This window comes from Oreochromis aureus, linkage group 5 (assembly GCF_013358895.1).
Source record: "Oreochromis aureus strain Israel breed Guangdong linkage group 5, ZZ_aureus, whole genome shotgun sequence".
Lineage (NCBI taxonomy): Eukaryota > Metazoa > Chordata > Actinopteri > Cichliformes > Cichlidae > Oreochromis > Oreochromis aureus.
The window spans coordinates 25,073,201-25,145,197 of NC_052946.1; the positions used below are offsets into that span (position 1 = coordinate 25,073,201).

Below are 71,997 nucleotides of genomic sequence, written 5' to 3' on the forward strand. Positions count from 1 at the left end.
TGATTGGCTGCCATCGGAGCCCAGATCTTAACATTACTTAAGTAGAGCAGGATCATCTTGACAGAGAATGGAATAAAAGGCAGCCATCATCCAAAGCAGAGCTTTGAATATCCTTCAAGAACATGCCTACAAATTAAGAGCAGTACATAGTAAAAGAAATAACAGAAACATGCACTGTCCAAATAACAATTTGTTTGAGTCACGGGGTAAATGAGGCCAAGAAAGACAATCTAAAAACATCTACAATTATTTTATTGGCAAACTAAAATTGTCCAGCTATTTACACTTTACAAGCTACTGTAAATATGCAACACAAATATAAAAGGCATACATTTATATACATTATTTATATAAAGTCACCAAAGTCCATAGACATTGTTATCTACTTGTAGCCACGTTATAATTAACTTCTTGAACTACAGCTCTAGTAACATATCACACAGATTTGCTTACATACGTGACAGATTAACATTTGATATCATGTGGTGGCACATGTTTAAAAGCTATAGCATTTTAAAGCAGTAGGTAGTCAGTTGTTATTTTGGCAAGATCCCTTGAAGTAACCCCAAGATCCCTTTAGTAACTTTGGTTACTAAACTTGATGAAACTAAACCTTCATTGACACCACGAGGAGCACAGCAAGTAAATGTGAAAAAGCAAAAACATACTGAATATTTCTTCTGCTCATAATTGGTCTGAAAAAACAATCTGGAGTCAAAACTGCTACAAAAAACAGAAAATAGAGTTCTATATAAATAAACTGAGAATTTACCCTTGACTTTTCTAAAGTCCAGGAGTTGTTATACAATATAAAACCATCTTTGGGTAGAAGTTTTTGTCATAAGCTTTTCTCAATTTTGTCCATGAGAAAATTTTCCATTGGTTTAAAAGCTGTGAATTTATGGTTTATATTCATATATATTACATAATCTAAAGCCCCTGTAGTCTGTGAAAGCATACTCCTATGTAGTTAGTCATACCCGTTATGGGTGTTGAGATCACTTTAAGCCAAAACTTGGGAGGTATTCCTCAACACACATGAATTGAACTAAAAAAAAAAGTCTTCTCTCTCTGAGCGTAAAGGCAGTAATGTCTGAGTTTTTTTTAAAGAACGACTTTTTAACACGTAACACAAAACAGATCGGGACTTCAGTACGCTTCACTATAAGATACCAAATGTACAGTTATTACTTAACATCTCTATGTGACAGTGCTGGAAGGCAAATCTCTGCTCACTACACCAAATACAGAACAGACTTGACATCATGCAAAAAGATTAACTTCATGTTTATGGCCAACAAGACCAAGCAAATTACTATCAACTAGTGAAGCAATGATAATGCGACAGAATAACAAAAGCATCACATCGATCTATCAAATTAACTCATTTTAATTTTACAGATTACCAGCAGGCAGAGCTAAACAAAAAACAACAACAACAAAAAAAAACAACAACTCAGAGGTCAGAGGTCCAAACTGAATTACAACTATAAACTACATTTTCTTCATTTTTACCTAGCGGTATCTAGCAATGGATGACGTTTTGGTTTTATTTGCTTATTTTTTTAGATATATACATTGTGTCTATACATTTGTTCATAAAATTCCTATTAAAACCTGGGTACAACCAAACTATTTACATGGCCATTTATTTATGTATTTGGAATCTGGGCAAATACATCCTTTAAATTTTAACCATGGGTGATTAAAAGTGAGCGAACAGTTGGGACAGTTTGGGCAGAAACACATTCTCTTTGATGCTGCTTAAAATTAAACAAGTTTTACATCTTACGATAAATATAAAAGTAGAGCTACCTAGCTTAGCTGAGCAAAAAGATTGGAAACTGGACATAACATGTTCATTACTGGGCTTTAAACGTTCATGTAGGTGTTCTGTTTTATCCGTGAAAAGCGTGGCACTTGTTTAGATTTATTTTTTTTTAAACCCAGTCATCATCCAACTTGTAAATTGTTGTGATGTGGTAGAGTAAAGAAATTATATCTGAAAGCCTCGAAGAAGGAATAAAATAAGGTAAATAAACTTCTACAAAGTATTAAAGTAAACTTGAACTCTTTATATTAAGGGTCACAGTTGGCTTATATGCACTAAAAAAGCATTAAAAAGGCATTTCTTTATCAAACACTTTACATTTTAACAAACAAGTGAAATATTATTTGTGTGAATTATCTCTGTATCATGATTATTGGTTTCATTGTATAAAGTAGAGTTAAATATATTTCATTTGAAATTAAAAACATGTTTCTGGTAGTTAGCTAAATAAATATAAACTCTTGCTTTCGTTGTATCTTTGTGTGCTTTTTGTTAAATGCTAAAAGGCACCCGAGTTTTTGAATAAAATTTGTTGGTTTATGTGTATGAAGCAAAAGCTTGCAGGCACATAATTAAATTTCAGCCATGCTCTAAGGCTTTAAAACACCTCACTATATAATATTAAATAATAATGATGAGAATGAAAAGTTCAGATCACTGCTGGTGCAGGTTGAAATCATCTGACTGTTTTCTTTTGTGCGTTTAATGGAAAATAACTAATATTACACAAAACGTATGTTATTTTACTGTCTCTTGTTTATGCTGTATCTTAATTTGTTTCCTTTCCTGCTAAAAGACAATCATACTGTCTTTCTCTGTACAGTACCAGCTGCAGCTGTTTGTGTGTGTGAGTAAAGGGAAAACAACAGGGAAAGACAATTTCACTATCATCCCTGCATCCTTGGATGTTATCGCACTAACACAGGGTAACAAAAAAACAAAAAAACAACCCTGTTCATTCGTAATTATTCAAATAAACTTTTACTCTGTGTTAACTTAAATAATAAAATATTGAAATGAATGGATTTTGTACAGATACATGTTAAATTACAGTCAGAAAGTTACACTGATTTCCAAGAGTGATTCCTTTCTACCCACATACTATACTGGGTGTTTTATATATTTAGAAACCCGGAAGCTGTTCTTAGCAGCCCTGTAGTGTGTTCCTGCTTACTTGACGGTATTTTCTAACCATTGACCGTTTTACAGTATGCACCCCTTTCCTAAGACTACACACAATGAAGCAGCACTTAGTGTCCTCCAACAGCAAGGCCTTCCCCCGTTGTCCAGTCGATAATAATGAAGCTCAGACTCATTACCATGAAGGAGAAACCCAAAGCAGCAAAGCAGGCAGCCTAAGAATGATGGGAAAACATATCGGACTTAATTATCAAGAAGTTGAAAAATGATGTAACATTAAATTACTTTAATGAATTACTCGAGAATGCATGGCAAATCTTTTCATTGCCTCACCATTATCTTAGGAAGAGAGTTCATGGGTTCATCTTCTTTGGGAACAATGCGGATGTAGAAGACAGCAGGGAAGATGAAAATAAGGCAAGGAGCTGATGTGGCGCCTGAAAAATAAAAATGCACGCAATGCTGTAATAACATAACTTATACACAGGCCTAATCCTAATCCCATCCTCCCAATCCCCTCTGTTTTACATGCTAGCACATAAAAAAGCAAAATCTGAAAACAGCTTTATTTATTATATCCTCTTTTTTTTCTGCTCCTGTGCATAGATTCAAAAACAGGTGAACTCTATACGAAAACCCTTGCTTTGAGGAAGTACCCAGTGGTCCCTAAAGTTAATGTTTTATACTTTTACCTGTAACCTATGAAACATGACCTCAGTCTGAAAACAAAGTGGGACAAAAATATTGACTTAAGCTCTCAGTTTGTCCATGACACTGGTCACGTTTTTAACTTTTAATATTAGTTTGTGTGTGTATGTGTGTATACAAATGGCAACTGAAGTTACCCATAAATCCAACCTATCAGTTCCCTTAGTGCCTTTTGGAGATTTAGGCGTTATACCCCTTCTTCTTGAGTCTCAGACTCCATAGCATAAGAAAAACATTACTGTTTTGATATTATTCCAACTTTACGTTCAGTATTATACACACCAATAATGCCGAAGATTCCCAGAATGTTAGGAGCAAATATCACCAACATGTTAATAAAGGTGAGAAGAACGAGAGCGATGGCAATATGACGTAACCAGCTGAAAGATTTGGTGGGAAATATCATCTGCTGGATGGCTCTACGTACCTGTGGGCAAAAAAACTCACATTAGAAACACTATAATGTTACAATATTAATTTAATTATTAAATGAAGACTAAAATAAAAGGCATCACTTACTGGGAACAGCACAATGGGGACTGTTAGTGTTACAGCAGTAAGGACAGCCACTCGCACACAAAGGATCAAAGTGTCGTATGGATCAATCCGGCTGTATGTGTGCAGTAGTTCAGCCTCCACTTTGCCTACAGAAATATCAACAGAAACTAGTTTAGCTGCGCATAAGCTCATTAGTCATTAACTGTGGACGGCATAGCATGACAAACAATCTCCACAAGAGGGCGCTTGGGTTCCATGTAACGCAGTAGAGGCAAATTCTGTCTGATCCCATCCCAAAGGATAGGATCATTAAAAAACACAAAAAAACAAACTAAGTGAAAACAACCCTTGATTAGAAAATCTGTCTACAGTGACTTCATTTGTCCATGAAAAAAGTTACTATGCTTTTATAGAAACCACATTAGATCATCTGGATGACGGCACATAATAGCTAATACTAATTTTAACAATTAACAACAGGGAAAAGCTATTTCTTTGCAAGGAACATGATTTTTAATTTTTTTTTTGCAAGATTTGTAAAGTATATTGAACATTTTAACACTGTATCTGAGTTGTCTCTCTAAAAAAACAAAAACAAAAAAGTAATCTCCCTAGTCTATTATGTCCCAGCCCAAACAACATTCCTTTTGTCTTACTTAATAATAACAAATATCACTGTTCTGTCCACTTGATTTGAACACAGACGTTTGTATTCGTCTGCTGGTACTAAAACACCAATCGTAAAAGAAATGTCAGGGAAAATTGCCCTCACCATAAAAAGTCAGGTAGCCAAAGAGAGCCGCCAGAAAGTACATGGTGTACATGATTAAGATGGAAATGTTGGACACCTTCTGCATCTTCTTCTTTGATGGGCTAAAATCAAAGAGTGGACATTAACGCCACATTTTGCACTGAGATGTTATCAAACATTGCAGGTTATAGATGGGCGACTGACTTGCGTAGCTCAGTGTAGATGGGCAGGACCTCAGGGTGGCAAACAAAAGCGAAAGCCAAAATAGGGATGGTGTATGCTGTCTGTTAAGAGACACATAAACACATGACTTTCTATTATTAGCAGTGCAGTTGAGCTTCCCCGCATACATGTGTGGAAACTAGCAAATACATCTACAGCATCACAGCATCTCTGGCTTTCAATATTCGAAAGCGATACAGATCCACAGATACAAACGGTTCTTCATCTCAGCCGCCTACCTGTGGGTTGATGGTGAACATGCGTGGGGTGCAGTGGGAGTCATCATCCTCGTGAACCACACCGTTGTTGTACTCATGGATATGGACTGAATCGTTCAAGCTGAGGTGGGAAGCGGTACCATTGACTGAGAACTCCTCAAAGGGGCAAGGAATCTGAAACTTCTTGAAGATAACCTGCACATGTGGCAACATGTGGAAGAACAAACAGGAATATCATGAAAAATAAGGATAAGGTGATATGTCAGTCATTAAAAAAACATCCTCCAGTTATCAACAACTACTTAGAAAAACCATTTCAATCTAGATTAGGGCCTCTCAGCCTCTAAGCAGACAGATTTAACTTTGAACCGCTGATGTCTGTAGTAGCTCTTATATTAGCCTTATCAAACACTGACACATTCCACCAAAAATAGAGACAAGGATGGGAAAGTTAGCAACATAAAGTGTATGCCAGGAAGGCATGCCAGAGCAAAATAGGCTCTGTGTGAGCAGTGACTGTGATGATGTGCCACTGTGTGTGTTGGACCAACTTACTGCAGTGAGAAAGAACACCATGCAGCTGAGAGAAAACCCACTGGTGTAGCCAAGGTAACCTGAAAATAAAGAGAACCAGAAAATTTATAACTGCTCCTCAGACTGAATTTATGTGTTGTTTGGAACCACTATTAACTGCATTAGCTTTAGATGCTCCTTGTTATAAATGAAGCTACTGCAATAACATCCTGAAAATGTACAGAGTGACGTCACAGCACTGTGAGGGCAAAGACATCATGTTTATAGTGTGTATTAACGAGCAGAATATGCCGGAATTGAGAGTGCGATTATGTCAGGAGAAATTATTTTTAACTGAACAGCCCGCTGTTTCCACTGTGAGGGGTAGGACAAGAACGCACTAATTGCTTGACTGCAATGTACATACCTTTGCCTTCAAAATCATTAGATAAGTTGGATTAATGTCAAATAATCTTAATTGATAACTTCTAAGTATAGAAAATATTTCTTGAACACAACCTGGTAAATGCATGAGTTAGATAAATGCACTGCAAGAAAACAACCCAAAACTCAAACCCACTACTCTGGAGTATAATGAAAAGGAGCAAAACTACTTTAAAGAACCTTTGTTCCAAAGAGTGACTGAATAAAAGGATATTAACTATTAATACAGACTGTAAACACATAATACTTGTTATGCAGGAACCTTGCCCAGCTGCCACGGAGATCCATTTTAAACAGAAAAACATTTAATTAAGCTAAAAATAAAGAATTGTAAATTAAACTGTAAATTTAAGTGAAGACAACATACATATGTTATATTATTTCACTAGCTATTGATTATAAGTATATTATATTACATATTATATTATTACTTTTTTTTTTACTCTTGGGGAATTCAAATAATTTATTATTTATATTGGAAAGTTAAGCCAGCTGGTGATGTGTACATGGTCCTGGAAGTCTAGCTAGACTCATAGATCAGTGAATTTGGCTTTTTTATCTGCTTCAAGCTTATCTTTTATCTCTGGTCACTGTGTATGCAGAAAACACCTATACATTCACCTATATGCAATTGCCCACTCGCTTTAGTATTGTGTCAACAATAAGGTTAAAGTTGCCCTAGTAGCCTGATTCAAAAGAGGATGGTGTTTTTGTTTTCTTTTTTAACAGTAGGGCCACTGTAGGGAGAAAAACATCACCACTGTCTAATATACGCATTAGATCACATGTTAGCTGATTCTGATAATTGTTTTGAATGACTGCTGAAAACTCATTTTTATAGGTTAGCTTTCCCTTAATCCTCATCCCTCTATTTTTGGCCATAGTTTACAATTATTTGCTTATATGTCAGAATGAACTTCTGACCATATGTTCAATTATGTGCCTGTTTATGTGTCTGTACATTCGAACATGCATATTTATCTTTAATATATGGCTTTTATTCCAACTGTGAAGCAATTTGTAGCAGTTTTCAAATATCTGTAAAAAGTTATTATTATAACATGTTCCAACAGATTAACAGCTTTCTTTGAAGTGGAAAACAGTAATCCCACAACAAAGATATATTTACATTATACTCACCAAGCTGTTTCATTAAAGCAAGGGGCAGGATGATACTGGCAGAGACCATGATGACCAGGTAGTTTCCGTTCAAGTACCACAGACTGTTTGGAGAAAAATCTAGTTTATTTTGGTAAGCTCAGTATTTCAAACAGTGACACTCAGACTCAGTACACACTATACAGAGAGACTGGGACAAAAATAGAGTGTGTGGTGGTAACATATTTCTTCATTCTGTACATGTAGCATAGAGTTAGTGCTGTTTTTGTACTTTAAAATATGTCAGTGCGGCTAAATCTGTGACACAAGGCTGTTAAAAATCTGTTGGTCCAAATGGTTCATGTGCCCCATTTTGTCAGACCAACAGTAACCTGTTGGGAACACCCTTGGCCGCAAGGTTGTGGAAAAAATGTGTCTGCTTATGTTACTCTCGACAGAAGTACTAGAATAGTGTGTTGCATAACTCAGATTATTTATATGACAGGTCACAGTTGCAGTAAAGGAAAACACTATGGTGCCTAAACATCTTAGGACTGAAGGAGTCAGCAAATGTTACCAGTATCAGCTTAAAGTCCCTGTCAGACAATTTATCCTCTCTTTCAAACAGAAAAAAGGACATTGGACAAGTATTAGTGTTCGCATTTATAGTCTCCTTCTACAGCTCTGCTGGTTTGTCATCATCAGGACCCCAGACATGTCCTCACTCTGAACAAATATCTTGTGAAAGTCATTCAGGAAAAACATCTTTGTTGTGTAACCTAAATGGCTGAGATTACATCTATATGTTTATTCTTAGGACATGTAGGCAAATGTTAGTGTTACAGTGAATTCATACTTCTGTGTTAAATCTACACTGTGGTATCTTTTATATCTGCAAACCCTGCTGAAACCCTGCACTGTAAACTATCCTGTAACCCACGCCATAACCTACAGTGTGTTGTAACCTGTGTTGTAACCTGGCGTTGTTGACGCATCCTGCGCAGGTTCAGAGAGTGCAAACCTGCGAAGGTTTATTCCCCAATTGCCCTAAATAACAGTACTAGTAATTACCAAAATCATTATTTATGTTTTTGTTTTTTGTTCTTTAAGTTTAATTGTAAAATAAATTTACTGTTGTTATCAACAAATTTTCAAATTTACTGTTTTTCAGAAAAAGCAGAAAAAATAGTAAAAGACATTCTTATATTTTATCAAGATACCATATTACAGTTATTTACCAATCAACTGCGCCTGCTCAAATTTGGGTATAAAAACATTATTTCCATTTGTTATTTGCCCAAAAAAACAGCTATAAATTTGAGATTTAAATAAGTTCTTCACATATTACTGAAATATTTGTGTTTTTTTTAAATTTTATGACAAGTGGTTTAATAACTTTGTTAACCACTGTATAAATGCTGACACTGTCAGCTGTCAGGTATTCGGGTGCAGTTAGAGACGCTACAGAGTGTCTGACTCCTTTCATGATATAGCTTTTATTGATTTGACACCGTGATCCAGCTGTGTAATAAAGGATGGACATAATATATTTAAGTTTAAAAAACATTTATTTGTCTTTAATCACTACTCAAATCATCAGTTATACTAAACGGAATGCAGTGGCATCTATATGACTTTTTTACAGTGGGATTAATCTATCAAAGCACTTTACACTGCCTTTTTTATACTTATCCATACAGTGAGTTATTCTCTGAACTTGAGTGCTTTATCTGGCATCTGCTAAGTGAATATAAATAAATGAATGTGGTGAAACAGCATGTTTATAGTCATTTTACCTGTCTAAACTTAAAACATCAGGAGCTGTAGAGCCAAATGGGACCACACAAACATGCAGTTTAAAGTCAACTGTCTCTTAAATCCTGTGCACAGGAAAGTCTTTGTCCCCTAAAGCCTGTTTCTCACTGCTAAGCCTGTTATTCTTAACCCTGCAAGAAACACAATCAGTAGGATCGGCTGTCTGCGGCAGTCCTACATGCTGGAACACAGTGTGATCTATGACACTACCAGTGTTTATTTGTGTATGCATGCATGTGAATTTGGGCGAGACACTTAAAAGCAGGGGAAGTTACACAAATCATAGGTCATGTCTTCTTCGGCCTTTTAGGCAGTAGGTCAAACGAGAGCAGCTTTCACATGCAGGTGCACTTGCACTTGGGACAAGTCGTGTCCAGTCAAGTCTAGAGTTCAAATCCAAGTTCAGTCAAGTGAAGTCTTTGGAAGTAAACTGTGTTAGTCTGACTAGCAGTATTTTAACATTTAGCTTCCAGAGTTGCATTAGCAGTGACTATAGTGACAATACAAACAGTTTTGGTTTTCTGTCCCTTAAAATTAGTTTTTGATTTACCTTTCACTGTTCTCATAGAGTGACAACCTTAGGCTGGATAAGGAGTGAATAAACTGGATTAACAGATTTTTTATAGAACCAAATGGCAGAGAGAAAAAATCAGCAAAGTGGCTATTGTTTCCAAATGTCTCAGCCTCTCTGCATTTGAACGTGCTGGACTTCACTGGACCCTTTATATTTTGCCAAAAAAAACTTCACATACCCCACATAAAACAACACCAACCAATTCAGATCTACTTCAGCACTGGCACAAACTACTTAAACTCAGGCAGAGTGAAAGGCACTTGGCTGTCTCTCCACCACACGATAGCTTTCTAATTCAAGAGCCACTAGTCATAAATAAAGCTGCCGACCCACTACACACCCCTCATTCCTCTTAGTTCCTGTGACGCCATGAATTTGGACAACGAGCTTCATCGAGTGGACATGAACAGTGTGTGCCTCCGTTGCTAAAGGGCTGGCCCTGAGCTGACCTATCCTCGTGCTCAGCCTCAGAATTTGGCACCCCATTTTTCACCACCTGGTGCTGTCATTTATGTGTGTGTGTGTGTGTGTGTGTGTGTGTGTGTGTGTGTGTGTGTGTGTGTCTTTGTGCAAGGCATGTAGAGCAGTTACAGAGCTCAATACATCTATTTCATTTGGCTATAAGCATTTAATGTAGGTGGCAAGTAGGTTGAGAACTACGAGAGAACTGCAGTTGTTATGTGGGTTTAGGTTGTCTCAGTTAGTTTTAATCTTAATCTTAAGACTTGATAATGTTGAGGTCAGGATTCTGGATTGCCACACTATCTGTTGCAAGACCCCTTACTGCTGAAGGTCTTTTTTTATGACTTTAAATATCTGAAGCACCTACGCCTTTTGAACAATTATGTAATTATGAGTCCATGCATCATTCATTCCCTTCTGCTTATTGAATACAGGCTGGAGCCTATCCAAGTAAGGGAAAAATTCCACTAAAATACACAAACGAGCAACAATTGGAACAAGCCCCATGCTTAGATGAATATCTTGTGTCAAGCCCATTTAACACAGAAGGTCTGTACCTTATGCCCTGACATGTGTAATCCTGCTATTTGGCATTATATAAATAAAACTAAATTGAACTGAATAAAGTATTCTGTTGAGTATCTTGAGTTATTGAACATCTGCCCTCAGAGATGACCGGCTCTAGGCTGCAGCACATAAGTATTATAGCTGCAATCCATTTTGAGCACAAGGGTTTTTTTAGATTTAAACAGACAGCTGGAATCTACTTCAGTCCTCCGTGGCCTTATGCAGACCGTGTCTCTGGCATAAGTCTGACGTGGACAGTGCTTGCCTCTACAAGCTGACAGTAGTGAGGATTGATGTTGTGTGCTTTAGTATCAGATGCCCAATCATGTCCTTCCTGTTGTTCAGCCAATTCCAGGCTCCCATTCTCATTACACCCCCAAACCAACTGACTCAGTAAATGCTGCAAACTGGGCCAGGCCCCATGACCCTGCACACAGTGTCTCAGCTCTGGGTCAACATCAGGCAAGACTCATGTGCTTATGCTAGCCCGGTGGTGTAAATACTGAAAAGGACATAAATGACGAGACTCACTCGCTGTTGGGCTCAGCCTTCAGGAAAGCTTGGATGACCAGCGGTAACTCAGATTTAACAATGTAAAGGTAGCTGGACATAGCTGTAACAAGACAAGACAGGGGAAATGTAACATGTGGTGAAGTAAACCACAGTGCAAGTACACACGCTAACCAAACAGACATCAGAAAAATCATGACACAAGTACACTTACCACATCATGTTTACATAGGTGACACAGCAGTCGCTACTACTGCGGACACTGTGGTCACGTCCTTTGTACTTTTGGGAAACTGAATGTTTTACTAACTTTTACTACTTTCAGTATTTATCGTTCGCACCAAAACCTCATTGCTTTGAAACAGGTTTAAGATTATAACTTAGCTGAGCTGGGACGATAGACTCTGTAACCTTTCAAGCAAAATTGTGTATTTCTTGAAAAATAAGGTCAGTTTTCCAATGACAATTATGCTATGTAGCTTCTTTATAATGTAATTGTTATACCTATGAGCAATATCTGCAACTTCTGTCGGAATGTTTTGGTTAGAAGCAGCAGGTGAAGTTAGTGGTAGTGAGTGGTATGACTGATCACAGTGACATGCTTATGCATTTACGGCTTGCATTAACATATTTTCCCCTTTTCAGTTATCTGGATACAGATCTTACCACGTAGTAGCAGCAAACTAGTTATGAAATCAGTATGGACTCATTTAGAGCTTAAGAAGCTTTGCGAGGCACTTTAAAATCATATTAAATCACATCACACTAAAACATATAATCAAGCACTCCTACAATAAATAATTAAGTACAAGATAGAGCTGAAAAATGCATTTAAGAACATTTTAAAAGACAAGTTTAAAGAAAGAGTGAAAAAACTAAACAAAAATCATCAATGACTGTGCTAATCTAAGGTGACTTTCACAGATAATTTTCATCTGCCGACTCTGGTTTTAGGAAAAGCCAGTGTTGCCTGATGACACTCATAGGATTGCTTCAGTTTCACTTGACAAAGGACCAATGATGGAGCCTTGTGGAACGCCAGAGATCAGAAAAACTGACTGATTTCTGAATATGTTCTTTTTAAAAGGTACAATCTAAACCAGCCTGAGGCACTATATCCTAGGCCTAACTCAAGTGACTACATTAACTGTGGCTACTTCTTTGCTTAGAAGTGGTTGAAATCCGTGTTAGAATTTATAAAATATATAACTCATACTGATGACTGATTATGATTATTTTCTTTATCGTGATTTACACACACTACCCCTTATGACAAGGGAGCAGCAAAATTAGCTTTCTTTAGTGATTTTAATAATTCTGAAATCAACAGGGTAAACTATGGCTTTTTTCTTTAGAAGCTAGTTGAGTAGTTCATGCTTAAGGAAGAAGGTATGACCTAGTTTGTCTCAACAACGCTCTGGTCAGTAACTCACGGAGAAGAGGAACTTTTTTTAACGTCAAAATCACAAGGAATACAGCTACTTATAAGCAGCTACTTCATTGTTAATACTCTATCATATCCCAAACTTATAAATAGGACCGAAAGCCAAAGTAATATTAATGGCTTATTTGACTATAGTTATAGGGTCTTTACCTTACAGTATAAGGCACCTTGAGGTGATTTGGTGCAATAAGCATATAACAGAATTGAATTGAAGTGAATTCACTTTATAGCTACAGGCCAGTGGAAGAACACATGAGCCAACATGTTCCAAACCTACACTGTCTCCTCACCTCCAATATTTTGCAGGGTGATTGCTGTGCCAGCAGCTATTTTTCCAAGATTGCCAAAGGCCCTGTACCCCAGCTGTTCATAAGCTCGGATTCCTGTAAGCAGATTACAAACAATCACAAATTCAGTTATATTTGCAAAGATCTCTGTCCAAGGAACACAACGAGACACTTTGACAGGGGTTGACAAATGACTGCACAACTTGGATAAATAGAGAGTACACTGACATTTTTTTCCAGTTTTAAAATTTGCCGAGACAATTTAAACTCAGCGAAACCTCAAATTATGGAATAAAAAAACAAAACAAAATTTCTTTATTTAATCAGACAGGGCATTACACAAGTTACGATGACTGAAAATCAAATTATTCTATACAAAACTGGCTTTTAAAAATACATTTAAATTATGAATACTTTATTTGTTGATATCGTTTTTTTCACGTTACCTTTTTTTCAATCAAGCACTCTTGCTAAATTTGAGTAGTTTTTTCTTTTCAACTTTATCAGCTGTCATTTTCTAATGGCAACCACAATAGGGATTTTCGATGTGAGAACTTTACAAGATGTAATTGTACCATTTCTTTTCAAAACACTGAGAAATGACACAATCCTTACCCACAATGCCTGAGGATTTGAGCAGCAGATGAATAGAGTAAGATGACAGAGCTGCTACTGCAGTCAGAAGAAACCTGTGACAAAAAACAAAAGTCACACAGCTGCATCGTATGTACCACACTCATTATTTCCTATACAACTATTATCCTGACATTTGTTTTTTGATTCATGATATTTTGTGGTCATAAAATAGCACTGCTGCATCAGCTGATTGTGCTGCACAGTACATATGACCACACAAGAAAAAATCAGTTTCTGACTCCAGGTTTTTTATTTCGGTAAACCACCTGTCACCTGTCTCAAACCAGCTCTACACACTAATCTCATTCATAAAGTGCTTTACAAATCCAAACATTATGGCTAACAGGTGGATTTTCCAGTTTGAGTGCAGCTAACCAAACAATGAAGAACCACTTACTGCTTTAGAGACAGCGAGTGACAGCTGGACAGCATATCATGAGTTTTAACATAAAACTCACTGTTGCAGCCAAGGGGAGCACAAAAGTGAAAAACTGATATTTTTTTATATTTTATTTTATTTTACTGTCCTTATCTTAGGCTCCAGCACCCCCCACAACCCTGAGAAGGATAAGCGGAAGCGACTGGATGGATGGATGTCCTTATTTTCTCCTGAGTTATTAGTTTTGTTAGCCAACATAAACTAATGTAAGTCTATTGACCACAAAAAACCTACCACACGATGTCACGTTCTCTACTGGGACATGATGGCAATAAACATGTTTTAAAAACTTGAACTTTCAGAATCAGAATACTTTAACAATCCCGAAGGATTAAGCACTTATGTCTTATGTCCAGCTTTTCATGATGTAAATTAGCATTTATACGTGAAGTGTTTATATCCACCTTAATTGCAACTGTTTAAAATACTTATTCCAGCCAGCTCTATAAACCTTGCAGTATCATGTATTTTCAGTAGCTGAAACACCTGTTCTAGCATTAATCTGGTTATAATACAGACATCTATAAACGTACTTACTTATTTTGCTGTACTTATTCATTACTTATTTTTCTGTATGTGTTAAATTTGGCTTGATGTAATATTACATTCTAACTATATTTGTGCTAATCATACACTATACAGTTCTAATGCAAGTACTAATAGGAAGATTTCATAAGGTATGATCTATAGGTTCCTTCAGTACAAGAGCTACTCTGTATTAACTAAACTGACTGCCTGCTTTCACAGTTGAGCCAGACGCTGAGGCCATTTTCTGCTCCAGTCTCACTTCTTTGCAGCTACTTAAACATAAACTATATGACTAGGAAAACCTGGGTCATGGTCTGACAGCAGCTGTCTGTATGGATGCCTCTATGGGGTCTGGAGGTTCAGTTATTCTGAGCTGTGGCCTTTCTATGGCCTCTGTGGCAAGGAGGCTTGGGGCCTAAGAGAGGCAATAAATAGAAGTGAACGAATCTTGGCATATAATGTGTTGCAAGACATTAAGACATATAATAAATCAGTACTACTTATAAATGTACTGAAAAAGCAGATTACTTTGAGAAGTACAACTTAGTTTACCCCCTTTCAATTTAATCACTGCATTTCAGTAGAATAGCAAATCTTGAGGTCAGAAAATTGTTGGAAAAAGACTAATTGGGAAGCTGTCATACATTTGTTTGTTCAATATAAATGTGGGGCCAGACAGCTTCGCTGAGGATGACTCCTTATACAAAGATCTCTGTGATTCCCTACATCCATGTGAGAATTCCTTTCCTAGGTGAAGATACTTCCTGAGGTCTTCACTGGTTTCTTGGCACTGCCATGCGAACATAGTTCTAAGAATCAGTCTCAAAATTGTTTTCCATATGCTAGCTCCATAGTGTACTGGTTAACACATTTCCTTAATATACAAAAGATCCCTGTGTTGAGACCAGTAGGGGTTACAAAACCAGCCTCAGGAGGTCACAAGCCAGTCTGCTCCCATTTGGGAGTATTAATAGGAGAATTGTGCCAGAAAAGACATCCAGTGTAAAATATGTAGATCCATCCATAAGGGAGGAACTGAAATGACCTGCTACAGAACTTTCTATATGCTGATAGATATAGTCTTTTCTTTTGACAGCGCAAGAATAGACTGTCCCCATACAGTAAAAGCTATTGTACGAGGCTTGAAATAAGGGTTATATCAATCTAATTAATGATAAAAGATGAACAAGTATCCTCCTCCAAAAGAAATGTTCAAGACAATATTCAGACATCTCTGTCAGTTTGATTTGCTGTAAAAATGTCACATAACTTGTTTTATTTTTTGTTTTAGAACCCATTTACTCACCAAAAAAGGAGTATCCCAGTGTTGGCCATGGCATAAGCTAAACCCAGGATTCCACTACCCATAATAGCATTGCCCAAGTTGAAGACCGACATGCCAAAAGACGTCTTTCCTTCAAACTGTGAATGCAATATAAATAAATAAATAAAAAACAGAGTATACATTAAATGCCAATTTGTTACCTATGTTATATAGCTATAAGTGCTGGGTTTCTCACTTACATCTGTGAAACGTATGGGTTTCTTTCCGCCTTCGTTGGGCAAAAATTCCTCGTTCTCCAGCCCATCATCAGGCTCTTCATATCTAGAGGCCAGATTTACAGGTGTTAATTGATGGCATTTCTATCCACCACTGAGAAAGTGAGCAAACATCGTCTGCAGACTCTAGCAAATCATGTGCTTTGAAGGTGACGTAATGAGCAAATATGTAGCTGAAAACCCTTGACGTAAATCTCTGCAAACATACCTGACTGTTTGAGTGCCATTTCTGTATAAGGATCCACCAGTTGAGGCGAGCACAAAAACAAGGTAAACATGCATTTAAAAAAGCAAATATTATGCATGAAGTTATACTTTATGTGGTTCACCACACCTGTTATCTTGTTCATCATTTTCACTATTAATGGAGAATTATCATAGTGACAACAGTAAACAAAAACAAATCAAAGATCTGCTTTTAGCTTTAGCAGCGACATTTGAATTTAAAATAATATTGGTTCATTGGATTTATGAGATTGTGGCTTTCACACAAGTATAACTAGAGAAAGACAAAAGAGAAAGAGTAAAAAATACTTGCTTCAAGCTGTATTAAACAAAGGCAGCCATTCATAAGGAAAGAATACTCACTGATCCTCATCTAGCATTGTTTTCAATGGCACACCCACATCATCGCCGAGGTCATGGCTTTTCCCGTTTGATAATATGTTCATCTCTGATTGAGAAGGCTCCATAATTCAAGCTCTGTTTGGTTTATGTGTTCGATTAAAGCAGTTCTTCTGAGTGACTTGAATATCTAGGGCAGAGGTGGAAAAAACATGAGTCAGATAACATATCAGACAAGAGGGCTTATTTGTTTTGGATAAACCATTTCATAAAGACAATGCACACTTAACATGCTTAATGGCCCTCAAGACACGCTGCTTCAACCAGCCTGTTATAGGCAATCAGCTACTTTTTAATGCTTGTGGAAACATAAGTTTTCTCTAAACGTTCATAGACTTTTGATTAGTCCATGTGAAAAATATCCTTATATACACCTCTGCAGGTTTGTTAAACTTGAAAAGGGTGGACCTGAAAAAACCCTTATATCCAATCCTTCTTTTCAGAGAGGGCCTAGAAATGTGCTGTGGGGCTGCCTTTATCTGTGCCATGTCACTCAAAGCTAAACTTTACAAGCCACAAACAAGTCATTTGTTTTTGCCTAATTTTCCTTTTTAGAAATGAGAACAAAATGTTGTGTTCACGACGTTATCAAAGTTTCCTATCCAGAATATAGCTGCACAGCACAGTAATGACTCAGAGTCAACAGAGTGACGTTCAACACACCTAACAACAAGATCTGACCTCATTCGTTCTTTTTCTGAAGTTTCTGCAGTCCATAAACTGAACTGCAAATAATCAAATGTAAGGATGAAATATGACGATGCATGTTCTACTTTCCAGAACTTCAGAATGGAGCAAAACAAACAAGTCAGGATCACTGAGGCAAAGGTCATAGTCAGTATTTTTTTTATAACCGTATTTGCTCTTGTCTTTTATATTCCAAATCCCTGGATTTTTAGTGCTACTGCTGACATCCCACACAATGACACTGTGGCCTTCATGATGAATATAAACATGAGTATGATTAAACGAGATGCCAGATCACTCACAACAAAATGCTTCAAATAACAGAGAAAGCGCTTTCCAAAACAGCTATTATGAGGATACTATAATTATACAGTTTAACAGTAGCATCAGTGGGTGAGTGTGGGGGACGCTGTATTCACAGTTACAGTCAGAAGAGAAAGTCAGAAATTTTGTCATTTATCACTAGCAAGCTTTTGATTAATAGCTCTTTAAAGAACACCACAGACTTTTTAACACAAATAAATATTCTTCTATACTTCAGTGAGAACTTAGACAGACAATGGTGTGCTGTTAGTAGTTTCCGCTGTGACCAGGGTAGAACAGCTCAATTGTGTTCACAGTGTCCTCTCTGCCAGAAGATCACTGCAGTGGCTATTCATAGTGTACAATTAAAGAGTGTCATTGATACAATGCCACTGAAGCTAGGAAAGAAACTTGAGAGGACTAAAACAAAGCAACACTGCATGCTGCTTCACAATATAATCAGGTACTGAGCTCTTCAAATTTATGAATAACTTTCACCAATTCAAAAAAAGATGATCTAAATCTAGATTTTAAATTAAAAAGAAAAAACACCTAACATTACTGATACCTTGCACCATGTTATCTGGTGAGTCAGTATTTGCTCAATGATACCACGTCCCTTAACGCAGCCTCAATCCCCTAGCCTAAAAGCCCCTGATGTAAACACTTCCTGTTGCAACACTGGCCTTTGACAGCAATTATTTCCAGTGAGGTAAATTCAGAGGAGAAAATGTTGTGTGAATGCTATTTTCAAATTGAAATACACTTTGTGATATAATTTATGATTAGTGGTGGGCATCACACGAAAAGCAATCGCAAACAAGCAAAAATAAATCAAACTTAGAAATGTAAACATGTAGACCTCTTCAAAATGTTGAGCCTCTCACGGTGAGTGAAACTACAGTCATTATGTTTGTTCATGCATGGGATCACTGAATTTACAGTAAACACAACAAGAGCCTATTGTTTTATCTTGTGACTTTACCATGTTTATACCTAAATACAGCAGTGACTGTTCTGTTGTGGTCCTCTATATATCTAAAATCCAACATATATGTCTTGACCATAATGCACAGCACCATTCTTGGTGAGAACAAAACGCAACATATCAGCACAAACACCTCATACCAGCTGCCAAACACAGTTGTCGAGATAATTTGGGCTTGCCGTTTGCCACAGGTCGTGGGCACCTTGCTGTCCGTATGCCAAAGTACTCTAAATGTGAGGCCATCTGTCCTACAGCAAAAATCTTGGCCCACAACTGGATAATGATCCCAAGCACAGCAGCAAATCTACAGCAGAATGGCTAAAAAAGAAAAGAATCAAGATGTTGCAATGACACAGTCAAAGTCCAGACCTCAACCTGATTGAAATGCTGCTGCGAGACCTGAACAATCTGCCCATAAATGAATGGTTACAAATGTAAATGAACTGAAGCAGTGTTATTAATAAGAAGAGTGGGCCAAAATTCCTCCTCAATAATGGGAGAGACTGATAAAGTCAAACAAAAAATGATTACTTTGAGTTATCAGTGCTAAAGGTGGATCTAAAAATTACTGAAACAAAGACTACTCTGTGTTTCACAGGGCTGCATAGAGTACCATGAAAAGTAAGGAAAATCTCAGTTTGGTTCGTTAAAAAATGATAAAACTGTTAATGCAAGAAAAAGCATAATCTAACCACAACCATAAAAAGGTATTATGGTTAAGGTTAGGCAATATCAGTTAAATGTCAAATTATTCAAGACTGTATTATCTCTAAATTATTGCATTATTTCTAATGTTACAAGTACATAATTTCCTCTTACAATCACTAAAAAACCACACTTAGAGGGAATGAAAATAGAGGTCTTAGTGTCGAAACACATGCAACAAAGTGAGTGTGCACGTGTGTACGTGTGGTCGTGTGATCACTGAAACAAAACTGAGTGCAACTGAGAACACTCTTATAAAATAACCCATGAACATTTAAACTTTCTCATTTATTTCCTTATTCAAAAGTATGGAAAGAGCTGCCAGGGGAAATAAAAAGTCTGATGAAACTTTAAAAAGGCTACAAGAGCAGAGGTGGCCGACTAAAAATATGTGAAAACACAGTTGCAGGAGAAATTGGGAATATAAATCGATTCATAACACTAATCAGAGCCGCAACGGTAGTCCTACTAAGATCACACCACAGACAGCTCAAGTGAATATGAGAAGGGAAAGCGCTTCAGACTTGGCACAGGGATTATCAATGGAAGTCAGTGTTTCTGTGACAGTGTGGACAATGTTAAGGACATTGCACAATGTCAGTCTCAGCGGACGGCGTCTGACCCTTGTTTGCGCTTCAGCACAAAACTGCAAGATTCAATTTAGCTAAAGAACATCAAGAAATATTTGATGACTGGGTAATCATTGTTCAATGAGCTCCTCGTGATCTTGACCAACATAAATATATTTGGAATCAGGATGTTTGGCACAAAGCTCGCCAAGACTACCATATTGTCTCAACACTGAAGTACAGAGGTGGGAGGACAGGGGCATGACTTTTATAGATGGCACCATGAATCCTAATGGATTTACCAAACTCTGTACTGAAAAGACAACATACTGTTGTGGTACCACATAATTACCAGTTACAGATGTAGAAGGACTCAAATTACCACAAAGTTTATAACATTTGGCTCAAATGTTATAAACAGATTTGTATACAAATTTTACCAGAAGTGTGGCTTTGCTAAACCAGAGAATTCTTTATTATTGTGAAAAGGAGATATGATAGATATGAGGCACTTTGCAGCATATCTTAGCAAATAACATATCATTTTAAATTTGAAAAAAGTTGTTTTCAAAGAAATATCACAAATCAAACCAGCTCCACATAATGTTTCTAGATTCAGAGTCTGAGTTCAAGCATGCAGTGGAGGATATTTTTAACTTTTTGGTGGCGATATGCAGGCTTTGAAAGATGCCTCGATGTCAATACTTTACTGACAATACAAAAAGTTAATAGACACATGAAAAAGTTTCTGAAAATTGCGGGAAATATTAGGAAAATGCCACAGCTGCTATTTCATCAGCATGATGAGGCCTCGGGACATATCTCAGTATAGAACTTTGACAAATACAGAAAATATTTGCCAGTGATTTCCACTTAAATGTTCCCATAAAACACAAAAGTAAACTAAAGCCAAATTATTTCTTTATACTGACACATATAACACTATCATTTTAAAGAGCATAGCTTGTCACTGATCCAGAAGCACAGGCTTTTTAAGTGTATACACATTCAATTTGTGTCCCACGAAAATTTGTGACGTTCACTCCTAAAACTATTCGATGTGTGAATTTGGTCATTTTCTTTCCAAAGAAATTACCCCACCTACGTGGAAATTTAGCTCTAAAACATGTTGAAATGTGGGCTGGTTCTCAAAAGGCATCAATGTAAAACTTGCTTTAACATAATTTCAATAACTATTAGACTTTATATAGATTCCAAATGAGTTTTGTTTTCAGAAATAAAGTGACAAAAACTGAAAAATATCATTTTGAACAACTATATTTAGCTGACATTTGAAATGTTTGAACAAGTGGGAGGGTGAATGATTAGCTGATTTCTTTCTCTCTTTTTTTTTTTGACAATTCAAGGTTAAAGGTTCAAGTAAGAGGAGCTATTTATATATTTTTTCTTATCATTAAAACCAGAGCATCTATTCCTGTGACACTAGGACATAAAGCAGGGCATGCACGCGACAAACACGGGACAGTGGGGAGCAGGCAAGCACATGTAGATGAGAAAGGCGCATGTGGCACGAGGTTCAGCCAAGAGCGCCTGGCAGCACCAGCTCATCCTAATCCACGTGCTTCCAGGGGACAGAGGACCACATGCTCATGTCTTGCATTACAGCCAGAACTTGAATTACATATTCTCTAGACGTACCATTTATCATGATAGGTTTCTCAACAACTAAAACCTTTATATTAACACGAACCTTTTAAGTAGTTCAAAAGAACAGATGATTTATTTTACTTTAAACAGGAATGACTAGAAAGTATACTAAAAGTATTCTAACCATTCATTTTGAAGGAAAATGGAGGTGTTTCATTTAACAATGAATTAGATAAATTATATATTATACAAAAAGTTATCACCATTGAAGAACTTTGGCTATGCAGTTGAACACAGAAATGTATCAGAAACTTAAGTCAAATGTATGTTAAATCAAACAGACAGGGACAATAAAGACTACATAAAAAGAAAATAGCAGCAGGAACAAAAAAAAGGGAGTGTCATTAAATATAAAACATTTCTGTTTTTAGCTTTAACTACCCCCAAGTAGTTCTGACATTGCCTTTTTACTGAACTGCATAAATAAGGTAAAAAATAAACATGATAGACATTTATTTAAGCAACTTGATGCTTTGGTACAACTGTCTTCCATCTCTAAGGTTGAGCCCTCTATAAATTCAATAAAATAATCTTGGCTTATTTTTCTTGGTCATCACATACAAGCTGCCTAAATCATTTAAAGGGTCATAAAATGAAGCACCACCACTAGAAAGCACACAAGGACATAATTCAATGTGCAGTTGTGCAAGCAGACAATACAGTCTGTGTTTGTACAAAGATTTAGTAGAAAACATTAAGCTCAGTTGTCTGATAAAGGATGATTTGTAGAGCAATCGCAAACAGCCCAACAATCTTCCCCATATTTCATCAGTGCGGGTGTTCAGGTGCACCCTGATGGTAGGCGAAGTTGTGAGTTACACATCCCAGAGGCTGACACTTTAAGATCTAGGAACCATAAAAGGTCAAATTTATTTTAAGCCTAATTGATACATCCCGAATTGTTCCAAAGGAAGTCAGTACAAGCATAAGACCTGTACAGGTCCGAGTAGATATAACTGCTATTATTTATGATTATTTATGCAAGTTTTCCCAGTTTCTCCTGTCTGCAATCTTTATAATTAATGCTAGATGTAAAATGTTATAGACTATAACAAAGCAAAATTTAAAAAAGAGTAGGAAATTTTATTTATGATTCACATTTTATTATACAATAACTATATAGTCACTCTGTTTAACACACAAGATAAAAACACTCAAATGTATGTGGATTTATGATGAAAACACAAAGAAACAAAATACAAAAGACAAGCGCACATATGCAGTTATAGAAAGCAGCACCGGGTTTCAGGCTTGATAACACAGAACAAAGTCACCAAGGAAAGAAGACAATAAAAGATACTTCAAATGAGTTTAACCAGGATGCTTCAAAGACAGCTTGAGTTATAAGTAATGTCTTGTTCCTTTTAGAAGAGTTTTACATTTGTTGCAACCATGGTTTTGAACTGATTTTGCCCATTTGTAGTAAAAAAAATCGTATCGTATCATGTTGAAACCCAGCAAATACATAGATGTATTTTTTAAATTGTGCAAATTATGCAATTATTATGCTTTATTAGCACTAAAGCCATTTTGGAGGCTTTAGTGTTAATAAAGCCACTGTAATGCTTTCTTTAAATGACCTCTCACTTCAACTATCTTACAAGATAGGCCAAGATTAGTAGCATGACTTTGTACCTTGAGAATAAGAGATTACATATATTTATCATCGGTAGTTAAGTGTTTATTAACAAACACTATTTAATTTTTTTGTCATCTACAGTGTTACAAAGAAGATCTTCTGAATAACAAGAATTAACCATATATATCTGTGGCATACACGAGTAAAGTGAAAAATCACTGCAGTGCAATAATAATAAACCAACTATATTTCTTTTAATATTAAAAGAATATGTCCTACAGTTATCAAAAGGAAGTGAGAAGTAACTACAACCAGCTTTTTTTAAAGGGGGCTGTTTGATTCAGAACATTTTAGCCAAAACAATTTGGTAAGTTATTTAAGCAAATAGTTAACTCTCATTAGTTATGACTACTTGATAAACTGCAGGACATTTTTCTGGTTTGGTAACCAGGAGTTTGCAGCGGGAAGTACTGAGCAATTATACTCCGGGCACGTGTTTCAGGCAGCTCTTACACTGCATCACAAGAATGTTGCATTTTTCATTTTTAACTGGTGAATTACTGAAAGCGCAGGGTGTTGTTCTGTTTGAACAGTTAAAAAATACTAAATGATTAAATGTGACATCAATGCGAAAATCAAGTGATTGCAGTGGAAGCATTACAGCAGGTACCCTGGCTTAAAGGCCTACGGATATTTTGATTCATTGTTACTACATGGAGAAAAAGACATTTAATAAATGTTTTATATTGTATGTTTTTATTACATTGTCTCGGAGGGCTTTTATGTCTCATATTATGATTTAAACGATTAAGTACCCCTTTTCACATTTTTCCATGAAACACTGTTTTGAGAAAGAAGAATGAATGCAGTAATAATGTCGTATGAGGAAAACCTATCAAAGTGACCACTTTAATGAGTAAATTGTAAAGTCAGGCTTTTGGGATATAGACATAAAACCTAAACATTTACCGAGGGAATGGGAAACCTTGTTTTTTATAATCTTTCCCACATGGGTCAGTACACGCACAGCAATAATTTTGTCCATCAGATCCAGAATTTATCATTATTGTTCATTTGAAGTCCAGTTATTGTCTCTGCTGAGGGAAATATCTGACTCTTTCATGTTCTCCAGGCAGTCTAACTCTGTCTGATGTATGGTGTTGAGGAGATTTCACTCTGCACCCCTTGGAAAACATGTCTGCTGCAGCCAAAAATGATGCATGAAAGCTATAAGTTAGAAATCAAAATAACGAGCTGAAACTTGAACAGCTGCTATCTAACATTTTATTATTATTAACTGTCGTTCAGGGGATTTCCTGGGGTTACAAAATATTAGACTAAATAGCCAAGGCAATTCTTTAGGACAAGTACAAATATAAATACGAAATCTATGGCTCATTGTGGAATATTTCAGTCATCATATATTAACATGTCAGCGCATATTTGGCACAGATTCATCCACAGGGAACAAACTTGGCAGATAATAGCTTAAAAAATCCACTCTGAGGAGAATTGGAGCTCTCTTTTCAATCTTAACTGTCTCATAAAATGCTGAACAAAATGTATTTTTGCCACACAATATAAACAATATCAACAAATGACTATGACTTTCTAATGACTTCAATATAAATAGACACCGGCGCATGATGAAGTCTGGTTCAACCCACAAAGATTATGAGACTCATGACAAAGATAATAATAACCTGATGAAAGGTTGACACTTGACAGTTAGACTGACTCAAACACAAAAATTCACAGGTCTCTTTAATGTGACACGTGAGCACAGCTGGCTGCACCCCACATGGATAAAACACTGACTTCCACGCACTGTGCAACCTGTCAGGTTCCTGCTCAAACTCTTAGCCACTTTGTTCACCGCACAAGGCTTATCTGCTCATTCTGCACTATGATGACCCCAGGACAAAACCCCACACTGGGGTTTAGATAGGGACCAAAGTCAAAAGCATACACCCTCTCTCACGCTACCTGGAAAACAATTTTTTTTCCCAACATGTCACAGTCGAACACATCTAGTCAACACACGCATTTAAGCAGCTGGGGGTCGAAAGATCTTGACAGCCATTGCAGAAAAACATTCACCATTTCCACACCCACCACATTTCCAGCAAAAGGAAAATCTAAGCCAGCCGCCTGCAGTCCACTTGTTAAGTTTTAGCCTACATTAACACAAGCTGTTATGCTGATTTCAAAACAAAGCAAAACAAAACTGAAGCTTCATGAAGCCACCTGGCAAAACAGCTTTACTGTAAGTATAGTTATTATTGCTGCAGAACACTTTACAGTTAAGCAACTTTCTAACATAAACAGCCGCTGTAAATTCTTAATTATATACTCAGAGCTAGAATGCACACTGTATGCAAACATTAAAAAAAGAAAGTGTCACTCTCACTAATCTTCCACCCATCATCTTGTTGTACAATCATTTGGTTTTCAGTTTCTCACAAAACAAATGCTCACAGTCAAGTAGCTGAAACCAGTCTATGTTGGGCATCTTCAGCTGAAAATGGCTAATTTTAAATGTATTTATTACCGTTACAGTTTATTTATTTATTTAACTGAGCTGTGGCCTCTTTATTGGTCAACACATAAGCCTAGTTTATACTTAAAATGGGATAAAAATCCATTTCACAGCATTATCTAAATTAAAATGACCACAAATAAATAAATCAAGTAGAAATACAGCAGAAGTAGCCTGATACAAATCAAGACACATATTCAGCTTAAGAAAACAGAAAAGCAGCGAATATTTAGTTCACAAAAACCTCAGTGACACAACGTAGAAGAGAAATGTAATACAATTGCTACCAATATCTACTGAACCCATACAATAACAGCACATTAGGCGATAAATGGAGTTAGTAAAGCGTGATATCCCAGTCAGGTCGCTCTTAATCTTCAGCCCACAGTAACTAAGGCAAACTTTAAAGTGCTTTAAAGGGCTGCTCTTAGTTCCTTCTGGTGTTTATAGCTACTGATCCACTCTTGTCGTTGTTAGATCTTGTTCACCTTGTGGTGAACTAAGTCGGAAAAAATGTTAGTTTCCGTCGGATATGGTTTCGCTAAGAGGAGGAAGGGGAAAGGGCTTAGCTACTCCATACCATGTGCCCGCATGTGCTACAGCCTAAACTGCAGGGAAGTAGCCTGTTCTACAACCTGTAAGAATACCGGGACACTGGGGTCACAACATGTCAAAGTCTTACATCTTCCTGTGAAAAAAAGTAGCTGAAAATAGGAATCATATAAGCGATCGAACCCGTTTCTGTGTCACATACTGCTCACGTAGGCATTCGTCCAGCTTGGATTTACCTGTTGCGACTGCGCTACAGTAACTTTCAGGCGCAGTCGCAACAGGTAAATATTTAAGTTTATATTTAAGAAAGATTCAGTACAACAATGGATGAGCACCAGTTTGTCGCCCTGGATGAAACACATGGTCGTGACATCTGCTCTTGGCGCTCACTCCAGAGGGACCGAGCATGCTATTCTTTCTTTATTGATCACTCCCCTGTAACTTCGTAAGTGAGGGCTCACTTGACCGCAGTCCTATAGGAAACAAAGCTATATGCCATATACCCAAAGAGTGAAGCTACAATTTCCTTTATGTCTTCTTCGCGTTTTCATTGCTTTTCCCTTAGATTACTATATTCCTGCGTGGTTGAATGAAAATCTAAAGATTGTTATAAAGGTTTAAAGTGTTATTTTACAAGTGTCCACCTCTCTGTGAAGGCAGAAAAACCTGGAAAAATGTCAGTCACAACAAGTCACAAAGCCATTCCCCTAAAAAATAAATAAATAAATAAATAAATGAATAAATAAAACAAAAGACAGGATTATGAAGTCTTACCAAAAGCTCGTGTCACGAAGCTTCCACGATAATTCCGCTGGTAAGTGGGAACAATCTGATGACCTCGGTCTCCTTGCGTGCGTTTCGCGTGTCTTTCTTTTCCTCAGGGAAGGTGAGAGTTGCCCATCTATCTGTCTATCTGTATTCGTGGGTTTTTACGCACATTTGTACCGTCTCTTTCCAATGCAGTGGCTACAAACTGTTCTTTGAGAGATGGTCTGCATTGTAAAACCATTTGAAGCTCCAACTGTGGGGGTCGTCGTAGGTCCGCCTCCTTTGCAACCCCCGCCGCCCCCGCCGGTTACTTAGCTGCGCTGCTCGCTGTAGTTTTCAGCCACTTTGGTCTGTGAGTGAGCCTGTGAGCGAATATGAGAAAAAAAAAAATGACTTTCAGCAAGCAGTGATTACTCAAGTCTTTGGAATGAAGAACTTAACTACACGGCTCTTTAGATCTGTCTGATAATAGAGGAGACGTCCTGCTAAGTTTCACATACATGTCCTAATTGGCTGAGAGCTTTTAAAAGCCCGACAGTGTCAAATATGCGCGTCCATCTTTGTCTCACTATATTCCGCATACCATGGTTCCTGCACTGAAAAGCTGTATTACTACATTATTTTTCTTAAATTGTGTATGTCTTGTGTTGGATCCAGTGGTTTCCTCTGCTCGCTCACAAAAAAATTGTGAGGTGAGAAGGTCACTTGTTTGCTTCTGGCAGTATTTACCAATGGATCACACTTTCTTTTATTTATTTATTTTTTAAAATCTAAATCAACAAATTGATTTGAGATGTGGTTTTGGTGCAGGTATCAGTTATTAAAGTTGAGGATATCTTAACCTGAAATATCACCAGCCAGCAGCTGCACAAATACAGACAATTATCAGAATTCAGTAGAATAGACCATAAAAGGAATCAAATGAAATACAAAAATACTGTAGATGTAGATAAAATATTAATACATAAAATAAACAAGAGTTGCAACCCAGATTAGATCAAATAACTGGCTATTACATAGCTTACAAGTATATCATAAAAGCATGGTTATACTGCAGAAATGAATCATGTAGTTTTACACTGTTGCCACGACATTAAATGATTTTAAGCAAAAGACAACTTAAATTAAATGTCACTTTAGCGTCCTCTAGAGGTCATGCTGATTGAAGGAAGATTTAGACTCGCTAATTAACAGATTAATGCTCATTTACACCTCCATAAACACATTCTTAACCTTTACACATGTCTTTGCCTTCACTGTAGGGTCCTGGTCAGTTTTGACCAAAGCCAATAATGTCTTTATAATATCAAAATCTGAACTACAGATCTGTTTAGAATGTATAAAAAGCCAATAAATAGATGATTAATTCTTAATGGATGTTTCAGAGAGCAGGGAAACCTTATTTTGCTTTGTTTAAGACATGAAAACACAACAGCTATAAGGGTCCAAATATATTTTAGAAAGTAAAATGTCGATAACGTTCTGAAAACGCTGGGATTTACTATACAACCATATAACCATTACAATCATTACTCCTCACTGCTGTTTTCATAAACACATCACCATAACTACCATCTATAAGGATATTATACAGGGTATTTTTTTTTTTTACTGTAATCACATCTCAAAATAGGTCAAATTTGGCCCAAACAGTAAGTAAATGTTAAATGCAGAACAGCTCAGAGGAGCCTCAAAACACAACAATAACAGATCGTGATATTTATACACACAATTCCCCTGACTTTTCAAGATGACTGAGCATGTATTGGAGTGACTGAAACAATAACCCACTCTAAGATCACCAGTATCTAGCACGAAATGGTGTAAGATGCATATTTTTGAGTGATGCCAAGTTTTCATCTTTTAACAAGTGGGATCACATGACCTATTTGTCATATTTATCTTACTGCTTAACCACATGTAGAGTAGAGAATCAGCACATGAACGCTCAACATGTTACTAAGAGATTTTAGCTTGGCTTTTTCTTCTTATTTGCTATGTGCTTATAGCTATTCTGGTTCAAAACGCTTCACATTTGTTCAGCAGATAGGTGCTAACATTGCAGTTTGGTGCTTAGTGAGGTTTTAGAGCCTTTTCCTGAAAACAGCTGCCTTCATCCATCACACTAGACGTGCTAAATATGGAGCAAAGCAATAGTTCAAGGCACGGAAGTAATGCTGCAGATTTAGCGCTGATTCTCTTTGCCCAGAGAATCACTGCCAAGCTTTTTCACATACAACTTAATTAGACAATACCTTCTTTTTTTAGCACAAGCTGGATAACAGATCACTCATTCATTGTGGTTGTGCTTAGGAGAGGAAAGGTGACATATCTTGATTTGATGCTTGCTTCAGATAATCTGCTTAAAGTAATGTTTACATGAAAAGCACAAAACTTTTCAACATGACTGATCAGCTGGAACAACTAGTTACATTTTTAGCTAAACAACTTGTAGTTGACTAAAAAGACAAACAGAAAAGCAGCACTTTGTGTCTCTCGCGTATTTCTATAATTATTGTCCCACAGAGATAGGTATCTCTTTCAAAGTATTTAAGCGCTCTTCTTATCAATACAAAAACATGCAAAGTACATATCTCCACTCAATTTCTACAATATTTTTCAAGTCTGTTCAGTTTTCAGTTTCATTAAAAAAATCATGTGCTGGTTGTTTGTTTTAAAAGGGTCATCAAAAATGTAGAAAAGAGACTACTAGCTCTGTGACTGGAACATAATGGTATTACATAAGAGGAGCTAAAGAAAACAGCACTACATTCTTGCTGACGTCCTGCGCTTGATTTCTTCTACTATTTCCCAGCTGGTTTTTTAGGCCTGGCTTTAGGAAGTGGTGAAAGACTTTACATAGCACAGAACAAAGGTAATATATGTAATCAATTTGTACTCTGTCTTGTAACATATGTATCTAAAAGAAGTGAGTTTGAGGTTCAGGACATGTCTTCCTAAGGAGTGAAAACATCAAAGGATGAAAGATGATGAGAGTCATGAAACAATCTGAGAGATATATCGTGTTTCATACGAACTGCTAGCATGAACATGACCAACTCTTTATGTGAAAAATTAATATCACTTTTAAGTTTTTTTCTGTTTTAAGATGCGTTGGAGCTATTTATTCTTTTTTATTTTTAAATTTGTGCTTGGTTTACTTTATATATTTCAGTTATTTACAAGGTTTATTTGCAGGTTAATGATTGCATAATTTTGTGTTTTGTTTTTGTTGTTTGCCTTTGTAAATCAGCCAGGAAGAACTGCAGGGCAATTTTCTATCTTTGTTTATTCTTTGCCAAACTGGATAAATAAACCACAAAACGCAACTTTCAAGGTTTGGACATTGGACTTCTTTTGCCTGCATACAAAATATCACCACAGTGCAGCAGTGGTCACCCATCAAAAACCTGGCAATCAGCAATTATTGTTTTTCAGAGGCTGGTGGTCTCTTAACTATCTAATAATATGTCAAATCTCCAATACAAAGTAATGAACAATGACACAGGACGTTCAGTGGATCAGGTGGAATTACAACTGACAATCAACTGTTTATAAAAAACAATTTGATAATAAATATCAAAGTGTTTTGTAAAAGTTTTATTTACATGTAACATAAGACTACAATGGATTTATTATATAATAAACAATTAAAAAGGGACAATAAGTGTGTCAAAAGAACAGCCAGTAGAGACAGCATACCATACGTCAACACAGACTGAAAAATGATTCTTTATTTTACTATATTTGACTTTGAGAATTTTATTTCATATTGTCCAAACAAAAAGGAACACTGAATTTCAGTTTTGACAACCAGGAAAAATTCTTCAAATGAGACAAAAATGAAGCTTCCCAGGTATATCAAGGATTATGAAACAGTGAAATAACACAAAGCATTAGGAGCCTTGTGGCATTTTTAGGGAACCATGGGTATATCCAGAGTAAGGTGGTATTGTATCAGTATTGGTTTGTGTGCAAATACAATCGCATTTAATTCATGTGGTTGAACTGTTGTCACATCAGTAGTTTTCCCCTGACAAAATAATGATTTGGAATAAAAAAAAAAAAAAAAAAAGCCTCTACAAAAGAAGGAAAAATGTAATTTCTGATTTTTGCCGTCACAGGCCAGTTACTGTAATTTCCACAATTCCACACTACAGAGAACAGCTGCAAGTTTCACAGGAAGCCACTGCTCAGATTGCAATTCTTAATTTAGCACCAAAATCAGACAAACGAGCAGCTTTTGTCATCTAAAGTTTTTCTCTACATGTGAAAATGTGCCTTCTCTACAGCTAAGTGCTCCCACTGCATATTCAGCTGATTTTATTGGCAGTGCGATTCTGGAATTAGTGGTGCACATATAGACCCCACTGCAATATTTCTGAATTTAACTGCTGAAAACACTCAGAATTTACATTAAGAAAAGCTGCCGTATGTTATCAAACATAATGAAGACCAGAGAAAAATAACGCCACAAGTTTATTTCTGTACAAATAAACCAGATTTTGTATAAACTGTACAATCATTTAAACATGCTCAGACTAAAGAAAAAGTTGCCATAACATTGAATGAATATAAAAGAAATCTGAAAACCAGCAACGTAAATTCACTGTGCATATGTACAATTTATAAATTATATTAACTATGTCATTATTCCTACAACAGATTTTTTTCTTCACTGACTGGTTTACAGTAAGAGGTATAGCTTTTATGGATCACAGACTGAACTGATACCGTTAGGAACGTCTCTTTTGCTTCTCGTGACACAGACACAGTGGAGCTCCACACCAAAAAGAAGCAGATCATTGGCAGGCCATTTCAAGAAGTCACTTTAGCTTCAGACTAATGACTCACTCCAGCTCAGTGAAGCGAGCAAACATGGCTTTGCGGACTGCATCTTTGTAGGTGTCTGAAGGAGAGAGGGTGTAGTTGGTTCCTTTAGTGCCGAGTCCAGCTCCCTTCGTTCTCAACTGAGCCTGAGGAGGAAATCCACAGAGTTGAGTACTTTCTAGATCTGTATATAGTTACAGAGCCTGATGAACTATGACACCACAACTGTTACAAATACCTCAATTGGTGCTGTGATGCCCTGCTGGTTGCGACCAAGACCTTTCCCCTCCTTCCAGCCCATTGCCTGCAACATCTTGTTCCCAATATTGTCACTGTTGAGGCCATCTTTAGTGGGCTGTTCATAGTTACTGTACATAAAAGAGCAGAATATCAAATAAAGCCAAGTTTAATGATAAAATAGACTGAACTCACTAGAAGAACGAGATTTCACACAAATCCGTAAAATAAACAAAAATGACTGCTTACATGGCTGGCGCTGGTTGGTTAAATTTCTTCTTTTTAGGTGCAGGCGGTTCAGGGATGCCATATTTTTCTCTTCTCTCGGCTGCCCTGTCCCTATATTTCATCTATAGAAAAAGAAACAAATAAACACGCTATAATGTACAAAAACAATGTTTTCACATTCACACTGAAAAACAAAAGAATGACTCAGAAGTAAGTGGGTGATTCTATATTGAGCTGTACCTCAGTCTCTTTTCTCTCCAGCTCTTCCAGCTCTGCTTCACTCATTTTGGATCTGCGAAGAACTTCCAGGTTTTTCTATGACAAGACCAACGGAATAATGAGCTCTCTCCCTTTCTTTTTGAATAAGTTTCATTGTTAGTTCTGAAGATGATACATGTGATGTTACCTTGTGAAGGTCTGAGAGTTGCTGATGTCGGATTAGACTCTCTTTATTGGGAAACTGTCTCCTACACAGTAAGCATGCTAATTTTTTCCAGTCTGTCAGCTTGTCCTGGCTTATATCACCACCATCAGGTTCTGCTCCTCCCTCCTCAGGGTCACTGTCTCCACTGTAGGCAGCCACAAGGCCACACTAACCACACCAAGGATAAACATACATAAATATTAGCCTTTTACTAAGGGTAACAGACTTTTGAATGCATGCAAAATCTGACATTATCATCATCATACAGAAGCATAGCCAACTAAAATGAGAGATGCAGAAAATACTCACCTTTGAAGAGGTGACTGAGGTGGTTGGTGGCTCTTCTTCAGGGGCCCTTAGCATCTCTGGGATGAGTCTGTCTAGACTTGCCCCCTGGAAAAGGGAAGTGTATCCATTAAAGACATAGAAGCTTTACACATGCAGTCCCAGAACTTTGTTACGTATCGAAGCCTAATGAGATACCTTCTTTTCAAACAATGTGTATCCAGCATCAGCAGCTGCTGCCTCCTTTCTTTCTTCTTGACTAATAGGCTGAAAGCTACTTTTGAAGTTTTCCTTTTGCTTGTTGAGACTTTTAGCCCACCGTTCCATGTCCTTAGCAATCTGTAGGAAAGCAGATTTTTAAAATATAGTAAAGTGCACAAAGAAATAAGTGAAGTGAAAGTGTGCAAAAGTTGTTTCAGGCATAATAAAAATGTTAATGCAGGACTCTGAACACACCTGCTGAGCTGTCTTGCTTTTGGGCTTCTCTTTTTTCTCCTTGCCCTCTTTCAATTCTTTGGTGCCTGTTGCTGCAGAACCACCTGTTTTGCCATCATTTTGTCCAGTGCCTGTGCTGGCAGGTACATATGTCTGCTTCTCACTGTCCCAGTAAAGAAACTGCTGAGTCTGAGAATTGTAGTAATACTGAAAGGAGAAACAGCAATTTGCATGTTAAAAAAATTAAAAATAAATAAAAATGAAAAACGATCAATTACACACTATAAAATGCACAGATAAGACAGAAAAACATGCAACTCACACAAGGTTGATGTGCACTACTTACATGTGTATTTGGGTCATAGTAGAGGCCAGTCTGAGGATCGTAATAGTAGCCAGAAGACTCATCATATTGATAGGTGGATGTATCAGGAAGAGCTGTGAATTAGCAAACACAACAGCATTAACAATGGTGGTAAAAATCTTTCTTGGCAAATTAGAAAAGACAGGGATAGAAATAAAGACGCATTCCAGATTTTCATCCTTTATTTCTACCAAGCTTGACTGAAGCCTGTTAACTAACACACAATTAATAAAATGAAAAGCTTTAAAGAACTAAGTATTACCAATTATGTACAACATTAAACAATCTCAGATATCATGCCACGCACATTTGGTTAGGTCTATCAAAGGAATAACAGATTAACACAGTCCTTTTAAACTACAGGCTGGAGACTGATGTTCTATCCAGGTTCTATCCATAGAAACACTTCAACACACATGACAGTGACCTTGGGAAAACTGTCATGTTACTATGCACGTCACAGTTCAGCAACGTTGGTTTAAAGGGATCTTATGTGCTCATACCAATGTTGGTGTCCGCCGCCTGTTCAGAGGCTGTTAATGTCCCCGCAGTGGTAACAGTGGCAGCTGCTAAAGCAGCAGCTGGCAAAGAAGCAGCTTCAATTCCTGAAATGTGTCCAGCCTGGGGTTTTGCCTCCAACTGTTGGGCAAGTGGCAATGCCTACAATCAATAAACAGTTTATTTAAGATTATTTGGAGATTGTTGAATCAGTAATTCACACAGTATTATACATTTATCTTATTACAGAATTATCAACCGTGTATATTACCTGCACAGCAGGCTGTGCAATTATATGGGGTTGGTAGACTTGTGCGTTCTGTGATATCACAACTCCAACTGCAGTTGGAACAATCTTTACACCCGGGGCAGCTAAAAGTTCAAAAACAAAAAAATGAAACAAAACTCAAGATCATGATGCAAACAAAGTCCAAATATTATATTTTTCAAAGTTTACAGAAAATCTCTGAGCATTTTTTCTAGAAGCAGTAACTTAGCATTTGTTGCGCTTCTCTGAGGATGCACACACATAAAGCTGAGCAAAGGGTCACAGTGGCTTGTAAAGCAGCCACTGTGCATGCATTTAAAATCTTAACTACCTGTTAACGTCAAAATGCCTATTAGAATACAGACAAAAATGATGGAAACAACCACATTAAACATATCAGCTTAACTGAAGCTCTTAAAACTATAAATTCAGTGTAAACAAATGTTAGAACAGCTTGTAGTCTTGTCTAATCACAAACACAAAGAAAAAATTGGAGACACTAATTTTCCAATGTTAAAATGATATAGTGAACAATTAGCTACTGAACCAATATTTTAAAACGAGTTTAGAAGTTCTTTACCTCCTAGAATTCCATTTCCCTGAGAGGTACTGATTGCTGCTCCTTGCTGGTAGTATGTCTGGTAATCCTGTAAAAAAAAAAAGAAAAAGAAAAAAAAAAAGTGTTTGTTCATTTATAATGTCATTATAATAGATACACCCACATGTTTTCTCTGAATGGCTGTAGAGTTACACAGCTGCCACTGAATGATGATACAGAGCGGTATCTCACTGAAGAAAACTGAGAAGTTAGAAATGACCTTCTCGTTCTTGGTAATGTAACCATAATTTTCTTCTTACTAACCTGGGACATGGGAGTATAACCTTCCTGTAGGTAGCTGTACTCTGACATTCCCTCTGAACTCTGCTGTGGCTGAAAAGGAAAACGCCAATTACGAGTCTGTGATATCAAAAAGGGAAGGTGATAACTAAGACGATGTAGACAGAAAAAAGACCTACCTGACTTGAGGACCACTGGGCTGCAGCAATAGCTGTGCTGGCCACAGAGAAGGCACTGACACGATTTCCATCAGGGAGTAAAAGGTCCCTAAAAAAAAAAAAAAAAAAAAAAAAAAAAGGGGAAGAAAATGATATCCACCTGAGTGAAGCTCAATCTTTCTTTAAACAGGCAACTTGAGGAATGCACTAGGCTAACCAGGAAAAGGTTAGCCTAAGGCTAACATTTAAAAGGTTAAGAGCATAGATGCAGTTCAACCACACAGCCTAGCTGCTTTTAACCACAGGAACTTGTGGTGGGACAAACTAGACTCCTTATCATCATTTTCAACTCACTAGTAAAGACTCGCAATGTGGTGAAATCTTTTTATGACAGTCTTGAGTGTGCTAAAACAACTCGAGCGAATGCAAACTTGAATATGTAAGACCAAAATCATGTCGACAATTAAGCGAGCAGATGGGGCTTTGTTGCATTTGCTACGTCGAACTTTATGGCTAACGTTTCTTTAGTGACACCAGTTATTTAGAAAGCAGCCCAGAAAAAGCCATACTGAGGCCATTCCTGCATTTAAAAAAGAAAAAAAAGTGAGGACTACTTACTTTCTAGCACTCTTGGCATAATCCACCCCAATTGTTTTTCCATCTAGTTTTAAGGGAGGCTGCAATCCTTGAAGGATTGTTAGCAGCTGAGATGCTTCCTGTTAAAATGATTGATAATATGTTAAGTTATATACCAAACTTTTTTCAAAGGTAAAGTTTTTTCCATCTGTACATATTAAAGAATTACCAGAGGTGAAGACAGCTGCACAAAGGCAAAGCCTCTGTTCTGGCCCGTTTGCTTGTCCTTAATAAGACGAATGTTGTTGGATGATAGATTGGCATATGGTGCCAGGGCAGTCATGATGGCTTCCACTGTGGTCATAGGAGCAATATTTCTAAGGATGATTGCTGATGGGACAAAAGACGATATTTAGGGAAAGTATACTATAAATAGAGATGTTTTGCTTCCAAACTAAGCAAATGAAATTGCTTCAGTAATGAAGAAGCTCTTACTATCGCCATAGAAATCTCCGCTGGGTTGAGTTTCAGGAACTCCAGTGTTACTGGTTGCTTCACTTTCTGTTGAGAGAAAGACAGAAGTAAGAAGTGCATTAACACAACCTCCAGAAGTGAGAGACTGCAGCAAAAAAAAAAAGAAGAAGAAAAAAAAAAAAAAGGAGGTATAAAGTGGTATAAAAAAAAAAAGACTCTTTAAAAGATAGTGTTGGCACTATGTGCCCATTTCATGAACTACACTGTCTGTTGTGTTTCACGCTTTTTATATTATTCAGGCCAATTAGCACTTATACACCTTACTAGACAGAGTGACATTCCTTAAAAATCCACATCATCTCACAGCTACAAAAACAAACTTGGTGTTGCATCCCAGCCCTGTGGACTCGGGCTGCTCAGATGTCTGCAGTCAGTGGCCTCTTGTTGATTTAACTACTTACCAGCTTTGGCTGCTCCACACCTGAAGCACTTCAGCCTCCTCCGGAAATTGTACAGGCCACACTGCAAGTAACCGTTCACATCATTTTGATTATACACCTACTAAAGCCCTGAACAGTGCTGCCTCAGAGAACAGGCAACTATATTGGTACTGCATACCATACTTACCTAAGACACAACCTAACCTTTACCACTTATCCAAATGTAGGTGTACAACAAAATAAGATGACAGGATTGCAAAATTTGATGCTTACAGGCCTATGTCAAGTGTGTGCGGTGTTCTTTAGAAGAAAATGTTGGATAATGAGACCATGAAACCAAGAGATTAACTTACTGTGCTGCAGAGCCAGTCTTCATACTTGTTTCTGGGGTGACTGTAGTGCATGTCTATGGTTTTTCCTTGGATGGTCAGACGTTTCTGAAAGAGGAGAACAAAATGATCCAAGTGTTCATGGAGGGAACTCGTCTCATCAAAAGAGCAAGCAGTTTTGGAAGGGAGAGGGGACGGGGGAGAGGGACCCCCAACAGATAGCCTTTGAGTTACAGACAGGCACATGACGTGTATGTGAGCATGATGTAAAGAGGGTTCTTTTGGTGTTTGGGACCCGAGTGCCCAGGCTGAGCTGGAGCAAAGTGTACAATGTGACCCTAACAGACTTTCCTGACTGCTTTCCAAAGAAAAAGAAAAAGAAAAAAAAAAAAAATGTATGGGCTTCTCAAAAAACAAAACAGAAGAAAATTCTGTTAAAAAGATTAAGAAAATATAAAAATAACAATTCCCAGTATTTGGGGTAAGCTTGCAAAGAAAAAAAAGAATGGGGTTACACTGAAATCTGAAAATAACTAATATAGCCATGATCTGCAAGGCAAAGATGGTCTGTTCATCAAATTTAAATGCAGATTTATTAAAGAGATCACTTAACAAAACCAGAAAAATTTCTTGAAGCCTATTGCCCAATACAATTAACTATAAAAATATATTAAAATATGAAATTGTAAATCAATAATATAATCATCTCTATATTTGCTCTATTGTATTCAGTTTGTTTTTTCCAGTTTTTTTTTTTCCTCTATACAGTTTCCACACTACGTATTCAATACATTCTGGTTGCCTTTTGGGTTATTTTTCCAGATCCCCAAGATTAAAACTAGACTTGGCGATTGTGAAGCAACCTGATTGGTCTCCATCCATCGTGTAGCATCTTGCAAGTGATAAAAGTCCACGAAGGCGAAACCACGGCTTATACCTAGAGACAGCATTCAAATATAGACGGGAGGCGTGTTAGTTAAGAGTCCAAGGGCATATTATTCAAACTCTTCCACAAACTGCTTCCCGACCCAGGGCCAGATTGGTACACAATAGCCCACTCCTTAGGAGTTTTACCATAGCAAGTAATCCTGCAGAATACCACTGTTTGAACCACACTCAACAACAACATGGGTCTGCCAACTGACTTACTCATAGCAATCAATGCTGCTCTTACTTACCTTAAAGGGCTCCACAGTGTACAAGATAAGCCTTGAATCAATATTCTTACAACCTTTCAAGTACTTTGATATAGTCATCTCCTAACTTCTATGGGAAAATGGGTCTGAATGGAAGCAGATTAGCTCTATGGTCAAAGACTTGGGGAAGGTCGGGGTCCGTCACATGACTGGTTCTCACCTGTTCTCTTTTTCATCAGCCTGACATCCACTGGCTGGGGTCCCTCAAGTTGGTCAATGGCAAAACGAATCTAAACAACAACATGCAGAGGCTGCTTAACATCATAATTCAATCATTCATTCATTCATTCATTAATACCTTTAGAAAGGTACTTACACAATAAAAACAAAGAAAAGGAACCAAAGGGTGTACACGACCAGTGCAACTGAATACTTACATCATCCTCAGTGACATGAGGAGACAGACCCCCCAGCATGATGGTCTTGCTCTTCTTCTCGTCCCCTGGTTCCCTTCGGTAGTCCTGCTCTTGGTAGTCACCATCTGAGTGATAACCATCTTCTGATCTATCACTGTTACGACGCTTCCTCTCCCTTTGCTTTAACACAAAACAACAACAGCTGCTAAGTGTCATTGCACAATTGTTTTTTCAAATGCAGTATTAAAACCCAAGGGCTATTAAGACAAACACCTCTGGGCTTTCTCGTGATCCTCTGCGATCTCCTTCATAACGATCACCACGTCTCTCGTCACCCCAGCGGCGCATGTTGTGATCACCACGTTCTTGGTCTCGCTCACGTCTGTCACGCCACTCAGACTCATCACGGCACTGGTCAGAACCATATCTACCGCTACGTTCTGTTCGACTAATCCTATTCAGAAGGCCATTTAAAAAAAAGAAAAAAAAGAAAAGTCAAACAGGAGCACAACTAATACTGCAATAAACAAACCAACTTAGCACACCTTAGCGTTCAACATGTATAACATTTCAATGACTTTGCTACCATTTTGGTTTTATCATGACTCCAGCCTTGAACAATGCATTGTCTCTCAGTTAATCTTAGCACTGTCATGCCAAAAAAAAAAAAAAAAAAAAAGACTGCTGGAATTCAAACTGCTGTAAGTGACTTGTTGGCCGATAGTCTGTCAAACATATCTGAAACACCTCTAACATGAATGATGATGTTTTTTTGCACTGGAAAAAAAAAATATTGTGACCAGATTGAAGCAGTTTTTGGCAAGGTGAAATTTATAAATCCTTTATTCATGTGCATGAAAAATGTCACACTTTCAATCTCTGTGACATTTTTTTAAAAATGATATGAGTAACAAAAATGTTACTCATATCAAAAAAACAAAAACAAACAAACAAACAAAAAAACAACATTGGCAATCACTCATTGGCAGATAATGACTTTTACATTCTTGTATTGTCCTAACTTTTTATTCGGATTACGTAACACGTTTTACGAGAAAATTTGATGGCAATAAAACTTTTTACCTGTAGTATTATCGAAAACAGATTTAGTCTCCTTTATTTTTTGGTTTAAAAAGAAACTAAATGTAAGGTTTTACATATCTGGAAATGCTGGTAGAAATCAACGCTACTTTTGTCTGCCATTTCAGTTTAAAAACAACTTTTGAATACTATTTGTTTTAACTTATCGCCTAAACTCCGAACATGTTTCAGAGACGCGAAAAACACAAGATTCCCACTATGATAAGCCACACCTACCATGGCGAGCTGCACTGGCATTTAATGTTGCTACTCACCTTTTGTCAGCCCCCATATTTCTTACAGCTTCCGCACTCACACGACCTCTAGAAAACAGAAAAAAAAATACCCGTTAAAAATATACGTAGTGGTTTTACTCGTTTACACATAACAATTCCCCTTGTAGTCGCGTGAACTCGTTTAGCGTGAGAGAAACAAAAACCAAAGCCCTCCTTTTTCTTCATTCCATTATATGGAGCTAGACGTTATCAAACAGACGTCTCTCAAGCCAAAATCAACGGCGCTAACGAGAGACCGCGAAAGCTTTAGTTTCAACTCTGAACGTGAAGCAACTTACCAGTGTAAGCTTTTTGATGCTTTTTTTTCACCCGCACTATTATTTTTTCAAAACGGTAATAGAAAAATTGCGGAGAAGAAAATTCATCTCACGTCCAAAGACTTATCTGCGATGGCACCTTCTTTATCCCAAGATGCATCGGTGTCACCCGGTGCATTATGGGTAATGGAAGGATCAGCCCCGAGTTTGCCTTACAGGCATGGAGGTATCTCTCAACCTGGTTGTTTTCTCACTCTTCCGTAGTTAGTTGTTAAGACTTACTGGGGTTACATGTTGTTATAATTATCATAACAAACAAAACAAAACATAAAACAGCAACAAAGCGTATATAGAAGTTTATTGGTATTTAAATATAGAGCATGGTTATTTTTTTGCGTTTTCTTAAAATTAACAAATCATTGGCAAAGAAGACTTTAAAGTAGTAGCTAATTAAGGTTTAAACTTTTGAGTGGAAAAATGGTGGATAAGATAAATTAACCTATACAAGCTAGGATGAAGTAGCATGGTGGCACTGTTGTTAGAACTCGTCTCATAATAAGAAAGTCCTGGGTTTCTAAACTCCTTCTCTGTGGAGTTTGTCTTCTCCATAAATTGTGTACCCTCTCACAGTAAATGTGCGTTGCTACTTTTATTTTCTTAAAACGTTTGGTGGTTTGGTGAGTGCTCAGTTGGGTAGAAAAGCCTGGACGAACAGCAAAGGGATATAGCGTAGTGCTGCCTGTGAGGGAAAACCCAGGGCAAAACTATCATATCTCGCAGATTTCCGCCATTTCATTGGCTGTTTTCGTTACATTTTCGTAATAGCAGTATATGGATGCGTTCTGAAAGCGCTTAATCCCGCTGCTGTTAGAATTTCTCTGCAGGTTTTACATGGAGTTGAAAACTGTTAATGTTCTACTGGACACATAATTAAATTGCTGTCATGCTATAACCCCGCTTTTTATTTTTACCATACGCTATTAATAATTCAATTCAACCAGAATGCACATTACTCTTTATGCAAGTATGATTTATTATTCATAAAACATTTGTTACACATTAATGCCATTGCAATGAATTCTTCTAACTGTACCAAAACCTGTATACAAGAGCAATCTGACCCATTTAATATGTTGTTTCATGTCAAGCTCTAGTCTATATACACTACAAGTTTGTATAAACATTGTGAGTGTGTCTGTCTGATTACTCAAAATAGTCATAACTAGACCCATCTTCAACATAGCAACATAACTGGTGAAAAAAAGTTAAGTTCAGCTACAATGTTATTTAAGTTCATTTATTACAGTAGTTAAATTCAGAAACATCACCAAACACTTTGCTGTACAAGGAGGCCCTTATTAAATGTAAGTACACAATAATTGTTCATCTTGGCACAGGCAAATGTTCCTCTTTTGATACAGCTTTCATTTGGAAGTGACACTGTACACAACACAGATGGTCAAACTGCAGTGATACAAAATTTATAAATCATAATTGTGCTCCAGACTTATTTTAAACCAATACTAACGGAGCTTAGTTTTGTTTTGTAATAGAATATAATGATGCTTAAATCAATGGTAGCCGAGTCAGACACACATCTTCTGTACAAATGCGTCATGAGATAAAATAACACAAAATCCAGCCATATAATATATTTAAAAAAAAAAGGTCCACATCGTCCCAAAATAGGAGGGTGGAGTCCATCACACTTAATCCAAAAATTCAGGGCGAGGGATGGCAGGTAGGTTGGGGATGTTATGAGTTTCAATGGCCACTTCTAGGTCAGGGTTTCTCCTTTTGTCACCTACAATAAGAGACATGTTTATGTAATGGGTATGGTTACTTGAGAAAAAGACAAAGTCAAATAAAGAAATAAAGTCACTTTACATTCAGTTAACTTACCCTTGCCTCAATGTATTCAATCCTCCTCTCCAGCGCTGTCAGCTTCTCATTGAGTGTGGCCAAACGAGATCGACACGACATGTCTGATGGAGAATTTAAAAAAAAAACTAGAACGTTTAGAGGTTACATGACATTTTCATCAGTTTTTCAACAGCTGCTTAACAAAGATGCACACCGTCACTTTGGGTTAAAAAGGTTTAAAGGGCACATCCGCATACATATTGGCCGACAACACTAGCATTAGCGGTTACGGCAGCCTGCTAATGCTTTCCTATCGTCTGTTGAATCTGGTATATTAATGAATTCATTAAAACGACTGACTCTTAAAGGACAGGTAGTTGGAGGAAAATGTAAGCCGATTCCTCTTCAAAATGTCACAATCCTCCTCCAAAACAAAAACAAGCTGACAGCTAACAGCCGCGCTAACTGCTAGCTGGGAGTGGCCATTGAAAACATCAACATCAATGCTAACAGCTGGCTGAACTAGCTAAGTTCAGCTAGTGATCTACACAAATCTGCCCAGTGAGTTTGTTAAAAGCTTACCAAACGAGTTAAGAAAGTCGGCGATCTTCTTGATGCTGCTCGTAATTACTTCTATGTATTCTCGATTCGCCCAGTCTTGGTGAATCTCTCTTTGCACTGGATCTTCCTGGCCAGCCATGTTGGACGACTTGCAGTATCCCTCTGGTTTCACCCAGGAAGTACCGGAAAGTGTTGCGTCGATGTGAAAATATTATACAACACTTTTTCCCCCAATGAAGATTCTATTTACCGAAATTTCCTAAGTTTCCTACATACATTTCTGAAGGATGTTTGTGTGTATTTTATAGAAATGAGCACAACACAATTTTTCTTTCGGTTGCTACCTTTAGGGGTCGCCACAGCGGGTCACCTGCTTCCATCTCACTCTATCCCTAACATCCTTCTCTGTCACACCAACCCTTTGCATGTCCTCCTTGGCTCATCCGTGAAGCACCTCTGAGGATTTCATCTTTTCCTCCTGCCTGGCAGTTTCATATTCAACATCATTTGTTTGATATATCCACTATGTGTCCTCTGAACATGTCAATAGCACCTCAGAGTTGCTTCTCTAACCTTTCCTCTAAACTGCTGAACCTGAGCTGTTCCTATGATGGTACTTATTTCTAATCCAGCTCATCACTCAAAATCTTAGCACCATCAAGTCTGCCACCTTCAGCTCAGCCTCCTTTTGTTTTTGGAGTTCCACCGTGTCCAAACTATACTAGGTCTCAATACTGTCTTGTAGTGAGAACTTTCCTTTCACTTTTGTTGCTATTTTTTGGTCACAATTCATCCCTGACATTCATTTCTACTCACTCCACCCTGCTTGCAATCTCTCCTTCACCTCTCTTGTGCACTGTCCATAGTTTTGGATGGTTGAACCCAGGTATTAACTCATCCACCTTCACTACCATTCTGTCTTGCTTCTACTTTTATTCCTCTTCTCTCCAGCGCATACCTCTACCTGCTCTCTACTCTCACTCATATGAACATCGCAGTCCACAAAGACTCCTGCCTGATGTAAACGGGCTACCTGTCCATTACCATTGCAAGTAAGAAATGAGCACAACACAAGTATTATAATAACATTTATTTCTCCTTTTAAGTCAAGCAAGTGAAAATATTTGCGATCTTATTAAAGACATTCACAATGGTCGTCAAACTTTTACATTTTTATCAGAAACCCCTCCTCACAAAAACATTTAAAGGAGTGTCGTCATTGAATTAAAAGGCTGAACAATCCAGTAGAACAATCCATTTAAAATATCACAAACAAACCCAGGCCTGCTATAACATTTTTGGAATTTGAGATCTGAAAGCATGGCAAATTATCCTAATATGTGTATGTGCTGATTGATCTTTCTGAACTGTTATGTTTTAAATCACCCATAACATTTCCCAGCACATTTTATTTGATTCTCTTAAGAAGCTGTTTAATATCTGCCTCGATGTCACTTGTCAGGAAATTTCTGCTGTAGCGCTTGTAAGGTTCTCCGTCAGGACCAACCAGGAACTTCTCAAAGTTCCAGGACACGTCATTCCTACACACTGGACTCCAAATGATGTACTTTGGATCATTCATGAGACCCAGGGCATCATCGCAGGGGAATGGAAGTTTTTCCTTCAGATAGACAAACAAGGGGTGGGCATCCTTTCCATTCACATCCACCTTCTCGAGGAGCTGGAACTTTGGTTCAAAGCCATTCCCTGGACGGACATACTTCAGAGATCTTAGGATTTCATCGTTCTTGCAGTTCTCCTGTTGCACCAAAACACAAGCACTGTTAGATAGATGTAGACATTTATGTGGGGTTTTAATTAAACAAGCTAAATAAGAGGAATTGTAGTGTAACCTACATTTCCTCTAGAGTACTTAGGTGCAGTATAGAGGCAGGTGTATTTGTATTTGAGATTTATTCCCTAAGTTACACTTTGTATTGTATTTTTCTGGATCATGACATTTTAGCAGTAAATAATCGTGCTTATGAACCTGATAAATGTATCCGACAGATATGGTATTTGGACATAGAACATCTTTGAAAATTTAGGATATTAGAAATTAATGCGCTGTATTATATATAAAAATCAATACTGTTAACAGCATTGTCATACCAGGAGTTTATAAATATTATAAATATGCAGGCTAAAATGTTGCTTTGACACTGATAATTTGCTAATATTTTAGTAACAGTCAGAATACTTTTAATAAGACACTTCATGTAATATATTACTTTTTAAAATAAGACACTTTACATGTATTTGAACACTTACGGCCCACTCTATTTTAACTAAAAGATTCCTAAAGTTAAAACTGTTTCATTTCAGACTGATAACACACATGCATGTCTTTAAACTTGTTGTGTTACTAAAATACGGCTCATAGGCCATATTTCTCACATGTCAAGAATAAGGAAGCTAGGCCTGGATTTGGCTAGTCCGGAGTTTTGGTCACCTCAGAAACATTACTCTCTCTCTCAAGTAAAAAACAAACACGCTTTGTACCTGATGTCCAAACTGATTGCAGGGCACACCCAAAATAACGAGACCTTCGGTGGAGTAGCGAGAATGAAGGTCGTTCATTTGAGTGTAGTCCCTGGTTGTCGTTCCTCAGAGAGACGCCACATTTTCAATAAGTACAACTTTGTCCTTTAGTGCAGAGAAACGGAGAGTTTCTCCAGACAACAGCTTAGCTGTCAGGTCGTAAAACCTTTTCAAATGGCCAGCCATTGTTAAAAAATCCAGATGATTTAGACTTCTGAAACCGTGAACTCGGATTAAAAGGCTTTTCCTTATCACGTTTCAAATTTGCTCCAAGTCCAGCCCTCGCTTTTATTCTTAGGGCGGGACATGTAGCCTAATCTAACAACACCCCTCAGTGCAAATGCAAATTATTATTATTATTATTATTATTATTATTATTATTAGTAGTAGTAGTATTGTTTTATTATCGTTTTGTAGAAGGACTTAAAGCATTTAATTTTCACGTGCTATCGGAATCTCTCTCTCTCTCTTTTTTATTTATTTCTTTATAGATACCAATCTATAAAGATAAAGTAGCACAAGAATTTAACAAATGTGGTAACTCAGTATGGTAATTATCATTGTTTCTAACCACTTGAGGAAGTCACTGACGTCTAAATCTCCAATCAAAATAAGTCAAAAAATGACATAATGTTAAGTTTTTAGTTAGCAAATATTTATCAAATGACCACTGCCAATTTTGATATTGGACACGTACACAAACCTACACAACCGAAACTGCAGAAACTCAATTAGCAAAACGTATTTCACATCGGTATGTCTTAAGAGATTTACAGTTTGTTTACAACAATCCCCCCTTTTTGTGTGCATGAATGGTACTTTCCAGGAAGTCACAGGAAGTGAATTTATTTATTGCTTAGTGAAATGACTTGAGAACTAATGACTCGAGAAGTGGAAAACACACAAACCATGCTGTTAAACATGGTGGCTTTTTAAAAAATAAGAGCCATAACTGTGTTTACTAACGGCTCCCCCCTGTGGGTAAACAATCATGTCAGACTATATGAATGTGTGTGTGGTCAGTATCCTGATATCCTGCTATCCGTTACATCTTGTATTCGGGAATCTGCTCAGAAGTTACTGTGATAATTGGCCATCAGCCAACAAGAAAGAAAGATTACACCCGCCTACAGGTTCATACGAGGACCTCGTCGACACTTTCGGGAGCTTTTTTGGGATTCGAAAAGGACTGGATCACAGCTTCCACTTTTGGAGTGTTTTATGTTGACAGTACTAAGGTAAATAATAATTAAATAAATAAAAGGTCAAACATCTGCTAAACACTATTTTTTACTATACCATATCTGTTAGCAATAATATAAAGACTATCTTCTGTAATGTCTAAATTATTATTATTTTTTTTTGTTAATAATTTAAAATATATTAACCTAAAAAGCAGGTATATGTTTAAAAAACATCTAAACAAGGCGGTGCAGTTGACCGCTAGATGGCGATGTTACCATTCTCTTAAAATGGCACTAGACGACGAATACCCTACTTTTCACCAGGTATAAGTAGACAACTTATGATGAGATTTATCATATTAATCCAGCTGCATTGTGTACTTCAATAACACAGTCAAGTTAGGGACTTCTCCTGTAGTGATATTCTGTGTTTTTTAGCCGCCCAACGCTTTGGAAGACTCTTGGGACTGACTGATTTTTGTGTTTTCCCTTGAGCATTGTCATGGCACATCTGGTCAGGGTGTGGTGTGCTTTGTGGATTCAGATGTCATGGAATGTAATCCAAGTGCATTACTGGATAGCTGATTTGATACAGTCTGAAAACAGAACTAAATGTAGGGTATGTAGTATTTCTACTATTCATCAAGGGAAAAGTTCAATGAATAAAGTACAAATGAAAACACTAAACTGAATTAATTAGCTAAAAGTAATGTTCGAAAAAAACTTTTTCCTAGTATATCATCAAAACAGTATATACACATATAAATAACTGGTTCTAATTTTGTGTTGTGTTTGATTTTGTATTGTTACAGTGTGAATTGCACACTATAATAAAACACTAGGGAGTGAAACTAATGCAGTTTAATTAGTAGGATACACTCCTGTTGTAATCATCCACCAGTTAATAAAACACCTTTCCAGGGTGGTTGTGATGAAATTATCCTCTAACATCATTGGCTTACCCTGACAAAATCGTTGCTCTAGTCTATCTGAAGGGAGTTGACACTTCGGGGAGTCTTCAATAAAATGAGGTGCTTTAGAAGGCCTATTTAGCCTAAAAAGAAGATACAGTGTTAAAATCAACTTTCCAGCTTCACTTTCACTGGTATACATTGTATCATGTAACCTGTCAATCTGTTGGACACACCCAGGAGTCTAAATACCACCACCTCTTTGGCCTGGTAGGCCTTTTACTTACTTACCACTGAGACGAGAACAAAGAATCTTAGCCTTCTGTTGTTGCCTGTAAGAAAAATGGAAATACTAGGATGGCGGAAATTGATATTATTCTAATTTATTCTTTCATTAGCTTGATAGTAATGTGATTTGGCTCTATCTGTAATTGTAATTATTTATTCTTATTTTGATCTAAAGAAAATAATATGCATCAATTCATCCACCTAACCCTCTATCCATTAAACCTACCAAGTCATCACTGATGTCAGATTAATGTCCTTCTGGAGCCCCTTTTTAAATGTGCACACCACATCAGATGTTCTGTGAGCCAGCACAACCAACTTCAATCAAAGGTCAGACTGCTAAGCTTATAGCACTGTTACTGAAGCTGTAGCTATCTGCTTTATTGTCACTCAAGTGCTTCTAACAGCACAATCAGTCATTTGGCTCTTAGTGAGATGTCTGTGTATGTTCCCAGTTGATCCCTTTGTGAACTCATCTTTCCTCAAATCTCCTATAAACAGCAGGAAATAATTTCTGCTGGATCTGTTTTCATGATACTTAATACTGCACCCTCTCTTGGGTCTCCGAAATCTTGTTCCCACATTTCAAGCAAGTCCAGCTTGAGCTGTGTTTGTATTGGGCTCTACCAAAACAGTGTAACAAGGCATAGCACCTTGAAATGGTTAGTCAGAAGTTATTGCATTGCTACAATGCTGGGGGTTGGGAGGTTCTGGTAACATTAGTGCAAAACAAAGGGCTGAGAGAACTAATATTTGAAATGCGGGTCAACAGTTCATCATATAAAAAGAATGAAAACTACTCATGCTCACATTCACACCTACAGCCAATTTAGAGCAACCTGCAACATTTGTGTAATTCTCTGTGTCTGAAATTTAGTTATGTTGATTGTTTATGGAACTAACTGAACCTTATTGACTTTAAGTCCTAGCATAGCTTCATGCACACCAACCTGATGGAATTTAACTAGAGTTTAGCAATGAACTTTTCCCATCTCCGGTTCAAAACCCTTTTGTTTTGCTCATCCTCTTTTTCCCAAGCCATCAATTAGGCTAGCAGTGGGTCCTACTTCCTCTGCACAGTCACAGCCAAGTCCTGATCTAAGCTAAAATAATTGGCGTAATGATCTCAGCTCATTAGCGTCCAGGCCTCAGGATGTCATTCAGTCCCTGCATCAGGAGCTCCAGAGAGTGCTCTCAGATAGGAGGACTGGTACTTTGTGTCTGAATAGTAAGACACTGTCCACTGATATTTGCTGTGGGAAGGATTTTCAAAAGTGCAGCTGACAGAGGATAAGTGTCAGCATGGCTAGTCTCATCCTCTGTTCTCTCGTTTTTCTCACTTTTACCTCCTTTAATCACAGCCTCTGGAGAAACAAAAGACCTCAACGAGAACTTGAGTTGGTCCTGAAATGGTTGCCATGGATACAGGGCTGGAGCAGCTCTGTCTGTTCCTCCAAATGGCTAACACATATTCTGGGCCCCACTTGCTAAATCCTCCTTCTGCACTAACCTCTTCACAGTTTCAAGGCCAGGGGCGTTTCTCTGACCCAGTGTGCCCACTTCACCGCCCTCCCACCTTTGCATCCAAAAAATGTGTGTGAGAGAGAACTGAGGGTAGATTGTATAGTTTTCCTGTCCAATTTGATATTCCAAATGACAAATTGGTTCTGGAGATGTAGATTGGGTAAAAAAAAGTGATGGATGATAAGTGAGCTTGCAGTGAAATGGCACATGTGTCTGCCCATCTCTAGGGACCATATTAGTGTTACAATATGATGAAAGCAGTGGGAAAGGGAGCTTGAGAGGCAACTGGCCAGGAAATGTGTATCAGTTCAAAAATTGGTCTTTGTGATAAATGATGAAATCGCTCCACGTTTGCCCCTTCGAAAAGTCATAGTACAACATTTAAAATGTAAGCCTTCCTGAATTTGCGTGTGGATCGTTAACATTTTGTATGCTGGCGGAGAAACCACCCTTTTTACACTACTTTCCATGTTCCCTCGCCAAAACCAGTGAAGCTGATGTGAAGCAGAGACACAACAAGTTGTGATTGCTTGAGCTGGATTTCGGAAGTTTGTGCTTCAGATGAACTGTCAGTATATTGAAGAAACATCAAAAGACAGCACACTTGTGTATTGATGAGTGCAGAGGGCCAAAACAAAGACTGTGTACAGAGGCTTGTGCTTTTGGCAGTGGTTCTTTGTTCTGGACTCCCTAGTTGGAGTCCTGTGATGGTTAATAAATCCACTTGGCTAAGGCTCCCCACTGTGAAATCTCAAAGCAGCGAAAGCGTCAAAAATAGCCTTCTGCGTAGAGTCCCCCAGTTGTGCTTTTGCTGTTAACAATTATATCAATCAAACAATTAACTGGTCATTTTCAATCCATCTGACATTTTAAGCATTTGCCATGTTGTCATTTAATTTGGACAGCTTCAGTGAAAGCAGCCACTATTATTTTTTGAACTGATGAATACATGATTTGTGGACATTTGATAGAGAATTTGACTCTTATAATCTTCACTGAGTATCCAGTGCTTGGTGAGGTTTATCAATCATAAACTAATGATGGGATATTAATGATAATTTGATGTTTGCTAATAGTACATGTTGGCATCAACGCCATTAAAAAAGATGAAAGCCAAAATCTTAAAAGCTTGATATTTATTTCACCAGAATTCTTTGTACAGAGCTCTTCTGTTCATGCATCAATAAAACAAAATGGCAAGAGAATATAATGCATGTAGCAGGCTTGACAAGTTGCCTCAAATCAGAAAAACTTAGTGTGTATTTCCCAAACACTAAGGCATAAGCGGAACAAAAAATATTTCTGTTTTGGTCATGTGTCCAGAAGAGAACATTTATATAACAAAACATAGCAATCACTGAATAATCACCATTCAATAAAGCACATCAAATAGTACAATTTTAGGTGCTTTATTCAGTGTATAATTTTGGATAATAAGTTCATAAGTGCTATCATTTTGGGAAAAAATCTCATAGACCATATCATGCCAGGTCTTCCATTAGATTCCTTAATGGCAATAATTTATATTCAGGTATATATATTTACTATCAACTACTTGTTTTTTATTATGCTAATAAAAATGTTGGCCTTTTTTAATAGTAGTTAAATCAATATATTCTACTTCTGTAGGCCTTTTACAAAGTATTTTACCTCAATAATCTCTAAATGACAACATTTTGACAGTAAAGAAAGAGGTTGTTGAGCAAGACCACACTTTAACTGTGTGTAACAAAATTCAATGTAGAGCTCAACCAATGCAGGACTTCAAGGCAAACGCTGATACTGATATTTGTCTATTTAAAATTCTGATATTAAAAAAAATCAGATACACAAAGAATAAAGAGATATCTGATGTGTAGTTGTCTATTTACTTCTTTGCTGCTTGGCTCAACTGGCTCTTGTGTTTGTGCTGTTTCAAACGCATGTATTGCCAAAATGGAAGTTGCAGATTGCCCTGTACATATACGGTACAGATACTGATAGATTTACAAACAGCTAATACCAGTTGATAATGTAGGCCTGCTAATAAATCAGGTTCTAATGCAAAGGGGCATTTTTTATTTTGACAAATAAAGTTAGTCAATATATTACACAGAATGCCACAATAACAAAACAAGGAGTGACGCTGAACAACAATATACAACAGACAGACCAAGTATGTGAGAAATGAGGGACAAGTACAATAGTACAAAGTACATAAACTTCAGATGAACTCTTTATAAATCACAACATAAACCTCTTTTTAAGTAAGATCTTGCATGTAACTATTTTAAAGTTGTTTGTTGCAGTTGACATGAGCACCTTATTGTTATCTTATTGTTATTCTTTTGTGTCTATGTTTTTTTTTTGGCTTTTATAATAGAATAAACAAAATATTGTTCAAAATATACATTTAATACATGTGAGTGTGATGACAAAATTTCTACTTACTACAAATAAAAATGAATCTGGAGTTTCATAAGACCCAAAAGATGACTCAATACCATGGTCATAGTTATATAATTCCTTTATTATCTTGTTAAAAACTGGTCCAACCTTGTTTCACTGGCTTTTACCAAAAAAACATCAGAAATGTATGCACTTTGCTCTCTATTAAATGTTTGTGTATTTATTTTAAAGTTTAAATAAAGTTTTTATTAATTAGCCTCTGCAATGCACTGTGAATACCCTGAACGCAAAACTTATACCTATTGCTGTCCTGTAATTAGAAGCAGAGGAGAAAAAAGCCTTCTAATACACGCTGACAGTGCTTGAAGTAAAACATTGATAGGTTTATGAACAAATTGGACGATTCCAGCTTATTTATTACATCAGCCATCAGTGGTGCACAGCTCAGCACAGCAGGAAGAAAGTCTTGGTTCTCCCAGGAGTATTCATTTGTAAAGAGTGTCTCCCTCTTCCTCTTTTTTAATGGGCACCGGGGTGCTCAAGATGGAAGAAAGAGCGATAATTGCTGTGCTGCCAAATGCTCCAATTAGAGCTCAGATTAATGTGCATATTTTCTGTTTAACTTTGGCACCTGGCTAACATCTCCAGATTTTTTGTTTAAGTATATTATGCAGTACTATTACCATTGCCTTGCTTTACACATCCTTGTTTTTGTGAGTCCTCAGTATTTAGAGGTTGTTACATTGGAAATGTTGGTGGTAGGGGGCAATTTAGAGTTTGGATTTCAGTTTTCTGCAAATTTGAGTGGCATGAAACAAGATGATGCACAGTAGTGCAATGTTCTTTCGTGCCGTGAGATTTTGCACAAAAGCACTACACTAATTAACATTATGGATTACTCCAAAATAGCCAAATAACAGTTGTTTTGACAGCATTTATCTCTTTGTCAGTGCTGCTGCTGTCATTTTGGAGGTTGTGAATAATTTGGGGAGTTGGGATCATCATAATGAGAAAGAGTTTGCTGATAAGACTAATGAGTGAGGACCTCCTCCCTCTCATTTATTTATGAGTTCTTGTTTCTATGTTATATTTATTTATTTACACATCCTTATTTATTCAGTTTATTTGGTACTTTGTTTCTAGATGGTTGGACCTCATTGCTGATATGCTGTCAGTTGTATATTGAAAAAAGGAGAAAATGAGCATGATGAGGAGGTTCAAAGCACTATAAGGGATCTGGCTATAAAGTGTTTGCCTTTCCTGAAATAACATGTGCTACTGGTTTGTTCCCCAACACGTGGGGCTGTAGCTTCTTCATACTATTAAAAGTCATTCCAGTTCATGATGACTACATCAAGGTATTGTCCCTTTGTAGACTCTTATAAACTTACCATCCAATGAATTTTGGTATTTTTAGTGACAGGTCAAAAAATAATAAATACTCTTTAAAATTAAATTCACTTGAAAAGACAAGTAATAATGAGGCAAACGCCTTGTTTAGGAAAATGTCCTGACTATAAAATACGAAATCTAGAACACTTTTATTTAGACACATTACATGGCATGTGTTCATATATATATAAGCACATGCCAAGAATCATCAACATCAAGCCAATCACGTACATTTGCTTTGAATCACAGCATCTCAGCTATGATTTTAATGATGCTTTAAATGACTTTGGACTTGCCATAATTGTTTGTGGGCTGGTCTGGGTATTAAAACACTGCTATCTACTGGGATTTTCTTGCACAAACATGTCTAGGGTTCATAGAGATTGCTGCAAAAAAGAACAATATATCTAGTGAGCAGCTTCTCTGGTTGAAAATGCCCCGTTCGTGCCAGAGGTCAAAGGAGACTGGTGAGACTGCTATTCCTGCCAGCAAAGAACAGGAAAATGCAAAATTGATCAATAGAAGATTGGAAGAACATTGCCTTGTTAGACAAGTCTTTGCTGCAACATTTGGATGGTGGAGTCAGAATTTGGTGTAAACAACACAAAAGCATATTTTCTTGGCAGTCTTTGAGGCCCTTAGTACCTGCTGAGTATTGTTTAAATGCCACAGCCTACTTGAGTGTTACTGCTGACCAATGAACATAGCTTTATCACCACCGTGTATCCATCTTCTAATGGCTGCTTCCAGCCGAATAACACACCCTGTCACAAGGCTGGGCTCTGTTCAAGAAACTGGTTTTCTTACTTAAATGGTCTCCACAGTCACCAGTTCTTAATCCAAGAGAACACGTTTGGGATGCTGTGGAAGAGAAAATTCACATCATGGATGTGCAGCTGACAAATCTGCAGCAATTTTGTGATGCTTTCATGTCAATATGGAAGATCCACCATCTTGGTGAATCTACACTGTTAGGAATGAAGGCAGTTTTGAAAATAGGATCAAAAAAGGATCCAACTAGCAAGGTGTAACTAATGAAGCAGCTGGTGAGTGAATGTCTTGTCCAAATCTTAAATATTTTCTGTATTTGTGATATTTGTGGAGTTTCTTTTAGAAAATGGCTGTACCAGTATTCCTATTTTAATTTCATGAACTCTCTAAAGGAAATGCATAAGTGTGTATAACAGTATGAATCACTGCTAAATCTGAGGTGGGCTTACGTCAGGCAGAGGCAAGTAAACGATCGGTATCTAACCCCATGTTCAACACATGCGCTTCTGAGTCATGCTCTGAGTTTTCAGGCAGATCTAAGGTAAAATATATTGTGTAAAAAAACCAAAAACATCATAAAATTTCCTTCCTGGCATCCCACAATTTATATGAAAGATGAACTTGGTGACAAAGTTGAAGACAGACAGAGAGAGAGAGAAAGAAACAATTTGGGGTTCTTCACACTTAATGATAAATGACTCCAGTGATAGCTGCTCAAGGGATTCTGTGAAGGTGAATCATTGTGTTGAGCAGAGAGTTTTGTGAATATGCTTTAATTGTGAAGCGTACTAAAACAGGTGGCAACACCACAGGTTGTCTCAATAAATCTGTGTCCACTGGAGGAATGTGTTTGTGTGTCGTGTCTGGCCGGCTCTACCATCTGCTTGGACGCTGTTTAAGCCTGGCTCTGCTCCAGTGGCACTTAGCCTGTCTGAGAGGTCAGCTTACAGTCTGACTGCAGCTAGTTGTAATAGTATACCTCCATATATTAGCTGTTTTTTGATAGTCTTTGTGGTGCTATAATTTGGATACGTGGATTTTTATCTTAAAATAAAACAATGCAGGATAAACTCAAATGGTCAATTTACTTACTTAGCTAAAATAATGGAGTCTTCTGATGTAAATCATAGGTTTACATCAAATTATAGTCTTTATGTTATGGCACGAACTGTGCTGGAGAGCTGCTCATTTAATTCACTGCTCATCTTGAAGTTTTAGTTTCTAAAATCAAATAAAACCACAGCCACACAGATATAATTTGGGTGGTTAAAGTAATAAATATGGCTCCCAGCTGAATAAAATCATTTAGATATAGCAACCTTCACAAAGTCTGGCTTTATCACAGGACAGTTGTACTTAAACTGCACAGATTCAGCTGTTGTGCTTAAATGAAAAAACAAAAACAAACATGATTTATTGCATATATGTATATTTAGAAATGTTTATTTATCTGTTATCCACTACTGGTTCTCTCGAATGTTGTGTGTGTGTGTGTGTGTGTGTCTGTGTGTCTGTGTAGCCCCTGTGGCTATTATTGATGACTGAAAAATATTCTTGATGTAAGTCCATATTGATCTTTTAGTGGTAGAAAGCAGACTTATAAGGCAGAATATAAAGTATATATACTGTGCATCTGTGTGTGTGTGTGTGTGTGTGTGTGTGTGTGTGTGTGTGTGTGTGTGTGTGTGTGTGTGTGTGTGTGTGTGTATAAGAGAGAGCAAAATCTGTCTTTAGAAGGTCAACTGTAAAGTCTAAATTTCTTTTTCTGCAGTTAAGAAAAACACAAGTAATAACAATTTTAAGCTATATAAAACAAATTTAATTTCACTATAATTTTGGCTGTCTCTCTAACTGCTTTAGAGTATGAAGTTGTTTAAATATAGCTGTGTTTTCTCCAGTGTTAGTGTAACAGGAATGTTAGTTTCCTACAGACTCACATAACACTGTTAAAATGTAGGAAGGAGCAATATCACACAGTTGATAGTTTATACCATCTGAAACATGTATGGTAATAACTGATGAACTTGAAACTAGGAGCTAAAATGTCAATAGAATATGGACTGTAAAGGGGCATCCACACAGGAAGCAATTCACCTGTCACTGTATCACCACCGTTTGCTCGCTAGTGGACATTCCAGGATTTTGTTGCCTTGGTAACCATCATACCCTTGGGTTACCTTGGCAGTCATATATCAGTCAAGGGTGTATCTCTAGCTCTCTCACTGGAAGTAGCTTGAATTGATTGCCTGAAAGTTGAGAAAAGTTTAAAGGGCCCTTCATATGCAACACTGTAGCACTGCTTCCTGAAACCCATTATTTAGAATTGCTTGCTTTACTTATGACCATCTCGCCACTGCGTTGAACAAGGCGCAATGTAGAGGTGCTGCTATGGGAGTGGTCACACTGTGACGTACCTTTGCACCAATCACAACAAAGAATGACAGGGAGCAAGTGCGTATACAAAGTGTAAGAACTTCATTCAGCCTACCTGTTAGTGTGGTGCATACCACTGTCTATGCATTCTCCGACTTCGTCACTTGGAGTTGGAGAATGTCATTGACTTTCTGTGTTCTCTGGTTGACACATCACTGCTAGTCATTTCCTGCCTGGCTGAGTTTAAGTGTTGTTGACTTCAGAAGACTGAAAAGTATTCTGTTGGAATTTGATTCCCCTTTTGAAACTTTTTGAGTCACTCTGAGAGCAGTTGAAGAGTCAGGTAAAATGTATTTGCAGTAAGTGTTTGAAGAGCATCTTGAACATTAGAACCTTAAATCTTTTTAAGCTTATTTGAAATTGGTTTGAAAGGCAAATGCTCTGAAAAATGAAACAAAAAAAAAAAAGACACTTAGTTCTGATGTTGAAGAATGAAATAGAATTTAAAATATAGCTCACATTTAACAGAAGCAGCTGAACAACGTAAGTCTCTCTCTACATCTCTCTTTTTTGTAGTATTCGGAAGATAGCTGACACTTTGAATATCCCAAGTGGTGAGACCTTTTCAGACAAGCTCATCAGCATTTAGTATGCCTGGCTTGTCATGGTAGAATGATTTCTGTCTGTCAGACACTTTGAGTCGCTGCCCCATGGTCAGGCCTGATATTTGCGCTAGTCAGACCATCGATCGGCTTGAGTGTTTTTCGTCTGTGCCTTGGCTTTTAAGTGGTGGGCTACAACACAAGCGCCTTGGCATCTTGAGATTTGGTTCGAGCATGGTGGCCAGGCGTTCAGACTGGATTGGGGACTGGAGTGGGAGAATAATACTGCTGACATTCACAGAGATCTAAAGGTTTGTGAAAGGCAGATGATGGAACATTTGTTTGCTTTAGGGCACCAAAGTTTCTTGCCAGCACAGAGGTCTTGGACTGAATATAAAGCAAGTTTTCATTTGTGCCTTAGAAAAGACTCTTTTTTTAGCAACTGGCACACATGGCAGGATGATCATGAAGAAAGTGTAGCCCCAGTTTTGGAACATAAGGTACTGCCTCTTGCAATTCTTACTCATGTCATCTGCATGGGCAAGAGTGATGCAAAGGAGTGCACAGATGCTAGTCCGCAGGGTCTGTTAAAAATGCAGAGTTTTAGCTAACGTGATGTTTATTCAGAAAGGTCAGAAAAGGTTGTTGGATTTGTATGCTGTGCATATTACAGTGTCATACTTGAAAATGTAAAAGGGATGATGGGTTCATTTAGGTGTTTTTCATACTTATCACAGGTTGTTAGGATGACTTGATAGCAAACTGTTAACTTCTATGAAGCCTTCCATCTCTTCTTTCCAAAAATTACAGTTACATATACTATATATAGTGCTAAACAATTTATTAGCCCACCTATCATAAACACAACACAGATTGTAGAAATCTGTCAAAAAATTGTTTCAAAACAAAAAACCAAATTGCTATTTAGTAGCCAAATTTGAGCTGGCATGCTGGACTTCTCTGAGAAATTAGAAATTAATCAAGCATAATTTTAAACCACTAAAACTATTTTTTTTTTTTGTCTTCAGGAATGTGAGTAAACAAGTGTAATTTGGCATCTTAATAAAAAAATTAATAATGTGTTGCTTTACTATTTTTTTTCTACTAAAAACAGTAAATTTTAAAATCCTTGGATAACAATAATTACATTTTAGCATTAAAAATGTCATTTTGATTAAAGAGCTTGTGTATACTGATGGATTAACGCATTACAGATGGTTGATTTTGGTAATTACCACTGCTGTTTATTTATGGGAGCTGTGGCATCAACCTTAGATTGGATGATGGTCCAGTGAATGTGTTAAGCACTGTACTTGGGCACAAAGTCTCAAAGTGATGAAGCTATATGTCTTCCTTGAAAGATGATGACAAAAAGTTTTTTTGACGAACCAATTTTACACAGCGAAAATGCAAATAAAAGATTAATGTCAAAACATTTATACTAGCAGGCGGTACATAATTATATTGAAAGCCATGTGAACAAAGGGATGACTCTTTAAGATCAGAAAAAAGTCTAATAATAATTTATTAATTAAAATCCCTTAAAAAAAAAAGCCTTTTTGATGGAATTGTTTACCTTAAGACCTCAATGATTATATTATCAAGTATTTTTTCCTTCTGGTTTTTCCATGAGATGCATCTCTTGTATGTGATATTATCCTTAATCAGTATATTATATTAATGTAATAAGTAAGTTATTGTTGAATAACTACCTTGAAACTAACTGTTCCCGTGGGAGCCTCAGCAGAGTTGGCCCATCAAGTGTTCAAACATGACTTTTATCATCGAGCAGCTGGGAATCTAATGTTGGTGTTAAATGTCACATCTACATATGATTGATCTGATTTAAACTTTATTTGCTGTTTTCCTCTCTCTGTGAATGAATATCAGGAAGATGGATGTGAATACAATATAAGAAAGGTAGTTATTTTTAGACATAGGGTAGTTTTTCTCTTTTTTATGTACCAGGTACCAAGTTATTAATGTCTTCAGATGCTCTCCGCTGCTCTGTGATTGGATTCAGCAATTGTGTATTGAATATTGTTTATTGTGCTCCATGTTTGTCTTGCTTGAAATATCGAAAGGGTGAAAGTGTCAAAGGAAAATGGATGAAAAGGTTCTTCGAATAACAGATAAATGACTCAGTGGAACCTAACTATTGATGGCGGCAGTAAGATGTGGATGATTTCCCAACGCGAACCCGATATGTGTTTTTTTCCCAGCACAAATTATTTCATTTGTAGTACTATTTGGACCACATGTTGGGTTTATAAAACTCTTCTTTTAGAATCCTGGTCAGCTTGTATATCTGTGACAAGGCTCTGCTATATAAAAGAGAAGACACACACACACATACACTCTGTCCGCTAAAATATTTCAACAGTTTGGGTGTATCTTTTGTTGAGATAGGCATGCAAATTAAATAAATTGCTCCAGTGTCCTCTTGAGGGATTTTCTCAAAAGCAATCCATGAAGCAATTGAACCATTCAAGTCAGTCTGTGAGCAGGATTGGGGAACCTAACCAAGGTGTGGGGGTTTGGGACCTCAGTCAACAAATGAAAAAGTAAATGAGAACGATAAAAAAAAGAGGCTTAGGACTTAACAGCTTTATTCAGCTCTGTGACTTTGAGACAGCCCTTGTTCATTTGTCAGAGCTGAATAAGTCTGTGTAAAGAGTCTTGTTGCTTGAGTGACACCTGGATTGTTCATGGTGGCAGCGACTACTGTCACTCATTATGCTCCCAGGCCCTTCAAACCATTTTTCCTCCTTACAGCTTTGAAATGAATTGTAGACTATAAAAGGGTTGTTGAGATACCGTGCTCCATCATCCTTTCCTTCATGTGAAGCAACAAGACTGTGAAAAGACTTCCTTAATACTGAAATGTTAACACTCAGCATACCCATGTGACAAAGCAAACAGGACATATAGCATGATATAGGTCTATTAAATGTGGATAATGAAATAAAAGCAAAATATATAAAGGGAAAGATAATTGCTAGGGAGATAAGGGATGCCTCTGATAGAGTGGTATCCACCATTGCTGTTAATAACACATAAGCTACAGAAAATGGTCAAATGTTTCCATCCTCTGAATTACATTCTGTGTCATTGCTGGGTATTCATGTTTGCATTGCAGTGCCTGTTGAGCCACACATTAGGCGGTTTGATAGAGAGTGGCATTGTCCAGCAAAAATGTTTTTGTTTTTTTTATTCTAAAAATACAACATAACGGGACCTTCACTAATGTTACACCTAAAACATGACCTTCCTGAAAAACTATTAGTACATATGTGATAAAAGCTGTGCAAATCCCTTTGCAATCAGAGAAGGATCTGTTTTCTAAATACTGAAACCAATTTAGAGCCCTTATTTTCTGTACACTTTACTGCCTGGCCTGCGTAGGTGTGTTTAATTGTCTTCTTTTTAACTAAGTATGATATGTACATATCCTGCTGTTGCTGCAGCAATTTTATTCATTGGTATTAATAATGTGTCACTGTCAAAATGGTAACCAGTAATAACAGAGTAAAAAGCTGCTTTTAATCATTTGCAGAAGTATATTTTGCTGTGGCACTTTTAATTTTGTTCAATGTCATGCTTTTTGCTTTAATCATTCTTAAATACACTACAGCTGGAGTTGAGTTGAATGGAGTTTAATTTAGAAAGCCACAAAATTGTCTTTATAGGCTCCCACACTTCACATTGTACTTCAGGACAAAAGCAAAGCTCTCTGTAGACCTGTGGCAAAATTTGGACAGACATTGACTAGGACAAGGGCAAAACCATTTTTAAAGCCTCGAGTTGTACCAGGGGGGCAGTGGCCTATTAAAATCTGAAATGGAAGACATGTGCAACCACCAGAACTATTCTTAGCACTGGCCATTTGGAAAAATTGAGTAGCTGAACAAGAGGGACTGTGGTCAGGGTGGCAACTGAGAACCAAGATCACTCACTCAAACAGAACTTTAGAAATCCTCTGGAGAGATCATAAACAGTATAAAACATCAATGTAGAACATGGAAAACCTACATACTTTCTGATGGGCACCGGATGGGGAGATACCTGCCGTTCCCAAAAAAAGACTTGTGGTCCTTTTCAAGTCTGCAGGAAAACAGCTCTCCAACTTGAACTCTGTAAACACCTTCCTGATGAGTTTATGGGCTCAGTCACTCAGGTCATATTGAATAAAAATTAAGTCTGTTTTGTAAATCATGGCCATACTGTGTTTCAAAACTGAGGACTTTTCAGAGTCATATTATTGGCTAACGAGTATTGATGACATTACCGATTATGTAAGTAAATATATTTCTAAAGGTGCTATTGAGATGAATTTCTCACCAGATGTTGGTAACAACCTATCCAATCCACACACGCAAGGAAAACAAACCATAGATGTCCATAAATTAAATTGTGTGTAATAAAATGCAAAGGCATTTTTGGGAATGAAAAATGGTTTGGCTCACATGTTAGTCCATGTGACCCGAGACTGTAGCAATAATTACACTTTCAAAATAACCCAAAAGGATACTGCCAAGGCAGTGTTGGACGAAATGAAAAATCAGATAAGCTGCCAAAATCCAGGTGTAAAAACCTAAAGGCTTTTAGAGGACTCAAAGCTGCAAATATTCTCTCTAATATTATAGGGTATTTACCTTCTAATCAAAACACTTGTGCTGTATAAATAAAAGTGAATTCCACTGCTCAGAAATTAGCTTCTACTGAGTCTTTAATAAGGGTCACAATACTTTTTAAATTCTAATAAGTAAAAAAAATCCTGCAAACATAATTGCATTTGGTTTGGCTTATTCATTGTGAATGAACACTGATGCAAAAAAGGGAACTTTTTAAAATGAAACCTAAAGCACAATGCATGGTTATATTAGTGTATATAGTGTATAATGGTGTATAGAATTATGTTCCCTTGAAGTCTCATTCTGTCCCTTAGCATTTGTGCCTCTGAAACACATGTTGGATCTCCTTCAGTATGCCCAAACAAAGAGAAAAAAAGGAGCTTTGATTCATTTTTATTTTGAAAAGTAGTCCAATTTACACCATATAACCCAGTGAAAGTCAAAAAATGACTTTCTGTGGACCCTTAAAGTGAAAATTGCTGAAAACTGTTCTCATCTCAGCTCTCATCAGCAGCAATGATCCTCCACACAAAATCCAGGTCATTTTCAAAAGGGACAGTTGATATTTGTTCTTACAGAGTGCATAATGGAAGTGGTCATAATGACGCTTTTTTAGAGAGCAATTGAAAACAGCAGGTTGCAGAGATGCATGAGAAGATGCTGGGCCAAATTTAAGTCAGGTCAGTAATTTGGATTTTCGCCGACCATTTCCCTGAACTTTTTGATCAGAGCATTTATGTTAAATAAAACATGCAAGGGTTTAGATAAGAACCCTTGCATGAAGGACAGAATTCTGTCCATTTTGACAGAGACAAGAGTGCAGCTTTTAATTTAAGAAGTCCTTTTTCCATATGTTTGTCAGTTCCAAGAGTCAGTTCCATTTTTGCAATTTCAGTTTTTTCTCTGTTCAGAAAAGTCTTTTAGCAGTAATAAGACATGGTCTTAAGAGTCCGTTATCTGTCAGAGACAATCCCTTTTCCCTGTGGCTGTACTGAAAACACTGTTACTATCAATCATCAGGTGAATATTACATTTGAAAGCATTTTACCTGTGTCCCTACAGCATTTTACACTAAAATACATTGATTCCTAAAAGCCTGAGTAAATACCGAATGATGGATCTTCTCTTTGTTTGATACATTTCTTTCACTGCTGCAAGCATTATTCAAGATAAATCTGCTGCACGTGTCTTCATACTCACTGAAGCATGATGACACCCATCTGAACTCAAACACGCCTCAGCAAATATGACTAGGATGACCCTGAAAGGACAACTGGACTAAACCACAAATACTTCTATATTCTTGCATTTCTATTAGTGCTTGGAACCCATACTTGGTGCTATCACTGAATTTCATAAGGAATATATTTTATTTAAGAATAAAATATATGATAATAAATAATAATTATAATAAATAAATACATTAATAAATAAATAAGACCCCACAGAGTGTTGAGATAAAATAACCAACATTACAGCAATAAAAGTTTTATTTACAGCCCAGTAGTACAAAAAGACTTTGACCTCTGTCCAGTTATGAATGGGGTGATTTTTTTTTTGTGGAGTAGGTCCCATACGTCTGCTTCAGCAGTTTTTGCTTCTAGCAAAGCAGCTTTGATGTTTACTTCACCTTTGGTACATCAGTGCACCCCCAACATTTCTGGTGCTGGAGTGGTTCAGTTAAAGAAATGAAAGGTAACCAAAAACATCTGAAAGAGCTGTCCACAGTCAATGTGCCCATTGCTAAAGCCCTTTTAAAAAGGCTTTAAGGCTGTCTTTACACTGTAATGGGAGAGAACAGCTCAAAAAGTTCAATGGCTGTTGGTGGCCAGCGGCTGAGTCCAGGTATTGAGAATCCCTGGTGTACGTTGTTTAATGTATTACATTTTGTTATTCTAATGGATGAACAGAAATGGACTGGCTGGTGGCTTCATTGCTGCTATTTTTCCTTTCTCACTAGGAAATTGTAAATTACATAAAACAATTCCCTTTGCAGATTTGTTTAATTCAAGACAGTGGGGAGCACTTATCTGCCACTTCCATCAGCTTGCCTCTAAACTGTTGTCTGTGGCACTCACTTTCTTTTGCCTTTCTCCTCAGGAGACAGGGGGGCATTGTTGAGGCAGGGCTTGCATTTGTATTGGTCTCAGTACTCAGAATACTCTTTTGTGGACTGTTTTCCACTGAAAAAAACACTCTTTTTTATTTTTCTCTCTCCCCATGGGATGCTCTATCATTTTTTTTACTTCCTTTGTCTCTTCTAGGCTCACTCATTCTCCTAGATACAGTAGGTGCAATGTCCCCCAAGGGATTGGAGTCATTCTAAACTTTGCATCTTTAAGACATTGAGATGCAGGAGAATGCTTTAATTTATTCCCCGAGTGCTATCTATAACATATTATTCTTTATGCTACAGCAGATAATGCAGCATCGTCTCGGAGCTAAAGCCTACATGTGAATGCATTGGAATATTGGTATTTGGTCGTTTAGTTGAGTACATGCAAGTTTATTTTTTATCTCAGTTGGACTTGAAATAAGGTTAATTTATTATGAAAGTATTAGATTTCTAATTACTTTGAGATTGTACATGAGCCACATTTCCTCCAGCCAGACACATAACTCTCCATTTCTCTGCCCACAGTGAGAGCATGGCAGCTGAGGTGTCATCATCATTACCCTTAAAGGGCAACGCTCTGTGGTACCCGGTTTTCTGTTTGACAGACTGCCTGTGTGCTGCTGAGGGAGAGTGAGTCTTCTTGACCTGGACATATGCAATTTGGATTTAAGAGTTATTGGATGGATGTGGCATGAATTTTGTACCAGTTTTCATCGTTGTTGGAGAAAAAAGTTTAATGAGGAAATTTCATTGTGGTTGCTGCTGTTCTCGCTAATAGATACACTATTAGCAGATAAAATAATTTATCCCCATGCTGTCAGCTGTTATGGAAATTGGACTGAGAAAAAAGGAATGTAAACATCCAATTAGTTGCTGAGTCACTGGGTGCTATGGTGATTCCCACCTCTCAATGTGGATTACTGCTTGTTATACAGAACTTTTTTCAGGTTAAAGACACCATCTCTGTTTTTCACCAAAAATCCAGACATTAAATATAATAGGAGGAGGGGCACTCACCTCAAGTCAAGAAACAATGAGTCTCATCGCAATCAGAGCTACACTAAACCTATTTTGTGTCATGGCTGAATATCTATCATATCTAAACAGGAAGGGTTTGTAAGGGTTACCATGCCAATTTTCCCACACTGGTCCTAGAAACATATGAGTCTGAATATATGGAGTCACATTAAGATTTTTCTTTTTAAATTATCCAGAAGAAATATCTCTCTTTCTAAAACTGTGCAGTGGGGGTCGGTTAAAGCTGTGACTATGCAGCTGAAAAGGCAGAGACATAAGCATTCCTACAAATAACTAGAGTCAATACTAACAATACTTATTTTATTATTCATTGAAGCTTGACTTTTGCTCGTGTGGCAAAGACTGTGTTCATTGTGCTGGTTGCTATCTTTGGTATGTCTAAAAAAAGCTGTGAGGAAAATTTATATAAAAGGGACTTATGTCAGAGTGACAGAAGGCCTTCACTGTAATAGACTGATTAACCCGCTAATGTTGCTTATCATCACGGCTGAAAAAGGCATAGGCGAAAGATGGAAAACATCATGCATCATGTAGATTGGGAACAACGAGAAGGAAAACAAGAGCTTATCTTGGATAAGATTAAGAGTGTGCAACATAATGGACAGCATCCTGATCATTGCAAACCCATCATGAACAAATCTAGTTTAGATGTGTAAAATAGAAGCTGTAAGAAGTATAAAAGAAAGACCAAACCTTGTTAATCAGTTGATTGTGCTTATAATGCCATGTGGGTGGCTTTCCTCTGATTTATCCTCAAAATGATTCTGCAAAAGTCTTATTTTATTTGAGGGAAATTTTGCTCATAAGAACAAGTTCGTTAGGATCTCTCTGTTATTTGAACTTATTCTTTATTAATTTGTGGGCATTTTTAGACTGAGCCAAAAGATAAATAAAGAGATTCATGAAAATTTGTTGAAATATGTTCATTAAATTCCACCCATGGAAAGTGTGTCCTATTTCTTTTTGTGCTGGAAGTTAATGGCTCCTTTAGAAAGCCACCACTTGTAGCTCGTGCACAATACAGGCTTTATTTGCATCGGGCTTGACTTTGGTTAGTCTCCTTCTACGATAATAGCACTTTTTCGCTTATTGAAATCACCCCTCTGATGCCCAGATGTATTCACTGTATTTGCTACGCGGCCCCAAAGTGCCTCTTTATGCCTCTTTGAGGGAAAGAGCTCTTTGCTTTTGTCTCTTCCATCAACTGTTCCAGTTCCACACTGGAGAAAAACATTTCTTCTCCTTTTGTCTGTCATTGAATTGCTGCTCATGAGAGAAACTGCAGTAAAATACATCTTTTTTAGATGTATTATTTATTTGCTAGATCAGACAGATTAGGACAATATTCATCTTAGTAAGACTCAAAGTTTAATTCATTAAAGGAAAACTGAAAAGTATATACAAAGCCAATTCTAAAAAAGTTGAGAAACTGTAAATGCAAATAAAAACTGCAATAATTTGCGTATCTCATAAACCCATATTTTTATTACAAACACAAAATTAAAAAGTCATTTTGAATTTGATGGCAAAAAGCTGGGACAGGGTCATGTTCACCACTGTGGAGCAACCAATTCTTATTTGACAACAGTTTGTAACTGTCTGAGAACTGAGGAGTTGTTTATAAGCAGGACACAGTTATTAATGGAAAGTATCATAATTTAAAATCTTGATGCGAAAGTTTAAACATTATACTCTTCTACTTAGTTGCTAACAGGTCTATAGAAATATTCATCAAATCATGATTGTTATGTAACTTTTGTTTTATTTTTATTATTACCAGCACCAAAAATCTAATTGCAGTTCAAATCATAGCAAACATGAACATTAACAAATCAGGATTTAGTCTATTTTCTTCTTGTTATTTTAATATTTAGATAATCTTTCTCAATCCCGCTGACTTCCCAAGTGTTATTATTTGTGCATTCATATTATATTTTTTTGTTTGCTTGTTTACTTCCAAGGATACCACACATCCACTTGATTGTTAACAATGTCATTAAGTATTGTAAAGTAAACTTTAAGCCAGATTTTAAACAGATTTAAGTGATAGTGTGTATAAATATGTAAAAATCTAGTCCTTATTTTGACCACTGCACACATTAAAAACAGCAATGAAAAGCTGTATAGAGGAAATATTATTGTTATTATTATGATATAAGTTATTAGGTCAATATATTAGCTCTGGTCCATATGATATGGTACTTCTGAATGACCTTGAAAGTAAAAGTAACTTTAGAACAACTGCACGGTTTTGTTGTACCGGCAGCAGTACTGCTTAATCTATTTATTCAAGCTCACGTGCTGTTTTAGGAACCTGTATAGACAGGAAATCAGCTCAGCCTCATCCATCTATCATCCACGTTCCCTAGAGACATGCTGCAAGCTGCAGAGTGACTACAGCTTGCAGGAAAAGGTATATGAGAGGTGATTAAAGGGCTTTGTTTACACCTGTGTGTGCATCTGTGTTTTCTCTAAATTCTAATTAATTAAATAATTTTGCAGAGGAGAGGGAGGTCTGGGCTTCTCTGCTTAGGCTGCTGCCCCCGCGACCCGACTTCGGATAAAGCGGATGAGGATGGATGGATGGATGGAATTTTGCAGAGTAACACAATACCTGAGAAGCATGTGAGGGAGGCATAAAAGAAGACATAGATGGTGATGATCAAAATCATAGCAAATAACTTTTCATTTATTCACAACTTATCCTGAACTGTCAATCATGGATAACAAGATGGACAAGAAAGCAAGCAACATGAAGCATAGAAAAATACAAACGTCTTTTCCCCAATTTTTAAAACGATTCAATCAAAGCAAGGTGAGGTCATGTTATGTTGGTCTTTGTAATTTCCAATGTCTATTCACTTAATAATGCTGCAATATAATAATGTTTTCATGCTGGATAAAACAAAATTACAAATACCATATCTAGAAAAATAAAGCCATTTTATTGCCGTAGGTTAGTGAAGAAAAAAGAAAACCTTATCCCGAACCCTTTACTCTGGGCTGTTTTAAGGGTTCCCCTGGGCTATGAGGTCCTGATCCTGCAGGGGAGGAGTATGGAGAAAATCAAACAAAAATCAATAACTACACTATTCACAATCCCCATACCCAATTTCAAAAGCCTACAGTTTTCCTTAGTGACTTCTCTGCTGGTCTAATTATTAGCCTTCCCTATGTTCTCAGTCATCTCTTTGTAAAAGACAGAAAATGACCGCATTGATGGGATTAGTCAGGTTGTTGTTTTACCTACCCAGGAACGAGTGCCGTATGAGTAACCGACTTTATGTGTGGGCGCAGTAATATTACAGGTGCACTTGGTTGTCACATTAAGTGTAAAATAAAAGATTTCAAAGTTCCTAGAAACTTATCAACTACTTCTTCTTCTTCTTATATTAGGTTGACATATTAGAATTATATGCCCGCTGCAAGTCTGGAGTTTGTCCCATCTTATATTCTGTACTATGAAGTTAAAATACGCATGAATAACAATTTAAACTAAAAGCAAATATCCTCCAGCTGATATTTGGGGTCTGAGTCAGACAAAGTGAAAAGACTTTAGAGCTACATGATTATTTATTTGCAATCATGGACTCAAATATTGTGTCACCAGAAGATGATTAAATGATTACTATACAAATAAAATCAAAATACAATCAGAACACAAAGAAAGGCAACAACATTCTCCCATAAACTTGGAGAATAATTTGTAATTTGCATGAAAAAAACAAAACAAAACAAAACCCCCACAAACAAACAAAAAAACAGAAACACACATAATGTGCAAGTGTTCATGGGGTGATTGGGTGGCAACCCATTTTCAAGCCCCAGTTGTGGTGCTTCGGGCTCAGCTGGGCGCTCCACCGAACATAAAAGATGGAGCACCCAGAGTTAAAGTCTGTTCTGCTGCTGTGATTATTATTTTTGTGTACATTTATTATTTAAAGTGCCTTTCTATACAGCAGAGGTACTGCTTTTGTATCATATTATGATCATATCACTAAATTTGCTTAGCTAGCTATACATGCGTTTACAGTAAATTCTTAAAATCTTATAATAGCAATGATTTTTAGGTATCTGGTTCATCTTTGAGAAAAATTCAAAGTTTAATTTTGACATTTATTTTATTTTAAAAAAACCCTGTCAGTTATGCCAAGAGATGCATGAGGGGAGTGAGCACTTTTGGTTTACTTTATATTAGCATGTTCAAAATAAATTAGCATGTAGATTTCTGTTTTGCTTAATGCACTTGTCTCACTGTATTGTCAGAAAAGGTCAAAAGTATTCCTCCACATTCTGCCAAGAGGCAAATGGCACTTTTTTACCTTTTTGTTACTAATGCACCTGTTGTTCCCTCCGACACACACACAAGGAAATCTTTTGCAGTGTGATTTGTTTCAGTAGCTTCTCAGTGGTAATTAAGAAACAATGGGAAGAAGACATTATGTATGACAAAGATGCACAGTTATTGGGCTGTAACCAGAAACCTGGAAGCCAGAATAATGTGGATAAGTGTGTTAGTCACAAAACTGAAAATATGATGTAGGCATAAATGACAAGAATAGCCATGATATAAATACAGGTACATGTGACATTAGTCCCTGGTCTGGACCATATCAACACCACAAGGAAAATCCATAATAGTTTTTAGCATGACATTCTGGAGCCTTCTGATTTATCAAATCCATCAAATCATCGCTCTAATTATAAGAAATACCCTACAGGTTTTTACAACAATATCTTTTTATGACCACCACTATATACAGTAGTATTTATTTAAAAAGGGGGACATACAGTATGCAACATAACCCACTAGTTTGTAGATGTTTTGAGATTAGAAAAGTAGAGTAGAGGTTATATGGCTATCAACCTGCTTTTGAAGCCAACCTCAAGGACCAACTACAGCTGGGAGGTTTTTTTTTTTTCTGTTTGTTTCAGTTTTCAGCCCCTGAGGCTCCCACATGATTGCAATTTACAATTATACTTAAAATTAAGTGACATCTAGTCATGTGAATAACAGATAGCAATAATGTCAAAATGAAACATAAAGCTAGTCCTAAACAGGACTCCTGGTCATAAGCCATGTGTGTTTGTGACATTGACACCCAGCTTTCCTCTTAAAATTAACTTGAAACACTAGCAGTTGATGGACTTCAATTATTTGCAGCATGTAGGGAAGTATAAGCAGCCACCCCAACAAGACTGGATTTTTAGGAGAGAAGTGTATTAACAAAATAATGAAGGGTCTTGAATGAATACTTTTTAATCCCTCATTCTTCTGCTCCCTTGGTAAATTTATGTTTTGTGCTTCTGTATTTTAAGTGTGCCATTAGAGTACTTAGTCTATGTTTAATTGTAATCTTGAGTTACTGCATTCATGAGATTGTCCTGAATCCTTCGAAAACTTGTGACATTTAATTTCTCGTGCATTTTTTTCCTGCAAATAAACAGCATTCAGTCAAATTTGAATTACCCGGAACAATATTAATACCAAACCCTTCCATTTAGCTTTTATTCCAATACTTTTTCCTTTACTTACATTTGATCATTTATTTATAGGATCCGAACTGCAAAACTCAACTTGTGTGTCATCATGCATCCATTCACATTAATATGCATTATATAGCAATCCGTGTCTAACTCTGGTTGACGAGCCAAGCCAATAAGAACACACAGATGTTTCTGAAGGAAACATGCACCAATAATTTATGTTGCTGAAATCACTCAAACTGACAATGTTGTGCCTTCACACAGCAGTGAGAGGAACGCTACGTCTGTCATAATTGGGCTGAGACAGATGGTGAGAGACACGACAGGATGAAGCTTGAAAAGAACTAAAATATTCTTCCACTTTAAACAGTCTAACTTATGTGTGTCTATAGCCTTGATTATCAGATGCGCTATGTTCGTCCATTAAATGATAACTACCTGTCACTGCATAGCATTGTTTAAATCTGGAACATCAGCAAGATGCTCGGGGACTCTATGCTCCCAGGAACTGTCAAGAAACAATCATGTTTGCGAGTAGCATCAACTCTTTGTGAAATCTCATGAATTTGTCATATTTGCATGAAATTATTAGGTCTGATATTCTTCAGCTAGTATAGTTCAGGTCAAAAAATAAGAAAAAAATGCACTAAAACGATCAAGTGGTAATGAATCCATCCACCCTTTCACCTATCAGTACATCCCTGCCACTTATCTGGGTTTGGGTTGCAGGGTTAGCAATATAAGCACAGACACCCAGATTTCCCACTCCCTGGCCACCTCCTCCAGGTCATCTGGGGGGACACTGAGGTGTTTCCAAACGAGTCGAGAGACATTATTTCTCCACTGTGTCCCTGGTCTGCCCCAGGTCCTTCTCCTTCACTCATTAGGACATGCCTAAAACACCTCTTCTAGGAGGCCTCAAGGTGGTATCTTGGTCAGATGCTTGAATTACCTCATCTGCCTCCCTTCAATGTGGAGGAGTAGTTCTTCTCTGTGGAGGTTTTCGCCTGATGACCTCAGAAGAACCACATCAACCACATCAAAGAGCAGAGACGTGATCCTGTAGAAACCAAAACATAAAACGTCCACCACCCAGCTGCTCCTAGAAATTTTATCCACAAAAGCTATGAACAGAATCAGTGACAAAGTGCATCACTATTCCAACTCTCATCAGGAACAGGTCTGACTTACTACAGAAAATCGAACCAAGCTCTCTCAACAGTTGTACAGGGTCTGAATGGCCTACAGCAATCACCCCGTACTCTGAAACACTCCCCACGGGATGCCCAAGAGATGCATTTGAATGCCTTCTTCAAGTCCACACACCTTCACACAACCTCGAAAGGATAAAAAGCCAGTCTAATGTTCCACGACCAGGCTAGAAACTGCTTTGCTCCTCGTAGATCTAAGATTTGAGTTATCTGGAAATGACGGTTCAGTGGTTGCAGTGTGTTGGCAGTCCATTGGGAGTTCATGAGCAGCTACGAACTGCTTGGTCTACCTGCAGATAGTCTATGTTGTCAAAAAT

The 71,997-nt window shown here is 37.2% G+C and overlaps 4 protein-coding genes across 5 annotated transcripts; all 4 read right to left on the reverse strand.

Annotated features, from left to right (window-relative positions):
• Nucleotides 1-231: 231 nt before the first annotated feature.
• Nucleotides 232-27,552, reverse strand: slc38a3b (solute carrier family 38 member 3b). Of its 2 annotated transcripts, XM_031757517.2 has the most exons (17): nucleotides 27,234-27,550; nucleotides 16,834-16,999; nucleotides 16,454-16,474; nucleotides 16,210-16,291; nucleotides 15,992-16,107; nucleotides 13,698-13,771; nucleotides 13,086-13,178; nucleotides 11,373-11,454; nucleotides 7,466-7,548; nucleotides 5,924-5,982; nucleotides 5,390-5,563; nucleotides 5,133-5,212; nucleotides 4,950-5,050; nucleotides 4,199-4,323; nucleotides 3,962-4,106; nucleotides 3,305-3,408; nucleotides 232-3,186 (listed from the first exon to the last, which is right to left on the reverse strand). In XM_031757517.2, the coding sequence occupies exons 2-17, from the start codon at nucleotides 16,935-16,937 to the stop codon at nucleotides 3,082-3,084; spliced, it is 1,548 nt and encodes a 515-aa protein (XP_031613377.1). In that variant the 5' UTR covers nucleotides 16,938-16,999; nucleotides 27,234-27,550; the 3' UTR covers nucleotides 232-3,081. The 2 variants fall into 2 exon arrangements, with proteins under 2 accessions (XP_031613377.1, XP_031613378.1); XM_031757518.2 differs by lacking the exon at nucleotides 16,454-16,474 and having other exon boundaries at nucleotides 27,234-27,552.
• A 3,394-nt stretch (nucleotides 27,553-30,946) lies between these two features.
• Nucleotides 30,947-40,961, reverse strand: LOC116334190 (RNA-binding protein 5-B). The gene is made up of 25 exons (XM_039611942.1): nucleotides 40,818-40,961; nucleotides 40,519-40,566; nucleotides 39,437-39,617; nucleotides 39,185-39,343; nucleotides 38,968-39,037; nucleotides 38,475-38,548; nucleotides 37,636-37,719; nucleotides 37,304-37,364; nucleotides 36,864-36,929; nucleotides 36,598-36,758; nucleotides 36,411-36,508; nucleotides 35,814-35,901; nucleotides 35,659-35,727; nucleotides 35,377-35,443; nucleotides 34,800-34,900; nucleotides 34,534-34,690; nucleotides 34,013-34,104; nucleotides 33,688-33,873; nucleotides 33,430-33,570; nucleotides 33,256-33,339; nucleotides 32,929-33,114; nucleotides 32,763-32,837; nucleotides 32,544-32,644; nucleotides 32,296-32,425; nucleotides 30,947-32,203 (listed from the first exon to the last, which is right to left on the reverse strand). Exons 2-25 carry the CDS (start codon nucleotides 40,533-40,535, stop codon nucleotides 32,078-32,080), a joined length of 2,574 nt encoding a protein of 857 aa, XP_039467876.1. The 5' UTR covers nucleotides 40,536-40,566; nucleotides 40,818-40,961; the 3' UTR covers nucleotides 30,947-32,077.
• An 844-nt stretch (nucleotides 40,962-41,805) lies between these two features.
• brk1 (BRICK1 subunit of SCAR/WAVE actin nucleating complex) lies at nucleotides 41,806-43,491 on the reverse strand. Its single transcript, XM_031757557.2, has 3 exons — nucleotides 43,242-43,491; nucleotides 42,699-42,781; nucleotides 41,806-42,600 (listed from the first exon to the last, which is right to left on the reverse strand). Exons 1-3 carry the CDS (start codon nucleotides 43,357-43,359, stop codon nucleotides 42,574-42,576), a joined length of 228 nt encoding a protein of 75 aa, XP_031613417.1. The 5' UTR covers nucleotides 43,360-43,491; the 3' UTR covers nucleotides 41,806-42,573.
• Nucleotides 43,492-44,295: 804 nt separating this feature from the next.
• gpx1a (glutathione peroxidase 1a) lies at nucleotides 44,296-46,055 on the reverse strand. The gene is made up of 2 exons (XM_039611806.1): nucleotides 45,723-46,055; nucleotides 44,296-44,979 (listed from the first exon to the last, which is right to left on the reverse strand). Exons 1-2 carry the CDS (start codon nucleotides 45,945-45,947, stop codon nucleotides 44,629-44,631), a joined length of 576 nt encoding a protein of 191 aa, XP_039467740.1. The 5' UTR covers nucleotides 45,948-46,055; the 3' UTR covers nucleotides 44,296-44,628.
• Between the last annotated feature and the right edge of the window lie 25,942 nt (nucleotides 46,056-71,997).

Bases quoted from the DNA above. Each gene is read 5' to 3' on its own strand.
- slc38a3b (XM_031757517.2), bottom strand. From the start codon at position 16,937: ATGGAGCCTTCTCAATCAGAGATGAACATATTATCAAACGGGAAAAGC. The intron at 13,772-15,991 runs GTGAGTAAATGG...TTTTTGTCACAG, and splicing joins ACTGGGATACTCCTTTTTTG to GTTTCTTCTGACTGCAGTAG. The intron at 3,409-3,961 runs GTGTGTATAATA...TTTATTTTTCAG, and splicing joins GGGAATCTTCGGCATTATTG to GCGCCACATCAGCTCCTTGC.
- LOC116334190 (XM_039611942.1), bottom strand. The intron at 36,759-36,863 runs GTAAGAGCTTCT...TTGTCCCATCAG, and splicing joins CGGAGATTTCTATGGCGATA to CAATCATCCTTAGAAATATT. The intron at 33,340-33,429 runs GTATCTCATTAG...TCCCTTTTCCAG, and splicing joins ACACATTGTTTGAAAAGAAG to GGGGCAAGTCTAGACAGACT.
- brk1 (XM_031757557.2), bottom strand. From the start codon at position 43,359: ATGGCTGGCCAGGAAGATCCAGTGCAAAGAGAGATTCACCAAGACTGG. The intron at 42,782-43,241 runs GTAAGCTTTTAA...ATTCTCCATCAG, and splicing joins CGACTTTCTTAACTCGTTTG to ACATGTCGTGTCGATCTCGT. The intron at 42,601-42,698 runs GTAAGTTAACTG...CTCTTATTGTAG, and splicing joins TTGAATACATTGAGGCAAGG to GTGACAAAAGGAGAAACCCT.